Here is a 72,089-nt window from a genome sequence, read left to right on the forward strand (position 1 = left end):
AAGGACCCTCCCTTCAATGCCGCCTATCGCGCCTCCTGCTGGCCTATAGGTCCCGGCCGCACTCGCTCACGGGAGTCCCGCCTGCGGAACTACTCATGAAACGTATACTTAAGACTTGGCTGTCCCTCATTCATGCAGTCCTGTCAGACATTGTTGAGGGCAAGCGCCAGTCCCAAAATGAATGCCATAACCGTAACTCAAAGGGGAGATGTATAGAAATCGATGACCCTGTAGTTGTTCTTAATCACGCTTTGGGGCCCAAGTGGCTTCAGGGTACTGTAATTGGCAAAGAGGGGAATAGGGTCATAGTGGTCAGACTTAACAATGGACAGATATGCCGCAACCATCTGGACCAAGTAAAATAAAGGTTCAGCATGGACACTGAGGAACCTGAGGAAGATCATGAAATGTTGCCCACATCACCGCCAGTGAACGAGCAACAAGAACACTCAGCAGCATGCACAGTCCCTGCGGCCAGCCCGGACGAGCTGGAATCACCACAGATGACAGAGACGCATGCCAAGGCTCAACAGCCAGAGCCCCAACTGCGGCGCTCCACAAGAGAGCGTCGACTGCCTGAAAGACTTAATCTTTGACTCCATAAGGCGTTGGCTGGGGGGGTGATGTCATGTATGTAACCTTCATGTAACTGTAACCTTCATGTAACAACACTGCATACTGTATACACCTAAGAAATGCACAACTTGACCACAGGGGTTGAACTTGTGGGAGACACTCCTCACCTGGTCATCCAGGTATATAAAGAGTGGTCCCACGCAGGGTCATCACTTCTTGGTCCTGGGAATAAAGGTTCGGGTCACAGAGTGACCTTGTCTGCAGAATGTGCCTCGTGTGAATTTATAGTAGTGTGTAAGGACACTACAGTCCTGATGGTGCTGGCAGGCTGCACATCTCCCCTGATGAGCTGGCATAGCTCACTGATAATCTCGTTGTGAAAACGCAGTCTCCTAAGGCACATGTTATCGGACAAGTTCAGGTAAGACTGCTTCTCCCTATAACTGCATGGGGTGTCAGGTCTCATCCTCCTCAGCAGTCTGGCACATCTTAGATTGGGCACATAATGATGTTGAATATACCTTCTGCCATCTCTAGTCTGCAGCATGTGCGTAGTCATCAAGACAGGCTGAGAAATGACAGGCCCCATTCCAATAACTATCAGTATTATACCTATTGTTCACAAACACCAAATTTTCCCACTAAGACACCTAAACTAAATTATAATCGTCCACAGTATGATAAGATGTTTGTTCAGATGTTCAAATCACCTTAAAAGAACTCCACAGTACATCAAAACTCACCAGAAATTGAAGCAGCCTTTTAAATGAAGCGACCTGCGAATTACAAAATGGTGTCCATACTGCTGTGAGTAGTTCAGCTGAGAGCAACTTTTTCACAGCGTTTTTTTTCTGGCAATAAATATTTTTGACGATATGTGTGTGAGGTGCCAAAAGTAACGCTCGGTGATACTTTGGACGTTAGTTTTTGGCAATTCTGATCTTTACGACAAACAAAAATTGGGCAGGCGATATTATTATTTCTCGGTGTTTATTATATGCCGAAAGTAACGCTTGGTGATATTTTGGGTGTTAGTTTCGACCATTCTGAACTTTATGCCAAAAAAAGTGGGCGGCGGTATTATTATTTCTCGGCATCAAGTACATGCTGAAAGATTGACTGGGCGATAAGTGAGTGATAAGTGGGCGTTATTTTCCATTTTGCGCATAAATGGGTGATATCTGGCCGTTATACTTCATCCCAGCGTTAAAATGGATGTTAAGTGGGCAGTATAGATGTAAAAAAAGTGGGAAGTCTAGCCCCATGACTGGTAAGTTAGCCATTTTGTTAATTGTCACTGCCACACTGGTAGAATTCTTTATTAAAATGGAGAGTGACACATTTAATTCAGAGACAAGCGTCCTGAACTTAAGGAAAGGTAACTTCGATGGTATGAGATGTGAATTGGCTAGAATGGACTGGCAAATGATACTTAAAGGGTTGACGGTGGATAGGCAATTGCAGACATTTAAAGATCACATGGATGTACTTGAACAATTGTACATCTCTGTCTGGCATAAAAGTAAAACGGGGAAGGTGGACAATCGTGGCTAACAAGTGAAAGTAGGGATAGTGTTAAATCCAAGGAAGAGGCATATAAATTGGCCAGAATTAGCAGCAAACCTGAGGACTGGGAGAAATTTAGAATTCAGTAGAAGAGGACAAAGGGTCTAGTCAGGAGGGGCATAATAGAGTATGAGAGGAAGCTGGCTGGGAACATAAAAACTTCTGCAAAAGCTTCGATAGATATGTGAAGAGAAAAAGATTAGTGAAGACAAATGTAGGTCTCTTGCATCAGAATCAGGTGAATTTATAATGGGGAACAAAGAAATGGCAGACCAATTGAACAAATACTTTGATTCTGTCTTCATGAAGGAGGACACAAATAACCTTCCGGAAATACAAGGGGAGCGAGAAGGAGGAACTGAAGGAAATCCTTATTAGGCGGGAAATTGTGTTAGAGAAATTGATGGGATTGAAGGCCGATAAATCCCCAGGGCTCGATAATCTGCATCCCAGAGTATTAAGGAAGTGGCCCTAGAAATAGTGGATGCATTGGTCATCATTTTCCAACAGTCTATCGACTCTGCATCAGTTCCTATGGATTGGAGGGTAGCTAATATAACACCACTTTTTAAAAAAGGAGGGAGAGAGAAAACAGGGAATTATAGACCGATTAGCCTGATATCGATAGTGGGGAAGCTGTTGGAATCAATTATTAAAAATGAAATAGCAGCGCATTTGGAAAGCAGTGACAGGATTGGTCCAATTCAGCATGGATTTATGAAAGGGAAATCATGCTTGACAAATCTTCTGGAATTTTTTGAGGATGTAACTAATAGAGTGGACAAAGGAGAACCAGTGAATGTGGTGTATTTGGACTTTCAAAAGGTTTTTGATAAGGTCCCACACAAGAGATTAGTGTTCAAAATTAAAGCACATGGTATTGGGGGTAATGTATTGACGTGGATAGAGAACTGGTTGGCAGACAGGAAGCAGAGAGTCGGGATAAATGGGTCCTTTTCAGAATGGCAGGCAGTGACTACTGGGTGCCACAGGGCTCAGTGCTGGGACCCCAGCTATTTACAATATACATCAATGATTTAGATGAAGGAATTGAGTGTAATATCTCCAAGTTTGCAGATGACACTAAGCTGGGTGGCGGTGTAAACTGTGAGGAGGATGCTGAGAGGCTGCAGGGTGACTTGGACAGGTTAGTTGAGTGGGCAAATGCATGGCAGATGCAGTATAATGTGGATAAATGTGAGGTTATCCACTTTGGTGGCACAAACAGGAAGGCAGAATATTATCTGAATGGCGACAGATTAGGAAAAGGGGAGGTGCAATGAGACCTGGGTTTCATGGTACATCAGTCATTGAAAGTTGTCATGCAGGTACAGCAGGCAGTGAAGAAGGCAAGTGGCATGTTGGCCTTCATAGCTGGGGGATTTGTGTATAGGATCAGGGAGGTCTTACTGCAGTTGTACAGGGCCTTGGTGAGGCCTCACCTGGAATATTGTGTTCAGTTTTGTTCTCCTAATCTGAGGAAGGACGATCTTGCTATTGAGGGAGTGCAGTGAAGGTTCACCAGACTGATTCCCGGGATGGCAGGACTGACATATGAGGAAAGACTGGATCGACTGGGCCTGTATTCACTGGAGTTTAGAAGAATGAGAGGGGATCTCATAGAAACATATAAAATTCTGACGGGATTGGAAAGGTTAGAGGCAGGAAGAATGTTCCCGATACTGTGGAAGTCCAGAACCAGGGGTCACAGTCCAAGGATAAGGGGTCAGCCATTTAGAACCGAGATGAGGAGAAACTTCTTTACTCAGAAGTTGTTAACCTGTGGAATTCTCTGCCGCAGGAAGTTGTTGAGGCCAGTTCGTTAGATATATTCAAGAGGGAGTTAGGCGTGGCACTTACGGCTAAAGGGATCAAGGGGTATGGAGAGAAAGCAGGAAAGGGGTACTGAGGTGAATGATCAGCCATGATCTTATTGAATGGTGGTGTAGGCTCGAAGGGCCGAATGCCCTACTCCTGCACCAATTTCCAAGTTTGTATGTTTCACACCTCCTCTTTATTTTTCGCCCCACGAGAGGCCTAAAGCCCGATACGCACCCTGTGAAGTTGCGGCAGGCATTGCCCGCGGCAGCCTAATGGGGCGCTGCCAGATTTTCACTCGGTAGTGAAAATGAGTCACTGCGCATAACGATAAGTCGGCATTGCTGGCGCAGCAGTCCAGGGCGCTATCGGTAGGCACAGGTCGCTAACAGTTAGCGCTGACACTAAGCACTCACTGAATTTCGCAGGAGTTGGTCGTGGCGGGTGCCTGGGCGAAAAGTCAGGAGGCGCTAACGACCCGGATTTTTCCCCCTAATTCTTTATTCATTCACGGAGCTTTAGATTTGGATGTCCTTCCGTTTCCTCTCATGTGTCTACATTATACTCGAAGCAACTCCTCTTTGAGGCTCTTTGCTCAAGGAAATAATTTAAGGGAAACCTGTGACTATTTACTCTTGGAAAGTGGTGACTGAGAGGAGAGACCTCATGGTGGATACAAGTTACTAAATGGCATAGATAAGGGAAACCTACAGCATTTCTTCAAAGCTAGCCAAGACACCAGAACAGAGACATGGGCTAAAACTTGTGAAAGCACAATTTAAACAGGTGTTATGAAAATGTTTTTCATGCAAAGGCTAATCATCATTTAAAATGGTTTCCAGGTAAGGCAGTACCTTGGATTTATTCGAGGGCATGTTAGATGTTCTACAGATGGAATTTCCAAGGGGGTTCGCCTGACTGGCTGCTGTAATTTTGGCAGAGACCCTGTGGAAATGGCATAAACAACCATTTTCCCGGGGTTTCTGCAAATCATCTGCCAAAGTTACTGCAGGAGATCAGGAAAGCTCCATGGAAGTTCTACCACATGATGGGAACTGTAAAATGTTATGATATGGATGAGATAAATGCTTTCCCTCATCCATATTTATCTTGTGGTCTTGTGACATGGTTTACTGCAGGTAGCTTTCCCATCCTATTAATCAACAGCAATGTTGGACAGGGAGTCAATCAAAAGCTTCAACGCAGAAACATGATTGAGAAAATGTAATTGCATAGAACAATATATCCTTTATTTATACAGTGGGTGAAATTGCATATGACCCCGTTTGGGCGTGCTAACCTTCGCGAGGCGGGACATCCTGCACCTGGCGCAGAAGTCCCACCCCGCGACCTAAATGTCGAATGCTCCAGTTCCTCTCGGGGCAGCTTGGGGCGTGAACCGGGTGAAAGTCGGAGCACTACGTGGCCTCTCTGCGTAACACTGCTGCAATCACAGAGCCCTCCCCTTCCATTGAAGGGAATGGCACGCTACGAGTTCTGCATGGGGTTCAGGCCTCCACTCGGTCACTGGGGTTGCGGGGTGCCATGGCCACAGCCCTGCACCGAAGCGGAGTACCAGGCTGCACCATTGCGGCACGGACCCCGCGAAAAATCACGTGGCGGCCGGATCAGCGAGTTGGCTGAAAAATCAAAAAGGCGCCGCGCACCTCCCCTTTACATTTCACCCCGCAAGCGGGATGTGGCCTGGTTCACAATGCAGGCGGTGGCCCCTCAGGGTGAAAACGGGCCGCATGGAATGAAAATGGGGCACTGCGCGCAACGATCATATCATCGCCGGAGGCCCAGCGGCCCGGGGCACTACCAGTGGGAGCGGGGTGCGACCATTTTTGTGTCTCTCCTAACCCCCGCCCAATTTGGCGGGAGCCGATAGCAACCTCCCCCCCACCCCCGACACCTCCCTCCCCTTGGTTGAGAAATGGTTTGCAAATTTCTCCCCCAAACACTTTCTTTAAATAGATACAAGACTAAATCTAAGCCCTTTGGCCACCTTCTAAATTTTTGGGAAGAAATTCTTCCTTTTCCTCTGTGCCGACAAAGAAATTTCAGCAGTTTGATGCATCCAAGTACAGTTTTGCATAAACAGGATTTGTGTAATTTGTTGGCTATTAAATAAAGAAAGGCCAAAGGTCACGTTATTGAATTTTAAGTGTCACTGTATCCATAGAACACCGCAAATGAAATTCTAAATGTATAAAACACACAAGACAATATTAAATTAGCATTTGTTCCTGGTATAAAAGAATATTGTAGTATTCATTAAAATTGAAACATACATGCCTGTAGCATTAGCAGCTCGAGGTCTGTAATATGATGGTTTTGGAATCAATTTGATATTGTACTGTTACCTATCAATTTCTATCAATGTTTTTTGAAATTTTGCTATCTCTATTCTCACATACAAAAAACTTGTTAAAACACCCACTGTCACTATCGGCAGAAAAAGTGGATGGATTTTACATTAGTGTTGTAGTGTATATATTTTGAAAGTTGAAGTGATAACACTGTTGATATTAAATTATTCTCATGAAGAGGAATACCATTATCCTCAGTTAAAAATCACAACAGTTTCTAATAGATTATCTACTGAATGGTAATGCTAAACACATCATAGTGATGGTCCCAGCTATGTAAGGACTCACTGCAACAAGAAACTACATAAAAAATAATAAACACAGATGAATCTAGTTGGGTACACCATACCCCTCTCCGGTCAGCAAAAGGCAGCAGGTGAACTGAACTCCCTCCATCACTGGCGTACTATGGCTGCAGTGCGTACCATCTACAAGATGCATTCCAGCAATTCACCAAGGCTTCTTCGGCAGCACCTCCCAAACCCGTGACCTATACCACCTAGAAGGACAAGGGCAGCACATGCATGAGAACACCATTACCAGCAAGTTCCCCTCCTGACTTGGAAATATATCGCCATTCCTTTATCATCGCTAGGTCAAAATCTTGGAACTCCCTCCCTAATAGCACTGTGGCAGTACCTTTACTACATGGACTGCAGCGGTTCAAAAAGGCAGCTCACCACTATCTTCTCAAGGGCAATTAGAGATGGGCAATAAATCCTGGCCTTGCCAGCGATGCCCACATCGCGGAACGAATAAAAAAAAAATTGATTGTTGAATGCAGTTTATTAAGATTTTATTGTTTTTATATTAGAATTAAGAAGACTTAAAGATAAAAAAAAATTCTATTTACCAGAAATACTTGGGGGTAGATCTTGTTTGTGCAATAGTGTAAAACGGGCGATAAGTGAGTTGGCAGCCCATTTTACATCTCTCCCAATTGTTATTTCCATTGAAGTCAGTAATATATATTGTCACTCTATACAGAAATGCAAATTGTTGTTATTGACTGTAATATCTTTGGCAAATTAAGGCAACTGTTAATAGATTTCTGGGACAGTGTGACAAAACTTCAATTGATTGCTAATAGCTCGAATTAAGGAAATAGTTACTCATTCTGGATGTCTGGATGGATAGGACTTTAATGTATGGAATAAAAACTGAAAGTACTAGAAATACTCAGCAGATCAAGCAGCATCCGTGGAGAGAGAAACAGTTAACGTTTCAGATCAATGACCTTTCGTCAGAACTGGAAAAGTTTGAGTTATAACTGGTTTTAAACAAGTGCAGAGGCAGGAAAAGGGGGGAGGAAAGAACAAAAGGGATGATCTGTGATAGGGTGGGAGGCAGGAGAGATTAAATGACGAAAGGGATGATTGTACAAAGCAAAAGGAGATGGTAATGGGACAAGTAGAGAAACAGGGGAGATATAAGTGGGAATAGCAAAATTATTGCCAACAGCTGCCATCCAAAAAAATGGGGGTGGAGGTTATAAACTGAAATAGTTAAACTCAATGTTGAGTCCAGAAGGCTGTAAAGTGCCTAATCGAAAGATGAGGTGCTGTTCCGTGAGCTTACGCTGGGCGTCATTGGAACAGTGTAAGAGGCCGAGGACAGAGAGGTCAGAGTGGTAGTATGGCGGAGAATTAAAGTGACAGGCGACCAGAAGCTCAGGGTCACGCTTGCCACTGAAGGGAGATATTCCGCAAAGCATTCACCCAATCTGCATTTGGTCTCCCTAATGTAGAGGAGACCACATCAAGAGCAGCAAATACAGTATACTAAATTGCAAGATGTATAAGTAAATTGTTATTTCACCTGGATGGCGTGTTTGGGGCTCTGCAAGGTTGGAAGGGAGGAGGTAAAATGCTAGCTGTTGCCACTCCTGTGCTTGCACGGGAAGGTGCCATGGGATGGGAAGGGTATGTTGTTATCGGATTTTTCACATCCATCTGAGAGAACAAAGAGGATCTCAGTTTAACGTTTCATCTGAAAGACGGCATTTTCAACAGTGCAGCACTCCCTCAGTACTGCACTGAAGTGTAAGCTGAGATTTTGTGCTCAAGTCAGCAAATACATTGTTTTGAAGTTATTTTTGGGCTGTAGAATAGACTAAAATGCTCTAACTTCTGTTTCTAACTTAGATCAATGACTTGTATTCAGAAAGTGAATGAAAATTGGTCAAAATTTGCATATGATACCAAACCTGGAGGAGGAGTGAAATCAAAGGAGTCAGCTCAGAAATTACAGAATGAGCCGAACAAAATATGCAAGTGGGTCGAATAAGGGCAGATGAAATTTAATGCTGACAAACTGGGAACACAGATTAAACGGTGGCACAATTGAGGAACAGTGGAGGACTTTTAAGGAGCTCTTTCATAGTGCTCAACAAAAATATATTCCAGTGAAAAAGAAGGGCGGTAAGAGAAGGGATAACGAGCCGTGGATAACCAAGGAAATAAAGGAGAGTATCAAATTAAAAACCAATGCGTATAAGGTGGCCAAGGTTAGTGGGAAACTAGAAGATTGGGAAAATTTTAAAAGACAGCAAAGAATGACTAAGAAAGTAATAAAGAAAGGAAAGATAGATTACAAAAGTAAACTTGCGCAAAACATAAAAACAGATAGTAAAAGCTTTTACCGATATATAAAACGGAAAAGAGTGACTAAAGTAAATGTTGGTCCCTGAGAAGATAAGAAGGGGATTTAATAATGGGAAATGTGGAAATGGCTGAGACCTTAAACAATTATTTTGCTTCAGTCTTCATTGGCAGACACAGAAACCATGCCAAAAATTGCTGGTCACGGGAATGTGGGAAGGGAGGACCTTGAGACAATCACTATCACGAGGGGGGTAGTGCTGGACAGGCTAATGGGACTCAAGGTAGACAAGTCCCCTGGTCCTGATGAAATGCGTCCCAGGGTATTAAAAGAGATGGCGGAAGTTAGAGCAGATGCATTGGTTATAATCTATCAAAATTCTCTGGACTCTGGGGAGGTACCAGCTAATGTAACGCCTCTGTTTAAAAAAGGGGGCAGACAAAAGGCAGGTAACTATAGGCCGGTTAGTTTAACATCTGTAGTGGGGGAAATGCTTGAAGCTATCATTAAGGAAGAAATAGCAGGACATCTAGATAGGAATAGTGCAATCAAGCAGATGCAACATGGATTCATGAAGGGGAAATCATGTTTAACTAATTTACTGGAATTCTTTGAGGATATAACGAGCATGGTGGATAGAGGTGTACCGATGGATGTGGTGTATTTAGATTTCCAAAAGGCATTCGATAAGGTGCCACACAAAAGGTTACTGCAGAAGATAAAGGTACGCGGAGTCAGAGGAAATGTATTAGCATGGATAGAGAATTGGCTGGCTAACAGAAAGCAGAGAGTCGGGATAAATGGGTCCTTTTCGGGTTGGAAATCGGTGGTTAGTGGTGTGCCGCAGGGATCGGTGCTGGGACAACAACTGTTTACAATATACATAGATGACCTGGAAGAGGGGACAGAGTGTAGTGTAACAAAATTTGCAGATGACACAAAGATTATTGGGAAAGCGGGTTGTGTAGAGGACACAGAGAGGCTGCAAAGAGATTTAGATAGGTTAAACGAATGGGCTAAGGTTTGGCAGATGGAATACAATGTCGAAAGATGTGAGGTCATCCACCTTGGAAAAAAAAAACAGTAAAAGGGAATATTATTTGCATGGGGAGAAATTACAACATGCTGCGGTGCAGAGGGACCTGGGGGTCCTTGTGCATGAATCCCACAAAGTTAGTTTGCAGGTGCAGCAGGTAATCAGGAAGGCGAATGGAATGTTGGCCTTCATTGCGAGAGGGATGGAGTACAAAAGCAGGGATGTCCTGCTGCAACTGTACAGGGTATTGGTGAGGCCGCACCTGGAGTACTGCGTGCAATTTTGGTCACCTTACTTAAGGAAGGATATACTAGCTTTGGAGGAGGTACAGAGATGATTCACTTGGCTGATTCCGGAGATGAGGGGGTTACCTTATGATGATAGATTGAGTAGACTGGGTCTTTACTCGTTGGAGTTCAGAAGGATGAGGGGTGATCTTATAGAAACATTTAAAATAATGAAAGGGATAGACAAGATAGAGGCAGAGAGGTTGTTTCCACTGGTCGGGGAGACTAGAACTAGGGGGCACAGCCTCAAAATACGGGGGAACCAATTTAAAACCGAGTTGAGAAGGAATTTCTTCTCCCAAAGGGTTGTGAATCTGTTGAATTCTCTGCCCAAGGAAGCAGTTGAGGCTAGCTCATTGAATGTATTCAAATCACAGATAGATAGATTTTTAACCAATAAGGGAATTAAGGGTTATGGAGAGCGGGCGGGTAAGTGGAGCTGAGTCCACGGCCAGATCAGCCATGATCTTGTTGAATGGCGGAGCAGGCTCGAGGGGCAGATGGCCTACTCCTGTTCCTAATTCTTATGTTCTTATGTTCTTATGTTCTTATTAATGTTGGGGAAGTCCAGAACCAGTGGTCATAGTCTAAGGATAAGGGGTAAGCCATTTAGGACCGAGATGAGGAGAGACTCCTAAACCAGAGAGTGGTGAACCTGTGGAATTCTCTGCCACAGAAAGTTGTTGAGGCCAATTCACTAAATATATTCAATAAGGAGTTAGATGTAGTCCTTACTACTAGGGGGATCAAGGGGAATGGCGAGAAAGCAGGAATGGGGTACTGAAGTTGCATGTTCAGCAATGAACTCATTGAATGGTGGTGCAGGCTCGAAGGGCCGAATGGCCTACTCTTGCACCTATTTTCTATGTTTCTATGTTTCAAACAGAAAGTATTGTATATGGGAAGGAAAAATGGACAACATGTATACAGAATGGTGTTGAAATAACTTGATGGGGTTGAAAGAGATCTAGAAGCTGTCATAGGCTCAATACTCAACGGGGGTCATTTTGACTTTGGGTGATGGTGTAAAACAGGCATAACGGATCAACCAACTATTATATATTGCTCCTGGTTTTCATCTCCATTGTAGTCAATGAAAATACCTCCTAATTGAATTAACTCCAAATGCATCTTCATCGGAGTAACTGGAGGAACAGGCTGCTTTTTTCACTGCAGCTTATTCATTAATTAAAAACTAGTCATCGGACTGAATGACTTGTTTGTTCTGTCTTGAATCGTTCGTGAAGGTTCTTGGGCACAGGATCAGCAGAACCCTCAGAGAAATGGCCGAACTGGGTGTTTATGCTGTTATGGCGGAGATCAGGAGAACCCCATAGAAACTTTTCCCTCCCACCCTTGACCTGCAAGCTCAACTTTTCTTACCATCATCTTGGATGATATAGTATGCGAGGCAGATATTTCTCAAAATTAATTAATAATCATCCTCTATTCTTATAGACTGATCTGAAAGAGTGTTGCAAAAGTAATTGCTATTCTGATTGTCCTTCCAATAAAGGGTTGGACAAATCAACAGGACAATAATCTACTATCCAAGCTTTCACATTAACTTCTGGCTTTAAAGTAATAAGCATTCGCTTATAAATAAAATACGCATACACCACACATCGGTTTGGAGCATGGGGGTATTTAAGTTGTTAAAAATTGGATTTCCAACATAAACCCGCCCACTTCTGTTTATAATGGAGGTTGGACGGGGGTGGGTAGTCAATCGACTCAAAGGAGGCAGGACATCAATTTAAATATTATAATGAGGCTGGAAGCCTCTTTTTTTAAACCTTCATTTTTCTTTTTAACTGCATGTGGATGGTTTTTACCCAATTCGTAAAACCCGGCAGTTACAATAAGGAGACTGCTGGATCCAAGAGGTAAGCACCTTTATACCTACCTCCTGTATCCAGGGTCCCTACCTAACTCAGCCCCCACAATCAGAGATCCCCCTCACGAGGCCTCGCCTCACCCCACCCCCATTCCCCCACCCTATCGATGATGCTGAGGATGGCCATGATCCTCTGGAGGCTGACCCCAATCTTCTCTTCCCCCCACCCCCCACCGCCCCCACCAATCCTCTGGTGGCTGGCACCAATCATTCAGTGGCTGGCCATGATCTTCCCTACATCCACCCCCTCTCCCCGAGCCCCCATCATCTGGAGGCCAGACATGATCCTCTGGTGGCCGGCCACGATCTTCTCTTCACCCACTCCGATCAACCAGCCCCAATCCTCTCTCTCACCCCCGATCGGCTGGCCCACTGCGTCCCCCTCCACCACCTGATCAGTTAAGCGGCTGGGTCCGGCCTGCGATCATCTGTCCGACCCACCCCACCCCATCATTTCAATGGCCTGGTCCCCATGCGAATCCTTGCCCTCTCCTTTGTGCGGCCTAGTGCCACAGGCCTACCCACCCACAGCCAGCCAGCTAGCTTTCAATCTGGTTGGCTGCTGGCGGGATACCGAGGCCTCGCATACAAATCAGGCCCTACCATTAAAGTTGGCAGTGCCTACTCGGCCTCCCAGGTTTCCAACTGCCTCAAGGCCCCCAGCCCCCAACCCACTCTCCTCCTTAAAATCCAGCTCAGAGTTGTACTCATTGCCAATATTTATTTTTCTTTGAGATTTCCAATAGATGGCACTCTGAATCTATTTATTCCCTGAAAACATTTTATATAAGCTGATTGTAATGGTTGAACACTATATACTGCTTACAGAAAATATTTTGTAAATTTTAGTAAAACAATCTTGCTGTTAATAAAATTAGTATAACTTTGGTTAAAAGCACAGTCAACTATGGGGGTGATTTTCCTTGCAGATATCGATCAATTCCCTGTACCGTAACGGCGCAGATTTATTTTTTAAGTGAGGAAATTTGGGTGGGAAGCATTTCCGCTGCTTTTGCAATGATTAAACACTTTCACAGAATTTGCTCACACTTTAAGCCTTCCTGCAATCCACCCACCAAGTCCCCACTAGCCTCATTTGCATATGTCAAAGTGAGAGTTTGTGGCAGAGCAGTTGTGAATTTCTTGGGTTTGAATTGCTTTTGTACTCTGGGAAAGTCAGACAGAGATAAATGAGGCAGAGCAGGTGTCAGGATCACTTGAAACAGATGGAAGTGAGGAGTTTGTGAGGCTAAAGAGTACAGAAAAGCTCTCTGTGCAGTTTGGCAATGCATCAGCAACCTTTTTGTTTGTACGTTTGTTCTGCCAACACCTGTACTTGGTTTTGACTGCCTCTACAGGATCAGCACGCTCTAAGGTGGGAATTTTGCAGGGGTCCAGCGGGCGCGATCAGTGGTGGGTCGGGTGGGAACATTTTTTGCAAGGTGCAACCAGGCTGCGTCGCAGGAACCCACTGCCAACCCACCGCCATGTACCTTTCCCAAATGTTGGGTCTGTCAGCACTGAGCAGACCTGACATACAGTGGCAGGGAGAGACAATTAAGGTCATTATGACCTTGTTAACAGAGGATTAAGAACTATTGTCAGCTCATCTTTAGAGTTTACCAGGTCACTCACAGGGTCCACGCTGCTGGGGGATCACATCAAGTAAGCAGGGCGAGAGTTGAATGGCCATAGAATCATTTCATTACTTGACAGCTTCAAATGTACTCCAAACGCTTCCATCTCACAGCTCATTTTCCAAGCTCAGAAGCTGTTGCTTACTGCATTTGGAAGCTTAATGCAGTTTGCAAGTGTTTGGAGCAATATCTAATGTCACCTCACTGGAACAATCTCTCTCACTATTGACAGATTGATTCTATCATCTCAAGATCACCTGCTATCTATTGCATCAGAATGGGTACGGTTTATATTGTCTCACCTTGGTCCTCCCATTCCCATCATGATCAGCCCCCAACACCAGCAACACCAGGCATACCAGCAGCACCAACAACAACACCAATCTTCTCTGCAATCAACTGATTCTGCACAGGACACAGGGCACCATACCCGACCATATTGCTTCCTGGGAGGCCAAGGATGGTCTCATCATGGCTTGATTTACTTAACTTGACGCTGTATACCCTGGCTGCCACATGATGTGCCAGGTTGGCACCACCCCACAGCAATACCATAAAGCATCCCTTGTGTGTTGTCAGTTGGTATGAGTGCACTAGGAGGAGGGTGAGTGTGAGGGGTGGCTAGTGAGATGGGGATGTGCTAATGTAGAAAAAGAGGGATGGGTGAAGGTGCAAGGTAAGTTGGTGTGAGTAAGGATGTGCAGGAGTAAGATAGGGAAATCAGAGTGATGGGGGATGTGATGAGTGGCACAGCAGGATGAGATTGAGTGTGGCTTTGCAGTAATGTTTTGTGATCTACTGAGATCATTGAAATGTTTGAGCCACTGCAGCCAGGTCCCATCCCTGCTCGTGCCCTCTTGTGCAATGTGCAGCCAGGCTGCGTTGTTTTCTTGGGGAGGTCCCTTCCACCCATTGGAAGGGAAGAAAATGTCTCTGTGTGCTGTGACTCCCTCCATAAGCATCTGGAGGGAGTCATGGGAGAGCCTAGGTGCAGCTGTGCACCTCTGTACAGTGCTCGTCAGTGTTTGCAGCACCTCAATGCTTTAGAACACTGACAGCACAACTGTCAAAATCAATTTGGGCATGGTCCCTTTAAGAAAACTGGTGACACGTCATCAAATGATGTCATCAGACCCGCTTCCGTCAATTGGTTGGGAAATGTACTGGGTAGGCGTAACAAGCCCAATCAATTTAAAATCATTTTGGACAGTGGCCTGGAGCCGACAGTGAGGTTGGGACTGATGTCATCCACCACGGACCTGCCGAGGTTGGTAAAATCCGGTCCTAAGTTTTTAAGACTCCTCCCACCCACAGTCAGATACCTCAGGAGAAGAAATGCCTTTCCATATGGGAGCATTCTTTGACCACTCAGAGTCAGGCACCATTTAAGGAGAATGCAGCCCACCAATTATTACCACACCACACAAAGAATTTCCTTGCAATACAGGTCCTATCAGGATCTCTCACAGGAGCTCTGTAAGGAGAGTGCACGACACCAAAGATGCTCTGGGGCATCTCGGAGACCTGCCACAGGAAGATCTGAAGGCATGCTCATCTGCTCATACTCCTCTCTCAGTGACTATGAAGGTCACCATCACACTCAACTTCTACGGAACAGGGTTATTTCAGGCACCCAAGAGGACATCTGCAACATCAGCCAGGGAGTCTAATATGAGTCCCAGATGCATTTTACAGCAGAGCAGCCAATTCATAACCTTTGGAAATTCAGCAAGGCAGCAGAGAGAAAGGGGCAATCAGTTTCATGAGGTAGCTACCACTTGAAAACACACCGATGGATGTGGTGTATTTGGACTCCCAGAAGGCATTTGACATGGTGCCACATAAAAGGTTACTGCACAAGATAAAAGTTCACGCGGTTGGGAGTAATATATTAGCATGGATTGGCTAACTAATAGAGAACAGAGAGTCGGGATAAATGGTTCATTCTCTGGTTGGCAACCAGTAACCAGTGGGGTGCCACAGGGATCAGTGCTGAGACCCTAACTATTTACAATCTATATTAATGACTTGGAAGAAGGGACTGAGTGTAACATAGCCAAGTTTGCTGATGATACAAAGATGGGAGGAAAAGCGATTTGTGAGGAGGAAAAAAAATCTGCAAGGGGACATAGACAGGCTAAATGAGTGGGCAAAAATTTGCCAGCTGGAGTATAATGTCAGAAAGTATGAGGTCATTCACTTTGGCAGAAAAATCAAAGAGCAAGTTATTATTTAAATGGAGAAAGATTGCAAAGTGCCGCAGTACAGTGGGACCTGGGGATACTTGTGCATGAAACACAAAAGGATAGTATGCAGGTACATCAAGTGATCAGGAAGGCCAATGGTATCCTGGCCTTTATTGCAAAGGGGATGGAGTATAAAAGCAGGGAAGTCTTGCTACAGTTGTACAGTGTATTGGTGAGGCCACACCTGGAATACTACGTGGAGTTTTGGTTTCCATATTATGAAAGGATATACTTGCTTTGGAGGCAGTTCAGAGAAGATTCACTAGGTTGATTTCGGAGGTGAGGGGGTTGACTTATGAGGAAAGGTTGAGTAGGTTGAGCCTCTACTCATTGGAATTCAGAAGAACGAGAGGTGATCTTATCGAAACGTATAAGATTATGAGGGGGCTTGACAAGGTGGATGCAGAGAGGATGTTTCCACTGATGGGGGAGACTAGAACTAGAGGGCATGATCTTAGAATAAGGGGCCGCCCACTTAAAACAGAGATGAGGAGACATTTCTACACTCAGATGTTTGTAAATCTGTGGAATTTGCTGCCTCAGAGAGCTGTAGAAGCTGGGACATTGAATAAACTTAAGACAGAAATAGACAGAAATAGACGATAAGGGGATAAGGGGTTATGGGGAGCGGGCGGGAAAGTGAAGCTGAGTCCATGATCAGATCAGCCATGATCTTATTGAATGGCAGAGCAGGCTCAAGGAGCCGTATGGCTTACTCCTGTTCCTATTTCTTATGTTCTTATGTTCTTTGCCTTGACGTGACCGTGCCAGCAAACATCACCTGAGTGAATAATTTAGCACAAAATAAATGCACCCTTTCCTGTATGACTGTAATCACCATGAATAACAAAGCACCATGTCAGTACAATCTATTGTAATACAATCATTGCAAAGTGCCAGAAGCAATCATCCTGCTCTTTCCCAAGACCATGCTTCCCCTGGATGCTTATGTGTACCTTTCTATCAACTTCTCTACTGCTGTCTAAGTGCTGACTGAGGTCGAGGACAGCAAGAAGTGGTGCGCTTCTCCTGCTCTACAAAAAGGCTCATAAGATTGAGGTGGCATAAACTTGCCTTGTATCCCCGAGTTTAGAAGGTTGAGGAGTGACCTAATCTAGGTATTTAAAATTATTAAGGATTGGTTAGCATAGATACAGAAAAATTATTTCCACTGATTGGGAAACCGGAAAAAAAGATTAATCTTAAAATTTGAGCTAGGCCATGTAGGAGAGAAAACTTTTTCACACAAATGGTAGTGGAAACCTGGAACTTACTCCCGCAAAAGGCTGTGGATGTTAGGTCAATTGAAATTTGCAAAACTGAGATCGATAAATCTTTGTTAGGTAAGGGTATCAAGAGATAGGGGAAAACGGCAGGTAAATGGAGTTGAGGTACAGATCAGTTAAAATCTGATTGAATGGCTGAACAAACTCAGGGACTGAATGGCCTATTCCTGCTCATTTGTATGTTTAGTAACAGTCAAAGCAGATTCTACTTCTTTATTTTCTTCCGTGCCTATTCGCACTTGAGGCAACCCATTTTGTTCACGGCTTTTTACATTATTCAGATCACACTCTGGGCCCTTTCAGTAACAAAGACCCTCTTTCACCTGGACAGGAACAAATAATAAACTATGTTCCCTGTCCATGGCAGATGAAGTATAATGTGGATAAATGTGAGGTTATCCACTTTGGTGGTAAAAACAGAGAGACAGACTATTATCTGAATGGTGACAGATTAGGAAAAGGGGAGGTGCAAAGAGACCTGGGTGTCATGGTACATCAGTCATTGAAGGTTGGCATGCAGGTGCAGCAGGCGGTTAAGAAAGCAAATGGCATGTTGGCCTTCATAGCAAGGGGATTTGAGTACAGGGGCAGGGAGGTGTTGCTACAGTTGTACAGGGCATTGGTGAGGCCACACCTGGAGTATTGTGTACAGTTTTGGTCTCCTAACCTGAGGAAGGACATTCTTGCTATTGAGGGAGTGCAGCGAAGGTTCACCAGACTGATTCCCGGGATGGCGGGACTGACCTATCAAGAAAGACTGGATCAACTGGGCTTGTATTCACTGGAGTTCAGAAGAATGAGAGGGGACCTCATAGAAACATATAAAATTCTGACGGGGTTAGACAGGTTAGATGCAGGAAGAATGTTCCCAATGTTGGGGAAGTCCAGAACCAGGGGTCACAGTCTAAGGATAAGGGGTAAGCCATTTAGGACCGAGATGCGGAGGAACTTCTTCACCCAGAGAGTGGTGAACCTGTGAAATTCTCTACCACAGAAAGTTGTTGAGGCCAATTCACTAAATATATTCAAAAAGGAGTTAGATGAGGTCCTTACTGCTAGGGGGATCAAGGGGTATGGCGAGAAAGCAGGAATGGGGTACTGAAGTTGAATGTTCAGCCATGAACTCATTGAATGGCGGTGCAGGCTAGAAGGGCCGAATGGCCTACTCCTGCACCTATTTTCTATGTTTCTATGTTTCTATGTTTCATGGGCTAGGCTATTTATTTTTTGGCATACCTTTCTCTTGAGCCAACTTCTGAATTTTTAGGTCAGAACCAAGACCTGACTTCTCACGAACATAGCTTTTCCCTTCTTTTCCGTTTTGGGAAACAGAGGGCAGTTTCTCTGACACCCTCTGATGCAGGGATGGGCCTACCAACCAAACAAAACAAGCTCCTTTCCCACAGGTATATTCTCTGCAAAACACCTCGTGCCTTGCTCATATGAATAAAATCATCTCCACCACAAAGGTCGCGAACATATGTTGCTCATCCAAGACAAGGTGATGAATTGATTACTGCCTCCCGTCATCCTGGCTAATGGGCTTGGAATGAAGCAATGTTAAAGTTAAAGATAGATAAAGGCCTATGTTAAACCAATTTGGAATAGACGGAGTTGTGACATCCCCCAAACTGCTACGTTTGGCTTCATTGCACGTTCTCCATCCTATTATCTTTCTTTTTAAATCTGTGCAAATTCACTTTGTTTTATAACACAAGCCATCAAAATAACTCAATCCCAAAATTATTTCAGTTAAGAAAAAAATAAATAAAAAATCCCCAAATATGGCAATCTTAAATTGCCTCTAAATTGCAGAGGAATACAGTGCTGCATTTAGGCCATACCACACACTTCCTCTTCACAACAGTAGACTGTTGGTATCCTCTGTCAATTATTAATTTTTAAGTTTAAATGAGCGTAACTAAAGAGGTTGTTTATGCACTATACTTTATAAGTGCATTTTAAAGATCTGCCAAAAGTCTTATAAGGTATAGTATATCCATAAAAATGTAATAATGGCAAGAGATTGCAGATACTTAGCACTTGTTTGCAACAAACAGAAGGATCTATAGGTCCAACAATTCTTGCAACGCTGAAAATTAATACAATTTTACCAGATCATGTGATAAGGGTGACATTGGTGTGTAATTGTAATTTTGAAATTACTCACCTTATTGTCACTGGGGAATCTTCTGCAATTTTCTCACTGAAATGGATTTTCACAGAAAGGTTCTGCAATATTTAAGCAGTAAATAGTGAATTTATCTGAGAAATAGTAAGTAGTGCACTTACTCTGCAATGTGTCAATGTTAAATCACAAGGAGTCACTTCATGAGTGACTATAACTTACCTGATTTTCCAACCATTGACGATGAATAATCTCATCCATATTGCGAGAATTGTGATCCGTTCTTCGATGGTATGAGACGTCAATTGGCTAGAATAGACTGGCAAATGATACTTAAAGGGTTGAAGGTAGATAGGCAATGGCAAATATTTAACGATCACATGGACGAACTTCAACAATTGTACATTCCTGTCTGGAGTAAAAATAAAACAGGGAAGGTGGCTCAACCGTGGCTAACAAGGGAAGTTAAGGATAGTGTTAAATCCAAGGAAGAGGCATATAAATTGGCCAGAAAAAGCAGCAAATCTGAGGACTGGGAGAATTTTGGAATACAGCAGAGGAGGGCAAAGGGTTTAATTAGGAGGGGGAAAATAGAATATGAGAGGAAGCTTGCTGGGAACATAAAAACTGATTGCAAAAGCTTCTCTACATATGTGAAGAGAAAAAGATTAGTGAAAACAAACATAGGTCCCTTGCAGTCAGATTCAGGTGAATTTATAATGGGGAACAAAGAAATGGCGGACCAGTTAAACAAATACTTTGGTTCTGTTTTCATGAAGGAAGACACAAATAACCTTCCAGAAAAACTAGGGGACCGAGGATCTAGTGAGAAGGAGGAACTGAAGGATATCCTTATAAAGCGGAAAATTGTGTTCGGGAAATTGATGGGATTGAAAGCTGATAAATCCCCAGGGCCTGATAGTTTGCATCCCAGAGTATGTAAGGAAGTGCCCATATAAATAGTGGATGCATTGGTAATCCTTTTCCAACAGTCTATCGACTCTGGATCAGTTCCTATGGACTGGAGGGTAGCTAATGTAAAACCACTTTTTAAAAAAGGAGGGAGAGAGAAAACAGGGAATTATCGACCAGTTAGCCTGATATCGATATTGGGGAAGCTGTTGGAATCAATTATTAAAAATGAAATAGCAGCGCATTTGGAAAGCAGTGACAGGATTGGTCCAATTCAGCATGGATTTATGAAAGGGAAATCATGCTTGACAAATCTTCTGGAATTTTTTGAGGATGTAACTAGCAAAGTGGACAAGGGAGAACCAATGGATGTGGTGTATTTGGACTTTCAAAAGACTTTTGACAAGGTACCACACAAGAGATTGGTGTGCAAATTCAAAGCACATGGTATTGGGGGTAATGTACTGATGTGGATAGAGAACTGGTTGGCAGACAGGAAGCAGAGAGTCGGGATAAATGGGTCCTTTTCATAATGGCAGCCAGTTACTAGTGGAGTGCCATGGGGTTGAGTGCTGGGACCCCAGCTATTTACAATAGACATCAATGATTTAGATGAAGAAATTGAATTTAATATCTTCAAGTTTGCAGATGACACTAAGCTGGGTGGCGGTGTGAGCTGTGAGGAGGATGCTAAGAGGCTGCAGGGTGACTTGGACAGATTAGGTGAGTGGGTAAATGCATGGCAGATGCAGTATAATGTGGATAAATGTGAGGTTATCCATTTTGGGGACAAAAACACGAAGGCAGAATATTATCTGAATGGCGGCAGATTAGGAAAAGGGGAGGTTCAAGGAGATCTGGGTGTCATGGAACATCAGTCATTGAAAGTTGGTATGCGGGTACAGCAGGCGGTGAAGAAGGAAAATGGTTTGTGGGCCTTCATCGATGAGGGATTTGAGAATGGGAGCAGGGTGGTTTTAATGCAGTTATACAGGGCCTTGCAGAGACCTCACCTGGAATATGGTGTTCAGTTTTGGTCTCCTAATCTGAGGAAGGACGTTCTTGCTATTGAGGGAGTGCAGTGAAGGTTCACCAGACTGATTCCTGGGATGGCGGGCCTGACATATGAGGACAGACTGGTCGACTGGGCCTGTATTCACTGGAGTTTAGAAGAATGAGAGGGGATCTCATAAAATCATATAAAATTCTGACGGGATTGGACAGGTTAGATGCAGGGAGAATGTTCCCGATGTTGGGGAAGTCCAGAACCATCCGTCACAGTCTAAGGATAAGGGGTAAGCCATTTAGGACCGAGATGAGGAGAAACCTCTTCACTCAGAGAGTTGTTAAACTGTTAAAGTCTCTACTGCAGAGAGTTGTTGAAGCCAGTTCGTTAGATATATTCAAGAGGGAGTTAGATATGGTCCTGATGGCTAAACAGATCAAGGGGTATGGAGAGAAAGCAGGAAAGGGGTACTGAGGTGAATGATCAGCCATGATCTTATTGAATGGTGGTGCAGGCTCGAAGGACTGAATGGCCTACTCCTGCACCTATTTCCAATGTTTCTATGTTTCTTTCACAGAGTTGAAATAAGGTTAGCATTCTAGGAACCTAAGTTTGATAGCCTCGACTTATATATTTTAAAAAGGGCTACATTTTCGTATGTTCAATAATCTTAGCAAAAATACAGAGGTGAATAAAAATTGCTGTAATGTCACTGCAAAATGCTGCTCCGAGAATTGAAATATCTCAAAAATGGAGCTAATGAATCTGTAGTCATGAGCCAAAGTACACAGTTACCAAAGCTTTGCTTGATGGCTGGCAAAGTGGGTGTGGCTATGGCACGAGGTGAGTACAAGGAAAATTGCCCTAATTATCACTCCAGGTCACCCTCCCTGAGGACAGTGGTGAAATTTGCCTGTCAGGTGGTGGCAGCCAGGCTCAATGGTGTGTGTAGTACGTGGGTGACATCTGTGAAGTTCTCTGCTCTTGCGTATCCTCCAACCAAAGAAAAGTTATTTGCCCTATCAAAATGAAGCCTTCTTAACACAGGAAATGTGATAAACATACTGTTCCTTCCAAACAAGGCCACTATTGCTTGCTTTATACATCTGTGGATCTCCAATTGATGTGGCATTTGTTACCAGGGGGTCGATTGCAAGCATCTAGTGGCTTGAAAGTTTAATAAAGTGATCTTCGTATCTGCAGGAAGAACAATCACTGTGGTACAGGTTCTCTGCAGGTCAATCTGGGGTAGATGTTATAGCTACAGGCCAGTTTCCCTTGTGAAGTGAACGCAATGAAGTCAGGTTGGATAGTAATTAAGACCCTGAAGTAAGGATGGATCCATAAACTTCCTCTCTTGTTCCCTCAAGAACTGCCCTTCCTGCTCCAAGTATTTGCATTTCCCATCCATGTCTGCTAACTGATTGGGGAACACTTCAGCCTCGATGGCTGAACATTGGTTTGCCATTCCCTTGCTGCCACCTCTACTTTTAAGACATGTGTGTGACAGAGCTTAGCCATCATGAAAGAGTGTATCCAAAAGAGCAATAGCTGTGCAGAATGCGTGATATGGTACCTCCCAGAGGGTGTAGGAATTTGCAAATTAGATTTGTGCTATGGTTGATGGGCCCCACAAAAATACACGTGACAAAATGAGCAGTAGGCAAACCTTTATCTTGCTCTTGATGTCAACAATCTCGGCGGATGTTTTAGTGCTGTACTGAAAGAATGCTGTATTGTCAGAGGTGCCATCTTGCGAATGAAATGTTAAACATGGAAATGTGAATCTTTGGAATTCTCTACCCTAGAGAGCTGTGAAGGCTGGGTCAATGAATATATTCAAGGCTGAGATAGAGAGATTCTTGAACTATAGGGGAGTCAGGGGTTATGGGTAACAGGCAGGAAAGTGGAGTTGAGGCCAAATCAGATCAGCCATGATCTTATTGAATGGTGGAGCAGGCTTGAGGAGCCATATGGCCTACACCTGCTCCTATTTCTTATATTCGTATGTAAACCATCTGCCTGTGCAAGTGGGCGTAAATGATCTTATGGCACTATTTGAAGAAAAATCAGGACGTTCTCCTGGAGTCCTGGCTAACATTTATCACTCATCCAACATTACCAAAAGCAGATTATCCCATTGCTGTTTCTAGGAACATGCTGAGTGCAAGTTGGCTGCCTACAAAACAGTGACTGCAATTCAAAAGTAAGGTGTTATATAAATGCAAGTTCTTACTTTAGAACACTTTTTCCTCATTTGCAACTAGGTGACAGTATTGACTTAGCCAGTAAATACCGTTGAGATTGAAGACGAGATTCAACACCGCACCAGTACAGCCTTTGGCCGCCTGAGGAAAAGAGTGTTTGAAGACCTGGCCCTCAAAACTGCCATCAAGCTCATGGTTTACAGGGCTGCAGTAATATCCGCCGTCCTGTATGGCTCAGAAACATGGACCATGTACAGAAAACACCTCAAGTCGCTGGAGAAATACCACCAACGATGCCTCCGCAAGATCCTACAAATCCCCTGGGAGGACAGATGCACCAACATTAGCGTCCTCGACCAGGCCAACATCCCGAGCATTGAAGCACTGATCACACTTGATCAGCTCCGCTGGGCAGGCCACATCGTCTGCATGCCAGACACGAGACTCCTAAAGCAAGCGCTCGACTCGGAACTCCTTAATGGCAAACGAGCCAATGGTGGGCAGAGGAAACATTACAAGGACACCCTCAAAGCCTCCCTGAAAAAGTGCAACATCCCCACCGACACCTGGGAGTCACTGACCAAAGACCCCCCTAAGTGGAGGAAGTGCATCCGGGAGGGTGCCGAGCACCTCGAGTCTCATCGCCGAGAGCATGCAGAAATCAAGCTGTGGTTCTCGTATTGGACTGTTCAGCCATCTAAGGGCTCATTTTTAAGAGTGGAAGCAAGTCTTCCTTGATTCCGAGGGACTGCCTATGATGATGATGAAATACTGTCCATTCAGCAGGCATCTATCTGAATGGCAGCAGATTAGGAAAGGGGGAGGTGCAACGAGACCTGGGTGTCATGGTACATCAGTCATTGAAAGTTGCCATGCAGGTACAGCAGGCGGTGAAGAAGGCAAATGGCATGTTGGCCTTCATAGCTAGGGGATTTGAGTATAGGAGCAGGGAGGTCTTATTGCAGTTGTACAGGGCCTTGGTGAGGCCTCACCTGGAATATTGCAATAGTGATAGTGGATTCAATTGTAAGGGGAATAGATAGGCGTTTCTGCGGCTGCAACCGAGACTCCAGGATGGTATGTTGCCTCCCTGGTGCAAGGGTCAAGGATATCTCGGAGCGGGTGCAGGACATTCTGAAAAGGGAGGGTGAACAGCCAGTTGTCGTAGTGCATATAGGTACCAACGATATAGGTAAAAAACGGGATGGGGTCCTACGAGACGAACTTAGGGAGCTAGGAGTTAAATTAAAAAGTAGGACCTCAAAAGTAGTAATCTTAGGATTGCTACCAGTGCCACGTGCTAGTCAGAGTAGGAATTGAAGGATAGCTCAGATGAATACGTGGCTTGAGAAATGGTGCAGAAGGGATGGATTCAATTTCCTACGACATTGGAACCGGTTCTTGGGGAGGAGGGACCAGAAACCGGACGGCGTGCACCTGGGCACGATCGGAACAAATGTCCAAGGGGGAGTGTTTCCTAGTGCTGTTCGGGAGGAGTTAAACTAATATGGCAGGGGGATGGGAACCTATACAGGGAGACAGAGGGAAATAGAAGCGGGGCAGAAGCAAAAGATAGAAAGGAGAATCGTAAAAGTGGAGGGCAGAGAAACCCAAGGCAAAAAGCAAAAAGAGCCACATTACAGCAAGATTCAAAAGGGGAAAAGTGTGTTAAAAAGATAAGCCTGAAGGCTCTGTACCTTGATGCGAGGAGTATTCGGAAGAAGGTGGATGAATTAACTGCGCAGATAGCAGTTAACGGATACGATGTGATTGGCATCACGGAGACATAACTCCAGGGTGACCAAGGCTGGGAACTCAACATCCAAGAGCATTCAGCATTTAGGAACTATTGACAGAAAGGAAAAGGATGCAGGGTGGCGTTGTTGATTAAAGAGGAAATCAATGCAATTGTAAGGAAGGACATTAGCCTGGATGATGTGGAATCAGTATGGGTGGAGCTGCGGAATTCCAAAAGGCAGAAAACGCTCGTGGGAGTTGTGTATAGACCACCAAATAGTAGTAGTGAGGTTGGGGACAGCATCAAACAAGAAATAAGGGATGTGTGCAATAAAGGTACAGCAGTTATCATGGGCGATTTTAATCCACATATTGATTGGGCGAACAAAACTGGTAGCAATGCGGTGGAGAAGGATTTTCTGGAGTGTATTACGAATGGTTTACTAGACCAATATGTCGAGGAACCAACTAGAGAGCTGGCCATCCTAGACTGGGTGATGTGTAATGAGAAGGGATTAATTAGCAATCTTGTTGTGCGAGGCCCCTTGGGGAAAAGTGATCATAATATGGTAGAATTCCTTATTAAGATGGAGAGTGAGAGGGTTAATTTGGAGGCTGGGATCCTGAACTTAAGGAAAGGTAACTTCGACGGTATGAGGTGTGAATTGGCTATAATAGACTGGCAGAGGATACTTAAAGGGTTGACGGTGGATAAGCAATGGCAAACATTTAAAGATCACATGGATGAACTTCAGCAATTGTACATCCCTGTCTGGAGTAAAAATAAAACTGGGAAGGTGGTTCAACCATGGCGAACAAGGGAAATTAAGGATAGTGTTAAAACCAAGGAAGAGGCATATAAATTGGCTAGAAAAAGCAACATAACTGAGGACTGGGAGAAATTTAGAATCCAACAGAGGAGGACTCAGGTTTTAATTAAGAAGGGGAAAATAGAGTACGAGAGGAAGCTTGCAGGGAACATAAAAACTGACTGCAAAAGCTTCAATAAATATGTGAAGAGAAAAAGATTAGTAAAGACAAACATAGGTCCCTTGCAGTCGGATTCAGGTGAATTTATAATCGGGAACAAAGAAATGGCAGACCAATTGAACCAATACTTTGGTTCTGTCTTCACAAATAGGATACAAATAACCTTCCGAATGTACTAGGGGACAGTGGGTCTAGTGAGAATGTGGAACTGAAAGATATCCTTATTACGCGGGAAATTGTGTTAGGGAAATTGATGCAATTAAAGGCCAATAAATGCCCGGGTCCTGATAGTCTGCATCCCAGAGTACTTAAGGAAGTGGCCCTAGAAATAGTGGATGCATTGGTGATCATTTTCCAACAATCTATCGACTCTGGATCAGTTCCTATGGACTGGAGGGTAGCTAATGTAACACCACTTTTTAAAAAAGGAGGGAGAGAGAAAACGGGTAATTATAGACCGGTTAGCCTGACATCAGTAGTGGTGGAAATGTTGGAATCAATTATTAAGGATGAAATAGCAGCGCATTTGGAAAGCAGTGACAGGATTGGTCCAATTCAGCATGGATTTATGAAAGGGAAATCATGCTTGACGAATCTTCTGGAATTTTTTGAGGATGTAACTAGTAGAGTGGACAAGGGAGAACCAGTGGATGTGGTGTATTTGGACTTTCAAAAGGCTATTGACAAGGTCCCGCACAAGAGATTGGTGTACAAAATCAAAGCGCATGGTATTGGGGGTAATGTGCTGACTTGGATAGAGAACTGGTTGACAGACAGGAAGCAGAGAGTCAGGATAAACGCATCTTTTTCAGAATGGCAGGCAGTGACTAGTGGCGTGCCGCAGGGCTCAGTGCAGGGACCTCAGCTCTTTACAATATACATTAACGATTTGGATGAAGGAATATCTCCAAGTTTGCGGATGACACTAAACTGGGTGGCAGTGTGAGCTGTGAGGAGGACGCTAAGAGACTGCAGGGTGATTTGGACAGATGAGGTGAGTGGGCAAATACATGGCAGATGCAGTATAAAGTGGATAAATGTGAGGTTATCCATTTTGGGGGCAAAAACACGAAGGCAGAATATTATTTGATTGGCGGCAGACTAGAAAAAGGGGAGGTGCAACGGGACCTGGGTGTCATGGTTCATCAGTCACTGAAAGTGGGCACGCAGCTACATCAGACGGTAAAGAAGGCAAATGGTATGTTGGCCTTCATAGCTCGGGGATTTGAATATTGGAGCACGGAGGTCTTACTGCAGTTGTACAAGGCCTTTGTGAGGCCTCACCTGGAATATTGTGTTCAGTTTTCGTCTCCTAATCTGTGGAATGACGTTCTTGCTATTGAGGGAGTGCAGCGAAGGTTCACCAGACTGATTCCAGGTATGGCTGGGCTGTCATATGAGGAGAGACTGGATCAACTGGGCCTTCATTCACTGGAGTTTAGAAGGATGAGAGGGGATCTCATAGAAACATATAAGATTCTGACGGGACTGCACAGGTTAGATGCGGGAAGAATGTTCTTGATGTTGGGGAAGTCCAGAACCAGTGGACATAGTCTTAGGATAAGGGGTAGGCCATTTAGGACTGAGATGAGGAGAAACTTCTTCACTCAGAGAGTTGTTGACCTGTGGATTTCCCTGCCGCAGAGAGTTGTTGATGCCAGTTCATTGGATATATTCAAGAGGGAGTTAGATATGGCCCTTATGGTTAAGGGAATCAAGGGGTATGGAGAGAAAGCAGAAAAGGGGTACTGAAGGAATGATCAGCCATGATCTTATTGAATGGTGGTGCAGGCTCGAAGGGCCAAATGGCCTACTCCTGCAACTATTTTCTATGTTTTTTCTGTTTCTATCTATGTTTTTAGGGAATGGTGGTGTTTCGTCCCAAATAGGGCCATCCACCTTGGTGTACCTCTGAGAGCAGGATCTTCAACAGTTCAGCATGTTAGGGCATGGAGTGGTCTATAGACAGGAGTTAACACTTTGTTGGAATCCTGCCACCCATCCATTGCTCCACTACAGAGTTCAGAGAGTTTCCCATCAGCACCCTGAACAATACAATACTCCTCAATACTCTATTGAAGTTATAGTCAATGTATAGACTCCAGGATATAGTCAATCTATTCACTGAGGCATATGAAAGCATGGGCCTTATGCTTAACATCTGTAAGACAAAGGTCCTCCACCAGCCTGCCCCCGCCACACAGCACTGCCCTCCAATCATCAAAATTCACGGCGCGGCCCTGGACAACGTGGACCATTTCCCATACCTCGGGAGCCTCTTATCAATAAAGGCAGACATTGATGCGGAGACTCAGCATCGCCTCCAGTGCACCAGCGCAGCCTTCGACCATCTGAGGAAAAGAGTGTTTGAAGACCAGGTCCTCAAATCTACCATCAAGCTCATGGTCTACAGGGCTGGAGTAATATCCACCCTCCTGTATGGACCTGAGGCATGGACAATGTATAGAAGGCACCTCAAGTCACTGGAGATATATCACCAACGATGTCTCCGCAAGATCCTGCAAATCCCCTGGGAGGACAAGCGCACCAACATCAGTGTCCTCGTCCAGACTAATATCTCGAGTATTGAAGCACTGACCACACTCGATCAGCTTCACTGGGCAGGCCACATCGTTCACATGCCAGATACGAGACTCCCTAAACAAATGCTTTATGCGGAGCTCCTTCATGGTAAACGAGCCAAAGGTGGGCAGCGGGAACGTTATCAGGACATCCTCAAAGCCTCCCTGGTAAAGTGCAACATCACAACTGACACCTGGGAGACCCTGGCCGAAGACCGTCCGAGGTGGAGAAAGTACATCCGGGAGGGCGTTGAGCTCTTCGTGTCTCAACGCAAAGTGCGTGAAGAGGTCAAGCACAGGCAGCGGAAAGAGCGCGCGGCAAACCAGCCCCACCCACTCCTTCCCTCGACGAATGTCTGTCCCACCTGTAACAGGGTCTGTGGCTCTCGTATCGGACTGTTCAGCCATCAAAGAACTCACTTTGGGAGTGGAAGCAAGTCCTCCTCGATTCCGAGGGACTGCCTATGATGATGATGCATTGAAGTGTTAGCTTTGATTTTGCGCTCATGTCCTGGAGTGTGTCTTGAACTCATGATCTTCTCACTGAGAAGCAAGAATGCTGCAACTGAACCAAGGCTGACACTAAACTATGTTGGCTAAAAATTTTGTTGCATAGCACCTGTTGTTTGGGTGCAACAGGTGGCGAATTGTCTCGCACCATGGCCACCAAGCAGCACACGCACACTTCTGGTGCAGGCCGTGCCAGATGTTATTTTCATGAGGGCGTTTGCGTCAGTGCTGGAAGTGTGCGCTGCATGTGCAGAATGCGTAGATCGAATGTTAATCAGCGTACAACGCTGATTTGATGCCAGCGCCGTCATGTTCAACCTCAACGCCAGAGCTGATGCCCTCACCTAACCGGGCACAGATGAACATGCATTCAGTAACAGGATGGAACCCCCAACAGCACTATTTAAAGGGAGTATCACCTATTTACAGGTTAGTTGCTGATTGATTTTTACTAGCTGTTGCTGGAGGACAGATTGCTGGACTGCTGTGACACCCTGCAAGCCCCTTTCAACACTGGTAAACCCAGTCATGATGGTAACAGTCCGTGCTTGCGTGGCAGCAAGCTGAGCTGGCATGACTTCAGTCTCAGCTTCCATTGCAGCACTCAGGCATTGGGTGGCTTCAGCATGTGCTGAATGGAAGCTGAGACATCAGCTATCAGACGCTGCATGATGGTTGGGTCCACAAGTGTGCTACTGCATCTGCCCACCCCTTCCACGCTGGAAACGATGGGTTCCAAGCTCTAAGCAAAGCCCTGTGCGAGGTTGGTGCTGGACTCCTCTATGCTCCTTTACATTGTATTCAGGTTTTCTGGCAGGCCTGCCAATGCACCAAGCATTTTCTGACGAAAGGTCACCGACGCAAAACGTTAACTCTGCTTCCTCTCCAAAGATGCTGCCTGACCTGCTGAGATTTCCAGCATTTTCTGTTTTTATTCCAGATTCCAGCATCCGCAGTATTTTGCTTTTGCACCAAGCATTTTGTTGTGCATACCCACAAGCTTTGTTCTGAAGGCCGCCCCATTAAATTTCATGTGTGTCCACTGCAGCAGAACGCATGTATGACCTTGCCCTCCGGGAAGCTGGCACCTACGCTATCCTTTTCCCCTGCCCTGGTTACAGGCCACTCATGCCCCATGACTCACCACATGCAGATCCTTCCTCTTAGCTACCCTCCAATGTCCATGCAGTGCCAGTATCTGAGCTGGTGGCTACGACTTTCAGATCGAGTGACAGAGTTTCTTCTTCATCATCTCTCTCCTTTTCCTCTTCCTCTTACACGACTGCCTGGCTAAGTTGGATTTCTTGGCTCCCTGAAATGAGAAAAAGTACCAAGGTAAGGTTGTGTTAAGGAGGTGGGGGGAAGCAAGAGTTTGTGGGATGAGGGGAAAGTGGGATGTGAGAAGAAGGATTAGGTATGAGGTCATCTTGAATGGTTTCAGCGCTGTCGCTGGCCATGGCCTCAGTCACAGCCACTCCAATTATGGTGAGCACTGTCTCCTTAAGTGGGATCAAGATATGGAGGCGGCCTATTCCTCTCTGGTTATCTCCGGTTCCAACGATTGTATGCCATTTTATCCTGCAAGAGAGAGGGAAGTGTTTCAGTGAGTATGGTTCACCGTGTTTGGCTGATGTGGTTATCATGGTTGAATAGCAGACAGTGTGTGCAAGCTATGAGATGGTGTGAGGCTTTCAGCAGTAGTACGTGTGTGACAGTGAGATAACCCATATGAATGTGAGATATGATTCGTGATTGATAGAGCTTGTTGGTAGGTGAGTAATGGGGGTGTGGTGAATTGAGCAGTGTGTGAGGCTAGTGGTGCAATTTGTGGGATATGGCATTTGAAGATGAAGTCATTGACCTTGATGACTCATGTGAGCTCATTAAACTTCTTCCCCCACTGCATTGAGGTCCTTAGGACTACTCTATTTGCATTGACAGCGGCAGTTATCTGTTGCCATTCCCTTCTCAGTGTCCGCCTAGAGGTCCTCCTGGCCCCCTATGGATACAGGGCATATCTCCTCTTGTCCACCTCCTGCACCATGGTCTTGAGTGCTGCATCTGAAAATCTGGGAGCCCTTTCTCTGCCATGTTATGCTGTCTTCACTCTTCCTGTTGGTTACTCATTCCTCTATAACAACTTCAAGTACCTGCTGCAGCCAGAGTGCACCTTCCCTTTAATAGGTACAGTCCAGCTTTAAAAACTGCAGGCTAGCTTTAATTGGTGCTAGACTCACACTATCTTGGGCCCCCTGCTGAGTGTACAGCCACTCAGCATCCTGCTTAGAGCTATATTGCATGTCACCGTCATTATAATTGAAAGGCAGCACAAAGTTTGCACACTGCCTACATTACTTTGAACTGGCGCGAGTTAATCACGCTTCACGATCCCCATGCCTGTTTTCGAGGGCTATCCAATTTTTAGCCCTATATATTTCATGTTGGTTAACTGGCTCATTTGATGTTTATTGAGTGAATCAGCATTATTATTGCAGGTACATTCTGGCTTAACAGTTTTGTATGTGTTCAGGCAATATCGATCCGGAGGAATTCTACTTTTCAAAATAGTGCATTACAACTCTAACCAAAATAAAAACTTCAGGCACATTCTCTGCATATAAAAAATAAATGTCATCCTTGTGAAAAATCATTAAACACTGTTAATGCCAAGAATCGGTTGCTAAGTAGAATGTTCAATATTACAGCTTGGCCTGACAAGTGTCAAGACCATCTGTGATTGCCATCTTCCTAATCTTAACAAGCCACTAATGCTATTGGCACAACTCATCAAATTTCTTTGGAATCACTGGGTGCAGGCTGTCACATCTGAGTATTTGTGTATTCTATTGCCTTCAATTTCTTAGCAAAATATATTTCTTATGTCTATTAAACATACTTTGCATCACATGTAACAGATACCATGTGATATGTATTTGAGTAAGCATGTTATTGTGATTAATAGCATATAACAATTATGGAAGTACACTCATTTATATAAGTTACTTGTTATACTGTAAGTGATGACATTATTGCTCCAATAGATTTATCATTTATTTATTGACATTTTATGTTTAATGCTGTATTTTGATTTTTAAAAATATTCGTTCCAGATTTGGAGTCGCAGGTAAAGCCAGCATTTATTGCCCATCCCTAATTGCCCTTGAGAAGGTGGTGGTGAACTACCTTCTTGAACCGCTACAGTCCTAAAGGTGAACTTACTCCCACAGTACTGTTCGGGAGGGAGTTCCAAGATTTTGACCCAACGATGATGAAAGAACGGCGATATACTTGCAAGACAGTATGGTGTGTGACTTGGAGGGGAACGTGGAGGTAATGGTGTTCCCATGCATCTGCTTCCCTTGTCCTTCTAGGTTGTAGAGGTAGCGGATTTGGGTGGTTCTGCCGAAGAAACCTTGGCGAGTTGCTACAGTGCATCTTGTAGGAATCATTTAGGAAAGGCTGTGGTTTAGTTTTCTTAAGCGCAAGAGGTTAGGTTGAAGGTACCTTGAAAGGAAAATGAGTGAAAATAATCCTGTCGTGTTAGTTCTTAACAGCTATGTGAGGGAGGTTTAGAGTAAATGTTCTCCAAGCTTTTGCAAGACAATAGCGAGCCAGGTTGCTGACTCGTGTGGTGAAAGCTGATTCATTATATTTCTTCAAGCGTGAGTTGGATCTTTTCCTGGTTGGGCCAGAGATCACCTTGTAAAAGTAGGTAAACTTTAATGTAAAGCAGGGCCAACATGATAGGTGGTCAGAGACAAATCTTCTGCCCCTAATTGGCTTCATATTTTAATAATCTTTTGTCTGTCACTCCCAGGAAATTCCATGAGTCTGGGTGGGTAGGGAATGTACGTATTGTGATGCACAAGGCAGCACAACTCTGTGGGTCAAGCTAGATGGACCAGTGTATCTTTTCATGTCCATCATTTGTGTATGTTCATAAGTTTGTTCTTTGACTGTACTGCTCCTGTGCCTTTCATACAAGCACCTAGTTGAGCTCACATTGGGAATTGTGATGGGACTAGTTCAAACACGATACTCTCATTACTGCATAAAACTCGATTGTCTGCAGATCTTTTGAGATAGCCCCATTTCCAACATCATGGTATGTCACCTGAGATGCACATTCTGTATATTGAAACCTTTGGTTCTCAATGTCACTGTAGGATGAATAGTCATTTTTCACCTGTGGAAAATAGACACAGCCATCACTAATCTCCTTTTGCTTTCAGAAAATTGTTCTGAATTTTAAAGGTTAACTGGGAAAATATGCAATTTTGCAAAATTATGCTTTTTCTTTAAGAAACATTTATAAAGTAATTTGCCTTTTTCCTACAATTTCAAAACTACTGATAATGGGTTTGCTTTTACCCTTCCCCGCCCAGCAGCAACTGGATGGGTTGGCAGTTCAAATTGACTGGAGCGACTTACCCGACAACGTCTGCCTGAACTGTGCTGTCCTCCATTTTAAACTGCTGACCTAAGTAGGTGGAAAAGCACTGCGTGAAACCAGTTGGGTCCTTCTTTAAATATGTAGATCAGGATCTGATGATATTATCGGGACCCGACCACTATTTTAACTCCAATCTGAGTGGGGAAGCTGCTGTGGTTTTCCCGCCAAATGAACTCAGCTCAGAAGATGATTGACAGAAGAGGCCATTCAAGGTAAGTTTTTACTTTACATTGTGGGGTGAGGAGGAGCAGGTAGGAAGTTGGCCAGCGGCATGTTAATAAACCCAGCAGTTAAAATCGACGTGTCCCATTCTTCCATGGGTGGGAATCAAGCTTCCTGCTGGCAGCTAAAGTCCCCCTAATTTTACAAAACATGCTCCCATTGGGAAACCTTTACACAAGAGGAGAACATGCTAGGAATGTGTTTGCTTGCTCCCTATGACTTTCGATCTATTAATTTTGACACCTTAGGAAGTGTCCTGTGCTACAAATACCCTATGAATGTAAAGTTAACATAGTAGCTATATTGATATTGTGCCACTGATGGCAGCTTGTCATGTTGCCACCAGCGATGATGTGCAAATAAGGGTATAGGGCCTAAAAGAGCCGAGGACCCAGGGGCAGCATGGGCCAACCCACACTGCGATATGTGTGTGCATTAGGTTCGCGCCCTTCATTGAAACGTCTGTGAACTCATTTTGAAGCAAGTCATCCTATTTCGAGAGACCACCTATGATGATGATGATTAGTATTGATAAAATGTGACTTAAAACTTGACTTCAAAAACATCTGCTGGATAATTGAGAATTAAGATATAGATGTAAGGGATGTAATGGAGTCTTGGTTCAAAGAGCAAGCCCACTTACGTTTCCGAAAAGTTGCAGTTTTTTTTAATGCTTTTTTTATATCCTTTACCTCTTCTCACACAGTCTAATTTCAATTTCTGCTGTGGATGGAAAACCCAATTAGGACATGACCAAAGGTCATATCTTCCCTTTCCAATGAAAGAGGATTGTCTTATTGATTCAGTTAGTACTTTAGAAAGAGGAGCTCTATGAAGGAGATGTTGTGTACAGCTTTCAACTGTATTCTCAAAAAAGCAAAAATCTTTGAGTGTCAGGGCTACCACAGCTGCTCTTGGAGAATTAGGAGTAGAATGGGACACCTCCATTTTAGCAGATGTCAATTTCACAAGACAAAGTGAAACATAGAAACATATAAAGTTTGTGCTAATAAATCAAAGTCAGCATGCATTTGTTAAAGACAAATCATGTCTGACGAAATTGATTTAGTTCTTTGATAATGTAACGGAGAAGATTGATGAGAGAAGTATGGCTGATGTGTATACGGACTTTCAAAAGGCATTTGACAAAATACCACATGATAGACTTGTTAGCAGTGAGTAGTGATGAATGGGTGTTTTTGAGACTGGAGGAAGTATACAGGTGTTCCCCAGGGGTCGATATTAGGGCCACAACTTTTTTAAGGCTGCGTCTATTTGAAATGCGGGCATTTCTCTTATTGGCTCTCCATTTTCACATTACTTATTGCTGATTGGTCCCGTTGGAGGATAAGCCACACCCTGAAGTTTCTCTGGAATGTTTAACTGGAGCCACCCAGATCAAGTTCTGAGTGACTTTCCAATTTATAATTCGATCCACTTTGAATTCAGAAGCCACGGAGGATTGATCTCCTCAAAAGCCACCAAGTTCCAGCTGAAGTCCATTATCCCAGCATAAGTGCACCCTCCCACAGCCAAAGTCCATTACCCCAGCACATGTGCTGCCTCCCACAGCCGTATTCCTGTACACGTTGACTTATGAAGATAGGTTGAGTAGGTTGCGCCTATACACACTGGAGTTCAGAAGAATGAGAGGTGATCTTATCAAAATATATAAGATAATGAGGGGGTTCGACAAGGTGGATGCAGAGAGACATTTCCATTCATAGGGGAAACTAACCTAGGGGACATAGACTCAGAATAAGCGGCCGCCCTTTTAAAACTGAGAAGAGGAGGAATTTCTTCTCTCAGAGGGTTGTAAATCTGTGGAATTCTCTGCCCCAGAGAGCTGTGGAGGCTGGGTCATTGAATATATTTAAGGCGGAGATAGACAGATTTTTGAGCGATAAGGGAATAAAGGGTTATGGGGAGCGAGCAGAGAAGTGGAGCTGAGTCAGATCAGCCATGATCTTATTAAATGGCAGAGCAGGCTCGAGGGGCCAAATGGCCTAATCCTGCTCTTATTTCTTATGTTCTTATATACCCCAGTGTAAATGCATCCCTCTCTCAGCCGAAGTCCATTACCCCAGCGCATGTGCATATTTCTCCCAGCCAAAGATCATTACTGCAGCATAAGTGCATCCCTCTGCCAGCACACATACTGCCTCCCACAGCCAAAGTCCATTAACCAGTGTAAGTGCACCGCCCCCCCCAGCCGAAGTCCCTTACCCAAGCGCAAATGCGTGACCTTATCTCCCCCTGCCATAGATGGGGAATTGGGTGCGAATTGTTAACAGGTTTATTGGGTATGAAGTGTCAGTGTCGTGACTTCTGGATTTCATCCACTCCAACGAAGTCGGGTGTGGGTGTAAAGGGATTTGGAAGAATGATATTTGTCTTCCCCGAGTTCCCTCTCTCCCCTCCCACCACGTCTCTCTCTCCCCGCAACCAGGCTCTCTCTCCATCCTCCCACCCCAAACAGGCTCTCTCTTCCCCACCGGCCCAACCAGGCGCTCTCATTTATTTATATAATTTATTTATTGATATTTTATGTTTAATACTGTATTTTGATTTTAAAAAAATATTCGTTCTGGATGTGGGCTTCGCTGGCAAGGCCAGCATTTATTGCCCATCCCTAATTGCCCTTGAAAAGTTGGTGGTGAGCCGCCTTCTTGAACCGCTGCAGTCCTTGTGGTGAAAGGTACTCCCACAGTGCTGTTCGGGAGGGTGTTCCAGGGTTTTGACACAGCGATGATGAAGGAACAGCAATCTATTTCCAAGTCAGGATGGTGTGTGACTTGGTAGGGAACGTGGAGGTGATGGTGTTCCCATGTGTCTGCTTCCCCTGTCCTTCCAGATTGTAGAGGTAGCGGATTTGGGTGGTGCTACCGAAGAAACCTTGGCGAGTTGCTGCAGTGCAACGTGCAGGGATCATTTAGGAAAGGCTGTGGTTGAGTTTTCGTAAGCGCAAGAGGTTAGGTTGAAGGTACCTTGAAAGGAAAATTAGTGAAAAGAATTCTATTGTGTTAGGTCCTAACAGCTCTGTGAGGGAGGTTTAGAGTAAAGGTTCTCCAAGCTTTTGCCAGACAATAGCGAGCCAGGTTGCTGACTCGTGCGGTGAATGCTGATACGTTATATTTCTTCAAGTGTGAGTTGGATCTTTTCCTGGTTGGGCCAGAGATCACCTTGTAAAAGTAGGTAAACTTTAATATAAAGCAGGGCCAACATGATAGGTGGTCAGAGACAAATCTTCTGCCCCTAATTGGCTTCATATTTTAATAATCTTTTGTCTGTCACTCCCAGGAAATTCCATGAGTCTGGGTGGGTAGGGAATGTACGTATTGTGATGCACAAGGCAGCACAACTCTGTGGGTCAAGCTAGATGGACCAGTGTATCTTTTCATGTCCATCATTTGTGTACATTCATAAGTTTGTTCTTTGACTGTACTGCTCCTGCGCCTTTCCTACAAGCACCTAGTTGAGCTCACATTGGGAATTGTGATGGAAATAGTCCAAACACGATACTCTCATTGCTGCATAAATCATCATCATCATAGGCAGTCTCTCGGAATCGACCTGTCCCTAGGTGGCTGAACAGTCCAATACGAGAACTACAGTCCCTGTCACAGGTGGGACAGATAGTCGTTGAGGGTAAGGGCGGGTGGAACAGGTTTGCCGCATGCTCTTTCCGCTGCCTGCTCTTGATTTCTGCATGCTCTTGGTGATGAGACTCGAGGTGCTCAGCGCCCTCCCAGACGCACTTCCTCCACTTAGGGCGGTCTTTGGCAAGGGACTCCCAGGTGTCAGTAGGGATGTTGCACTTTAGCAGGGAGGCTTTGAGAGTGTCCTTGTAGCGTTTCCTCTGCCCACCTTTGGCTCGTTTGCCGTGAAGGAGTTCCGAGTAAAGGTCTTGCTTTGGGAGTCTCGTGTCTGGCATAAAACACCAGTGTCTGCCGACCTTTTGAGATATCTCAATTTCCAACAGCACCTCAGATGTACATTCTATATATTGAAACATTTGCTTCTCCATGTCACTGTTGGATGAATAGTCATTTTTCACCTTTGGAAAATATACACAGCCATCACTAATCTCTTTTTGTTTTCAGAAAACTGTTCTGAATTCGAAAGATTAATTGGGAAAACCTGAATTTTTGAAAAATTATGATTTTTCTTTAAGAAACATTTATAAAGTCATTTGCCTTTTTCCTATGATTTCAGAACTACAGATAATGGGTTTGCTTTTAACCTTCCCTGCCCAGCAGCAACTGGATGGGTTGGCAGTTCAAATTGACTGGAGCGACTTACCCGGCAACGGCTGCCCGAACTGTGCTGTCCTCCATTTTAAACTGCTCGCCTGAGTAGGTGGAAAAGCACTGCCTGAAACCAGTTGGGTCCTTCTTTAAATATGTAGATCAGGGTCTGATGATATTATCGGGACCCCACCACTATTTTAACTCCAATTTGAGTGGGGAAGCTGCTGTGGTTTTCCCACCAAATGAACTCAGCTCAGAAGATGATTGACAGAAGAGGCCATTCAAGGTAAGTTTTTACTTTATATTGTGGGGTGAGGAGGAGCAGGTGGGAAGTTGGCCAGCGGCATGTTAATAAACCCAGCAGTTAAAATCGACGTGTCCCATTCTTCCACGGGCAGGAATCGAGCTTCCTGCTGGCAGCTAAAGTCCCTCTAATTTTACAAAACATGCTCCCAGTGGGAAACCTTTACACAAGAGGAGAACATGCTGGGAATTTGTTTGCCTGCTCTCTATGACTTTCCATCTGTTAACTTTGACACCTTAAGAAGTGTCATATGCTATAAATATAGAAACATAGAAATATAGAAAACAGGAGCAGTAGTCGGCTATTCTGCCCTTCGAGCCTGCACCACCATTCAATATGATCATGGCTGATCCTCTATCTCAACATATTCCCACTTTCTCCCCATACCCCTTGATGCCTTTTGTGTCTAGAAATCTATCTATCGCCTTCTTAAATACATTCAGTGACTTGGCCTCCACAACCTTCTGTGGTAGAGAATTCCACAGGTTCACCACCCTCTGCGTGAAGACATTTCTCCTTATCTCAGTTCTAAGTTTCCTACCCCGTATCCTGAGACTGTGACCCCTTGTTCTTGACTTCCCAGCCAGGGGAAACATCCTCCCAGCATCCGGTCTGTCCAGCCCCATCAGAATTTTATACGTTTCAAGGGGAGCCCCTCTCATTCTTCTAAACTCTAGTGAATACAGGTCTAGTCGACCCAATCTCTCCTCATATGACAGTCCTGCCATCCCAGGAATCAGTCTGGTGAACCTTCGTTGCACTCCCTCTATGGCAAGTATATCCTTTTTTAGGTAAGGAGACCAAAACTGCACACAATACTACAGGTCTCACCAAGGCCCTGTATAACTGTAATAAGACATCCTTGCTCCTGTACTCAAATCCTCTTGCAATGAAGGCCAACATACCATTTGCCTTCCTAACTGCTTGTTGCACCTGCATGGGACACCCAGGTCCCTTTGTACATCGACATTTCCCAAGCTATCACCATTTAACTAATACTTTGGCTTTATGTTTTTCCTACCAAAGTGGATAATTTCATATTTATCCATGTTATACTGCATCTGCCATGTGTTTGCCCACTCACTCAACCTATCTAAATCGCCTTGCAGTGACTTTGCATTGACCTCACAACTCACAATCCCAACTAGTTTTGTGTCATCAGCAAACTTGGAAATACTACTTTTGGTTCCCTCATCCAAATCATTTATATATATTGTGAATAGCTGGGGCCCAAGCACTGATCCCTGTAGTACCCCAGTAGTCACTGCCCGCCACCCTGAAAAAGATCCTTTTTCTTTCAACTCTCGGTTTCCTGTCAGTTAACCAATTTTCAATCCATGCCAGTATATTACTCCCAAACCTATTTGCTTTAATTTTGCACACTAACCTCTTATGTGGGACTTTATCAAGGGCTTTCTGAAAATCCAAATATACTATATCCACTGGTTCTCCCTTATCTATTCCATCAGTTACAGCCTCAAAAAACTCCAGTAGGTTTGTCAAACACAATTTTCCTTTTAGAAATCCATGTTGACTTTGGCTAATCCCGTTGGTATTTTCTGTGTGCCCCCCATTATCACTATCCTTTATAATAGACTCTAGCATTTTCCCTACTACTGATGTTAGGCTAACCAATCTATATAATTTTGGAAGATGACAACCAATGCATCCATTATTTCCATGGCTACCTCTTTTAGTACTCTGGGATGCAGATTATCAGGCCCTGGGGATTTATCGGCCCTCAGTCCCATTAGTTTCTTCAGCACTATTTTCTTACGAATAATCATTTCCTTTAATTCCTCTCGCTCACTGGACCCTTGGTTCCCTAACATTTCTGAGATATTATTTATGTCCTCTTCCTTGAAGACAGAACCAAAGTATTTATTTAATTGTTCTGCCATTTCCTTGTTCCCCATTATAAATTCTCATGTTTCTGATGGTAAAGAATGTACATTTGTCTTCACTAATCTTTTTCTTTTTACATACTTATAGAATCTTTTACAATTGGTTTCTATGGCCTAGATTTTCCACTGTTTTTGCATGCTTTTTGCACACTTAATGTCCATTTTAACGCTGAAATGACATATAATGCCCAGATAGCGCCCATTTAGCCACAAAATGGAAACTGATGCGCATTTTTCGGACACTTATCGCCGAGCATTACTTTCCCCATGTGCATAATGCCGGGAAAAAATAATACCACCCGCCCACTTTTTTTGGGCGGAATCATCAGAATGGGCAAAATCAATGCCTATAATATCGCCAAGCGTTAGTTTCCACATGGAATTAACGGCGAGATTCAATAATACTGACCGCTCACTTTTTTTTGTCGCAAAGATCACATTTGCCGAAACTAATGCCCAGCAGATCGCCCAGCGTCACTTTCATCACCTCGCACACATATCGGCCACAATATCGCTCGCCCAAAAAACCACCGGGAAAAAGTGGAACTAACCGGAACTAAGCAGTATGGATGCCATGTTCTAAATCACATGTCGCATCATTTAAAAGGCTGCTCTGCTTCAACCTCGAGGGAGTTCGGATGTATTCTGGATGTCTTTGGAGGTGATGTGAACATCTGTACAAACACCTTTATCATACTGTGAATAATTGGAATTTAATAGGTGTCTTCATCGGGACTTTCATTCTTTGTGACCAATCGGTGGAAAACAGCTAGCTATTGCAATGGAGCCTGTCTTTCTCACTCTTTCTTGATGACCAATTACATGCTGCAGACTCGAGATGGCCGAAGGTACGCTCCACAGCATTATGTGCCCAATGTAAGACATGCCAGTCTGATGAGGAGGATCAGACATTACACCCCCTGCAACTACAGGGAGAAGCAGTCTTACCTCAAGTTGCCCAACACCTCCTGCCTTCGGAGACTGTGCTTCCACAAAGAGGTTATCACTGAGGTATGCCAGCTCATAAGGGGAGATCTGCAGCCTACCAGCACCATCAGTACTGCACTGTCCGTCGAGGTCAAAGTCACCGCGGCACTGTCATTCTACGCATTGGGTTCTTTTCAGGCCTCAGCTGGCGACATTTGCGGTCTGTCTCAGCATGCCACACATTGCTGCATTAGACAGGTCACTGAAGCCCTGTACACATGCAGGATGGACTTTATCAGCTTCCCTATGACCAGGGAAACTCAGACTGAGAGGGCTTTAGGATTCTACTGAATTGCTAACTTCCCCAAGGTGCAGGGAGCAATAGACTGTATGCACATTGTGTTGTGGGCAACTTTTCAGGATGCAGAGGTTTTCAGGAACTGCAAGGGATTCTACTCCCTGAATGTGCAACTCATTGTCGACCACCAGCAAATTATTATGGCAGTGAATGCTAAATTTCCAGGCAGCATTCATGATGCTCACATCCTGTGTGAGAGCACTGTATCTGACTTGTTTAACAATCAGCCACAAGGTCAATGCTGGATGCTTGGTGACAAAGGATATGGCCTCGCCACCTGGCTGATGACCCCCCTGCATAACACCCACACCGAAGCCGAGAGGCGATACAACGAGAGCCACAGGGTCACTCGCAATATCGTGGAGAAAACCATTGGAATGCTTAAGCAGCGCTTTAGATGCCTGGACCACTCAGGAGGTGACCTCCAATACCACCCTGAGCAGGTAGCTCAATTCGTGGTCCTCAGGCGATGGGCAATGCTTTATTGGGGGGGGGGGGGGCTAATGACGGCCGAACCGCTGCTTTGACGGATATGGGAGAAGACAGTCCTGAGGTAGGAACGTGCTCCAAGCCAGAAGCAAGATGTTGCTCCTGGCTCTGTGAGGTTGGCAATGGGAGTGCAGCACCTTGGGGTGCAGTGCCGTGCTCCGGGACCACGGAGAGCCCTCTGCCACCAGTGTACCTGGTTACCAGCTCCAGGACCTCCTCCATCCCTTCCATGTTATATCTTATTTGTTGGACAAAAACTCGGTGCCAACTATGTTCTGCTGGTGAATCTCCCTTGTGCCTCCAAGAACAGCCAAACAAGCACACACCACAACCACACACGCTTTCAGTCCCTCTCAGCTCCCTCTCTCTCTGTCTCCTCTTCTGCGCATGTCATGATGACCTTGACCTCCTGAATTGCGGGAATCGAACGTTGCCATGCCATTGCTAAGGATGGAGGCACTTTACGGCAGAAGGTCAGTGCGATTTAACGCTAACGCCCATTTCATATCACTCGTGATAACGCCCAATTTCTAAAATGGAGACTCGGGGCTTTGAGAATGGGCAACATGCCGGCGATCTGAAAACCCATTTTTGCTGCCCATGCCATAAATACCGCCCATTTTTGGGCAATCTGCACAAAAGTGTAAAATCTAGCCCTATGTTCTTTGCAAGTTTACTCTTGTACTCTACTTTTCCCCTCTTAATCAATCTCTTGGTCCTTTTTTGCTGAATTCTAAACTGCTCTCAATCCTCAGGCTTGTTACTTTTTCTGGCAACTTTGTATGACTCCTCTTCGGATCTAATACTATCCTTAATTTCTTTTGTTAGCCATGGTTGGGCCACTTTTCCTTTTGTGTTTTTGTGCCAGAAAGGAATGTATTCATTCCTTAAACGTTAGCCATTGCCTATCCAGCATCGTGCCTTTTAACGAATCTTCCCAAATACCCTATGAATGTAACGTTAACATAGTAGCTGTATTAATATAGATAAAATGTGACTTAAAATTTGACTTCAAAAACAGCTGCTGGATAATTGAGAATGAAGATATAGATGTAAGGGATGTATTGGAGTCTTGGTTCAAAGAGCAAGCCCACTTACATTTCTGAAAGTTGCAGTTTTTCTTAATGCTTTGTTTATATCCTTTACCTCTTCTCACACAGTCTAATCTCAATTTCTGCTGTGGATGGAAAACCCAATTCGGACACAACCAAAGGTCATAGCTTCCCTTTCCTATGAAAGAGGATTGTCTTATTGATTAAGTCCATGCTTTAGAAAGAGGAGCTTTAGAAAGGAGATGTCATGTACAGCTTTCAGCTCCATTCTCAAAAAAGCAAATAGCTTTGAGAGTTAGGGCTACCAAGGCTGCTCTTGGAGAATTAGGAGTAAGTAGAACAGGACACCTCCATTTTAGCAGCTGTCAATTTCACAAAAGACAAGTGAACTGGAATGGAAAGGGAAAGATATAAGCACTTTAAGATGGGTATGGAGTGCATATACATAAATGCATTAAATAAGGATGGTGAGCTGTCGGCTCAAGTCGCCACATGGAACTATGATACAGTGGCAATAACAGAGACCTGGGTCAAAGAAGGGAAGGAATGGGAACTCAATATTCCTGGCTACAAGATATTCAGGAAAGATAGGGAAGGAAATACATGATGGGTTTGAGGTAGGATGGCAGGGATGGGGGGAGTATTGATCAAAGGAACTAAATCAGCACTGGAGAGGGTTGACATAGTTGAGGGGCCAAAGACCGAGACTATTTGGTTGAATTAAGGAACAATAGATGAGCTATTAACCTATTGAGTGAATATTATAGGCCGCTAAATAGTGGGAAGTGATAGAGGAGCAAATTTGCAGGCAAAAAGATGCAAGAACTACAGAGTAATGACAATGGGAGATTGGAATTATCCTAATATATACTGAGATAGTAATAATGTAAAGGGCAAAGAGGGGGATGAATTCCTGAAATGCATACAAGAACATTCTTGATCAGAGTGGTTCCAGCTCAACGAAGAAGGAAACAGTGTTAGATCTAATTCTGGAGAATGAAGTGGGGCAACTGGAGCATGTTTCAATGGGAGAGTATTTGGGGTACAATGATAAGCTTAGTATAGTTATGGGAAAGGACAAGGTAAAATCAAGTGTAAAAATACTTAGAGGATGGCAAACATCAGTGAGTTGAAAAGAGATCTGGCCCAGGTAGATTGGATTCAAAAATTGGTAGAGAAAACAGAAATTGAATAATGGGAGGCCTTCAAAGAGGAGATGGTTTGGATACAGAATAGCCACATTCCCATGAGGGAGAAAGGAAGTGCATCCAATGGCCCCTCGAGCCTGCTCCACCCCAACCAGGCTCTCTCTCCCCTGCACCATCCCTTCCTCCCTGAACCAAGTTCTCTTTCGCCCTGCCCCCTTCCCAACCAGGCTCTCTCTCTCCCCCCCGCCTAAAGAGCCCAGCGGGGAGCTCGAAATTCGCCAGCCCAGCAGGGGGCTTGGGGCCTGGTCGGAGGCTTGGGACTTGGCACTGCGGGGGTCTCGGGGCTTGGCGCTGTGGGGGGCTCGAGGCCTGGTTGGAGGCTCGGGGCTCGGCGTTGCGGGTGGCTCGGCGGATGCGTGGCGGATGTATTCAGCTGCTTGGGCCTCGGGGCTGCTGCTGGATGGATCGGAGGCAACGTGGTGTTGGATCGGGTCCGGTTTCGGCATGTACAGAAAAGCATTAGTGGGAATTGCGCTGGAGGGGTCGGAGTCGGTGATACTTGTCCTAACTCTTGCTTCTGCGCATGCTTCGGGAGATGCATGTGCAGAAGGGAGACTGAGGACAAATAGTTGCTCCGTTTTTTTAAATATATATTAATGACCTGGACTTGGGTAAACAGAGCATAATTTCAAAGTTTGCAGATGACATGTACTCGGAAGTGTACTAAACAATGAGGCTAATAGCAACTGACTTCAGGAGATCACAGAGAGAATGGTGAAATGGGAAGACGCACGCCAGATGGAATTTAATGCAGAGAAGTGTGAAGTGATACATTTTGGCAGGAAGAATGAGGAGCGGCAATATGAACTAAATTGTGCAATTTTAAAGTGGTTGCAGGAACAGAGAGACCTCAGCCGGAATTTTACCAGTGCTGAGAGGGCAGGATCAGAGGTTGGTCAGCTGTCAAAATAGAAATGATTGACAGCGGGTCGGGAGCCCGTTATCAACCCGCCTCCACGCTAGTCACCCATGTGTCGGGTCTGTTATCACTTAATGGTGAGTGAGGTAATTTAGACCATTAATAGGTTGTTAAAAAGCAATTAAACACCGTTTTGCAATGTACTTACCATTTTTTCAGGTTTTTCATGAGGTTCACCGTGCTCGGGCACCACGTCAGGTAATTACGTTGGGTATTCCATCAGTATCCATTTTTCTGAATAGTTGGCAGCAGCAAATGTGGTATAAAAGCTACCATTGCACAGCTGTTCACTTTCCAATCTCAGAAGCTGGAGCCTTGAGGATTTTGAAAGACAAATTTGAGCTTTATGCAGGTTGGAAGTGTTTTGAGTAAACTATCTATCCACTGTCACCTCCTTGAAAAAACCTCCCTCATCACTGATAGATTGCTTCTGTGATGTCAACCTCACCTGCCATCTGTTCCGTCAGCATCAGCACCCCAAAAATACCTCACCATGCCCCGCAGAATCCCACCACGATCAGTCCCAAAACCAACATCTCCAGGCACACCAACAGCACCAGGCATACCAGGAGCAATAACAAAAACACCAATCTTCTCCGCAATCAACTGTTGCTGCTCAGGACCACATTGCTGTCCAGGAGGACAGGGATGGACTCACCATGAACAGATTTACTTCAGTTCACGCAGTACACGCTGGCTGTCACATGATGTACCAGATTGACACCACCAGCACCATAAAGCATCCCTGCAATGCCCAAGCTATTCCTTTCACTCATCACCATTGCGGGAGGTACCCTTATAAGAAAATAAGAGCATATGAAATAGGAACAGGTGTAGTGCATATGGCCCCTCAAGCCTGCTCCGCCATTCAATACGATCATAGCTGATCTGATCTCGGCCTCAACTCAACTTAATCCCATAACTCTTGACTCCCTTATCATTCAAAAATCTGTCTATCTCCACCTTAAATATATTCAATGACCCAGCCTCCACAGCTCTCTGGGTTAGAGAATTTCAAAGAATCATGACCCTCTGAGAGGAGAAATTCCTCCTCATTTCTATTTTAAATGAGCGACCCCTTATTCTGAAACCATGCCACTTGTTCTAGATTCCCCCACGAGGGGAAACATCCTCACTGCATCTACCCTGTCAAGCTCCCTCAGAATCTTATATGTTTCAATGAGATTGCCTCTCATTCTTCTAAACTCCAATGAATATAGGCCCAACCTGCTCAACCTTTCTTCATAAGACAACCCCTTCATCTCAGGAATCAACCTCGTGAACCTTCTCTGAACTGCCTCCAATGCAAGTATATCCCTTATTAAATACAGAGACCAAAACTGTACACAGTACTCCAGGTGTGGCCTCACCAATACCCTGTACAGTTGTAGCAAGACTTCCCTACTTTCATACTCCATCCCTTTGCAATAAAGGCCAACATTCCATTTGCCTTCTTAATTACTTGCTGTACTTGCATGCTAACTTTTTGTGTTTTATGTACAACGATCCCCAGATCCCTCTGTACCTCAGCATTTTGTAATCTCTCCCCATTTAAATAATAATTTGCTTTTTTATTTTTCCTATCAAAGTGGATAACCTCACACTTTCCCACATTATAGTCCATCTGTCAAATATTTGCCCACTCACTTAGCCTATCTATATCCTTTTGCAGATTCTTTGCGTCCTCCACACAACTTGCTTTCCCATCTATCTTTGTATCATCAGCAAATTTGGCTACATTACACTTGGTTCCTTCATCCAAGTCATTAATATAGTTTATAAATAGTTGAGGCCCCAGCACTGATCCCGGTGGCACCCCACTAGTTACAGTTTGCCAACCTGAAAATGACCCATTTATCCTGACTCTCTATTTTCTGTTAGTTAACCAATTCTCTATCCATGCTAATATATTACCCCAACCCTGTGAACTCTTATCTTGTGAATTTTATGTAGCAACTTATCGAATGCCTTCTGGAAATCCAAATAAACGACATCAACTGGTTCCCCTTTATAATGTGGATAAAAGTGAGGTTATCCACTTTGGTGGCAAAAACAGGAAGACAGAATATTATCTGAATGGTAACAGATTAGGAAAAGGGGAGGTGTAACGAGACCTGGGTGTCATGGTACATCAGTCATTGAAGGTTGACATGCAGGTACAGTAGGCGGTGAAGAAGGCAAATGGCATGTTGGCCTTCATAGCTAGAGGATTTGAGTATAGGAGCAGGGAGATCTTACTACAGTTGTACAGAGCCTTGGTGAGGTCACACCTGGAATATTGTGTTCAGTTTTGGTCTCCTAATCTAAGGGAGGACATTCTTGCTATTGAGGGAGTACAGCGAAGGTTCACCAAACTGATTCCCGGGATGGCAGGACTGACATATGAGGAGAGACTGGATCAACTGGGCTTGTATCCACTGGAGTTTAGAAGAATGAGAGGGGATATCACAGAAACATATAAAATTCTATCAGAATTGGACAGGTTAGAGGCAGAAAGAATGTTCCTGTTGCTAGGGAGTTCCAGAACCAGGGGTCACAGTCTAAGAATAAGGGTTAAGCCATTTCGGACCGGGATAAGGAGAAACTTCTTCACTCAGAGAGTGGTTAACCTGTGGAATTCCCTAATTCCCTACCGCAGAGAGTTGTTGAGGCCTGTTTGTTAGATATATTCAAGAGGGGGTTAGATATGGCCCTTACGGCTAAAGGGATCAAGGGGTATGGAGAGAAAGCAAGAAAGGGCTACTGAGGTTGAATGATCAGCCATGATCTTATTGAATGGTGGTGCAGGCTGGAAGGGCCGAATGGCCTGCTCCTGCACCTAATTTCTGTGTTTCTATCCACCTTGCTCATTACATGCTCAAAGAATGTGTCTCCTTATTGTACATCATTCACTGTAACCACTTTTCAAAGGTGCACACAAATCTGTCCAAGAAGGCAAAGTATTGAAAATAAAGATTTCAATATTTGACAGCACATTAACAGAAACTGTACATGAACATTGGCGATAATACCCACGTTGCCTACCCTTGTGTGATTTTAGTTGGTATGATTGCACTATGGTGAGTGTGAGGGGTGGCTATTGAGATGAGAATGTGATAATGTATATGGACAGAGAGAGATGGATGGGGGTGCAAAGTAAGTTGGTGTGAATAAGGATGTGCAGGAGTAGGGTAGGGAAAGCAGAGTGATGGTGATGTGATGAATGGCACAACAGGACGAGGTTGAGTGTGGGTTTGCAGTAACGTTTTGTGATCTACTGAGATCATTGAAAGGTTTGCCCCACTGCAGTCAGGTCCTCTTGATGACATCCTTGCTTGTGCCCTCCTGTGCAATGTGCATCCAGACTGCATTGGTCTCCTGCGGAAGTCTCCTCTGCCCATTGGAAGGGAACAGAATTTCACTGTATGCTGTGACCCTCTCCATAAGCACAAGGAGGGAGTCATAGAAGAGCCTGGGTGCAGACGTGCACCTTTGTGCAGTGCTTGTCAGTGTTTGCAGCACCTCAATTCTGTAGAACACTGACAGCACAACTGTCAAAATCAATGTGCACATGGTCCCTTTAAGGCAACTGGCTGATAATGTGTCATCAAATGGTGTCATCAGATATGTTTCCTTTTAATTGGCCAGGAACCACTCTGGGTGGGCTTAACAAGCCCAATCATCATAAAATCACTTGGAGAGCGGGATGGAGCAGGCAGCGGACTGGGACTTTGCTACAGATACTGGCCACCTCGCTCCTGACCCGCAAGGTGAAATTACGGCCCTCGGCTGTTTGTACACAAATGTTTGAAGATGGCAGGATAAGTTGAGAAGGCTGTTAAAAAAAGCATATGGGATCCCTGGTTTTATGATTAGAAGCAATGGAGCTGAAATTGTCCCTTTCTATTAGGCATATGGCTGCCGACAAGCGGTGGCCATGAGTTGGTGCCAAATGGCCACCGAGTCTCTGCACAGAGACCGTCATTTTAAAAATTGTCCTTCCTCATGTTTGGAGCGGTGTAGGGGACCACTACGCCTGTTTTCCCACCACAGTGTGCACACGCAGACCCCTCACCGACCGGCAGCAACCACTTCCTGAAATTGCCCTGCGGGAAATTGCCCCTTTCCCGGAATTGCCCCGCGGGAGCAGCGCCACTGCCTATCAGTGCCACTGACAGCTTTTGCTGTTGGTACCCTTGCTGTGGCTTGGCAGTGTGGGGGCACTCTTCAAGGGGAGGTGGCACGGCCGGCGATGACATGCTATTTTTTTTGTCGGCCAACTGCCAGGTCAGGTCAACATTTATGGCCGTGGGTTCGGCCCAGCCACCAACAGGCAGCCTGGCACCCCTTCTTGTGTGCTAAGCCCTGGCCCGGCCGAAACCTTTCCTGGTGGTTCAGTGTTTGCCAATAAAGTGGCTGCAGAATTCGCGGCAACCCTCCCCTTTAACTGATAGAGAGGGACATTGTGACGCATCAGCACGATGACGTTATCAGCGCGGCGCTGATGACTTCAAGCGTTGACTATTCCGAACCGCTGGCACTTCTAACCCGATGATGAGGCCACTTCTGACCCGCTCCAAAAAAAAGCACGAAGTACTGAATTTCTCCGGTTTTGCCATCCCGTGCATTGGGATGGCCAGGACACTTCAAGAGCAGGAGGTGCGACCCATTTTGGGCGGTAGGTAATTTCGGTCCCATAGAGTACAAAAGCAAAGAAGTTGTACGAAACTGATTCTAAAACACTGGTAAGGCCTCAGCTGCAGGTCTGTGTTTAATTCTTGTTTTTTTAAGTCTTAAATTAATTTCTGTTAAGTAACTTAAAAAAAATAAGTTGGTTAAAAGTCAAATAAATAAAGGAATGGCATGGCACCTTGGTCCCATGGAATGCACATCCTGTGCCATGTAGAAACTCCAGGACGCTTCCCATGTTCTGGACAACCGCCTGTGCAGGAGATGTCCTCAGCTGGAGGAGCTCAAGCTCCAGGTTTCAGAACTTGAGCAGCAGCTGGAGTCACTGTGGTGCATCCGCGAGGCTGAGAGCTACGTGGATAGCATATTTCAGGAAGTTGTCACCCCGCAGCTCAGAAGTGCGCAGGCAGAGAGGGAATGGGTGACTGCCAGACAGTAGAGGAAAACCAGATAGGTAGTGCAGGATGACCCTGAGTGCATCTCGTTCTCCAACTATTACTGGTGAAGGCAATAGTTCCTCTGGGGAGTACAGCCAGAGCCAAGTCCATGGTACTATGGGTGTCTCAGCTATACAGCGGGGGGTGGGGAAGAAGACAGTGAAAGTAATAGTGATGGGAGATTTGATAGTTATGGGAGCAGGCAGGCGTTTTTGCGGCTGCAGACATGACTCCAGGATGCTATGTTGCCTCCCTGGTGCCAGGGTTAGGGTTGTCACTGAGCAGCTTCACAACATTCTGAGGGGGAGGGTGAACAGCCTCCATATTGGTCCATATTGGTACCAGCGACATAAGTAGAAAGAGGGATGAGGTCCTGCAGGCAGTTTTAGGGCGCTTGGAAAAAGATTAAAAAGCACAAAATCAAAGGTAGTAATCTCTGGATTACTCCCGGTGCCATGCGTGAGTGAGAGTAGAAATAACAGGATAAAGGAGATGAATGTGTAACTGGAGAGATGGGGCAGGAGAGAGGGCTTCAGATTCCTGGGGCATTGCGGTCGGTTCTGGGGCAGGTGGGACCATACAGGCCGGACAGGTTGCACCTCAGCAGAGCTGTAACCAATGTCCTCATGTGGGGTTTTGCCAATGCTGTTAGAGAGGGTTTAAATTAAGTTGGCAGGGGGATAGTAACCATGTTATAGCATTAGAAAGCACTAAATAAATAAATAGTAAGGTATTAGGTGGGCTCAGACTAAGAGAGAACACAGGATGGTCTAAGATCGATTTACAGTGTATGTATATGAACGCACAAAGCATACTAAACAAGGTTGGTGAGTTGCAGGTGCAAATAGCCACATGGGAATATGACATTGTGGCAATAATGGAGACCTGGCTCACAAAAGAACAGGATTGGGTATTAAATATTCCTGGATATAGGGTGTTCAGGAAAGATAGGGAAGGAAAGATAATGGGCCCTAGAACGGCGCAGTCCCGACCTGGACACCCGTTTTTCGCGCCACAAAGTGTGCCTAAAAAAAACTTCCAGATTCTCCAGCTCTCTGCAGGTCGTTTGCAGCTCAGCGCAGCGCAGCAGGAGCTGTAGGGGGCGGAGCCAGGTCCCTGCGCTGAAAACAATGCCGGGACCTCTGCACATGCGCGCTACAGTGGGCGCGCATGTGCAGTAGCTCCAGGCGGCCAAAACTGTGTGGGAGGGGCCGAAGCACGCAGCCCCTAGCCCTGGCCGAATGGCCTCACTGGGGCTGCGTGAATAAGGCTCCTCACACGCCCAGCTCCTGCTTCCTCCCGACCTGACTCGACTCCCGCTTCTCGTCCCCCGCCTCCGGACCGGACCCGACACCGACCCCAACACCGACCTGACTCCCGCTTCCCCCCCCCCCGCCCCTGACCTGACCCAACCCCCCGGACTGGACCTGACCCGACTCCCGCTTCCCCCCCGCCCTCGGACTAGACCCGACCTGACCTCCCTCCCCCGACCTGACCTCCCTCCCACTGACCTGACCTCCCTCTCCCTCCCTCCCCCCGACCCGAACCGAACAGACTCCGAGCAGTCAGTCGAGGAGGCGGGAGCTCGGAGCAGCGCGAGTCCAGGGTCGGCGAGAGGCCTATAAAGGCCAGCGGGAGTCGAGCAGTTCGAGCAGTCAGTCGAGGAGGCGGGAGCTCGGAGCAGCGCGAGTCCGGGGTCGGCGAGAGGCCTATAAAGGCCAGCGGGAGTCGAGCAGTTCGAGCAGTCAGTCGAGGAGGCGGGAGCTCGGAGCAGCGCGAGTCCGGGGTCGGCGAGAGGCCTATAAAGGCCAGCGGGAGTCGAGCAGTTCGAGCAGTCAGTCGAGGAGGCGGGAGCTCGGAGCAGCGCGAGTCCGGGGTCGGCGAGAGGCCTATAAAGGCCAGCGGGAGTCGAGCAGTTCGAGCAGTCAGTCAAGGAGGCGGGAGCTCGGAGCAGCGCGAGTCCGGGGTCGGCGAGAGGCGTACCGGTGCAGCTACAGGGAGAAGGCAAAGATACAAAGGTGACGTCACAGCCTAGGGGGTAAGTGATTGGCTGGTGATTGGTGAGTAGTTTTTCTTTTTCTTCTTATATTGGTCAGTAACTTTTAACATTGTTATTACCAGTTTAAGTGTATCTAAGGGTTAAGACATGGCAGGAGAGCTCGGTCGGGTGTTATGCTCCTCCTGTACCATGTGGGAACTCAGGGACACTTCCGGTGTCCCTGACGACTACGTGTGCGGGAAGTGTGTCCACCTCCGGCTCCTGACGGTCCGCGTTACAGAATTGGAGCTGAGGGTGGATTTACTCTGGAGCATCCACGATGCTGAGAATGACGTGAGTATCATGTGTAGTGAGTTGGTCTTACCGCAGGGAAAGGGTCCACAGCCAGATAGGGAATGGAAGACCAGCAGGAAGAATAGTGCAAGGAAGGTAGTGCAGGGGTCCCCTGTGGTCATCCCCCTGCAAAACAGATACACCGCTTTGGGTACTGTTGAGGGGAATGACTCATCAGGGGAGGGCAGCAGCAGCCAAGTTCATGGCACCGTGGCTGGCTCTGCTGCACAGGAGGGCAAGAAAAAGAGTGGGAGAGCGATAGTGATAGGGGATTCAATTGTGAGGGGAATAGATAGGCGTTTCTGCGGCCGCAACCGAGACTCCAGGATGGTATGTTGCCTCCCTGGTGCAAGGGTCAAGGATGTCTCGGAGTGGGTGCAGGACATTCTGAAATGGGAGGGAGAACAGCCAGTTGTCGTGGTGCACATTGTTACCAACGACATAGGTAAAAAAAGGGATGAGGTCCTACGAAACGAATTTAAGGAGCTAGGAGCTAAATTAAAAAGTAGGACCTCAAAAGTAGTAATCTCGGGATTGCTACCAGTGCCACGTGATAGTCAGAGTAGGAATCGCAGGATAGCGCAGATGAATACGTGGCTTGAGCAGTGGTGCGGCAGGGAGGGATTCAAATTCCTGGGGCATTGGGACCGGTTCTGGGGGAGGTGGGACCAGTACAAACCGGACGGTCTGCACCTGGGCAGGACCGGAACCAATGTCCTAGGGGGAGTGTTTGCTAGTGCTGTTGGGGAGGATTTAAACTAATATGGCAGGGGGATGGGAACCAATGCAGGGAGACAGAGGGAAACAAAAAGGAGACAAAAGCAAAAGACAGAAAGGAGATGAGGAAAAATGGAGGGCAGAGAAACCCAAGGCAAAGAACAAAAAGGGCCACTGTACAGCAAAATTCTAAAAGGACAAAGGGTGTTAATAAAACAAGCCTGAAGGCTTTGTGTCTTAATGCAAGGAGTATCCGCAATAAGGTGGATGAATTAATTGTGCAAATAGATGTTAACAAATATGATGTGATTGGGATTACGGAGACGTGGCTCCAGGATGATCAGGGCTGGGAACTCAACATTCAGGGGTATTCAACATTCAGGAAGGATAGAATAAAAGGAAAAGGAGGTGGGGTAGCATTGCTGGTTAAAGAGGAGATTAATGCAATAGTTAGGAAAGACATTAGCTTGGATGATGTGGAATCTATATGGGTAGAGCTGCAGAACACCAAAGGGCAAAAAACGTTAGTAGGAGTTGTGTACAGACCTCCAAACAGTAATAGGGATGTTGGGGAGGGCTTCAAACAGGAAATTAGGGGTGCATGCAATAAAGGTGTAGCAGTTATAATGGGTGACTTTAATATGCACATAGATTGGGCTAGCCAAACTGGAAGCAATACGGTGGAGGAGGATTTCCTGGAGTGCATAAGGGATGGTTTTCTAGACCAATATGTTGAGGAACCAACTAGGGGGGAGGCCATCTTAGACTGGGTGTTGTGTAATGAGAGAGGATTAATTAGCAATCTCATTGTGCGAGGCCCCTTGGGGAAGAGTGACCATAATATGGTGGAATTCTGCATTAGGATGGAGAATGAAACAGTAATTTCAGAGACCATGGTCCAGAACTTAAAGAAGGGTAACTTTGAAGGTATGAGGCGTGAATTGGCTAGGATAGATTGGCGAATGATACTTAGGGGGTTGACTGTGGATGGGCAATGGCAGACATTTAGAGACCGCATGGATGAATTACAATAATTGTACATTCCTGTCTGGCGTAAAAATAAAAAAGGGAAGGTGGCTCAACCGTGGCTATCTAGGGAAATCAGGGATAGTATTAAAGCCAAGGAAGTGGCATACAAATTGGCCAGAAATAGCAGCGAACCTGGGGACTGGGAGAAATTTAGAACTCAGCAGAGGAGGACAAAGGGTTTGATTAGGGCAGGGAAAATGGAGTACGAGAAGAAGCTTGCAGGGAACATTAAGGCGGATTGCAAAAGTTTCTATAGGTATGTAAAGAGAAAAAGGTTGGTGAAGACAAACGTAGGTCCCCTGCAGTCAGAATCAGGGGAAGTCATAACGGGGAACAAAGAAATGGCAGACCAATTGAACAAGTACTTTGGTTCGGTATTCACTAAGGAGGATACAAACAACCTTCCGGATATAAAAGGGGTCAGAGGGTCTAGTAAGGAGGGGGAACTGAGGGAAATCTTTATTAGTCGGGAAATTGTGTTGGGGAAATTGATGGGATTGAAGGCCGATAAATTCCCAGGGCCTGATGGACTGCATCCTAGAGTACTTAAGGAGGTGGCCTTGGAAATAGCGGATGCATTGACAGTCATTTTCCAACATTCCATTGACTCTGGATCAGTTCCTATGGAGTGGAGGGTAGCCAATTTAACCCCACTTTTTAAAAAAGGAGGGAGAGAGAAAACAGGGAATTATAGACCGGTCAGCCTGACATCGGTAGTGGGTAAAATGATGGAATCAATTATTAAGGATGTCATAGCAGTGCATCTGGAAAATGGTGACATGATAGGTCCAAGTCAGCATGGATTTGTGAAAGGGAAATCATGCTTGACAAATCTTCTGGAATTTTTTGAGGATGTTTCCAGTAAAGTGGACAAAGGAGAACCAGTTGATGTGGTATATTTGGACTTTCAGAAGGCTTTCGACAAGGTCCCACACAAGAGATTAATGTGCAAAGTTAAAGCACATGGGATTGGGGGTAGTGTGCTGACGTGGATTGAGAACTGGTTGTCAGACAGGAAGCAAAGAGTAGGAGTAAACGGGTACTTTTCAGAATGGCAGGCAGTGACTAGTGGAGTGCCGCAAGGTTCTGTGCTGGGGCCCCAGCTGTTTACATTGTACATTGATGATTTAGACGAGGGGATTAAATGCAGTATCTCCAAATTTGCGGATGATACTAAGTTGGGTGGCAGTGTGAGCTGCGAGGAGGATGCTATGAGGCTGCAGAGTGACTTGGATAGGTTAGGTGAGTGGGCAAATGCATGGCAGATGAAGTATAATGTGGATAAATGTGAGGTTATCCACTTTGGTGGTAAAAACAGAGAGACAGACTATTATCTGAATGGTGACAGATTAGGAAAAGGGAAGGTGCAACGAGACCTGGGTGTCATGGTACATCAGTCATTGAAGGTTAGCATGCAGGTACAGCAGGCGGTTAAGAAAGCAAATGGCATGTTGGCCTTCATAGCGAGGGGATTTGAATACAGGGGCAGGGAGGTGTTGCTACAGTTGTACAGGGCCTTGGTGAGGCCACACCTGGAGTATTGTGTACAATTTTGGTCTCCTAACTTGAGGAAGGACATTCTTGCTATTGAGGGAGTGCAGCGAAGGTTCACCAGACTGATTCCCGGGATGGCGGGACTGACCTATCAAGAAAGATTGGATCAACTGGGCTTGTATTCATTGGAGTTCAGAAGAATGAGAGGGGACCTCATAGAAACGTTTAAAATTCTGACGGGTTTAGACAGGTTAGATGCAGAACGAATGTTCCCAATGTTGGGGAAGTCCAGAACCAGGGGTCACAGTCTGAGGATAAGGGGTAAGCCATTTAGGACCGAGATGAGGAGAAACTTCTTCACCCAGAGAGTGGTGAACCTGTGGAATTCTCTACCACAGAAAGTAGTTGAGGCCAATTCACTAAATATATTCAAAAGGGAGTTAGATGAAGTCCTTACTACTCGGGGGATCAAGGGTTATGGCGAGAAAGCAGGAAGGGGGTACTGAAGTTTCATGTTCAGCCATGAACTCATTGAATGGCGGTGCAGGCTAGAAGGGCTGAATGTTTCTATGTTTCTATGTTTCTATGAACCGAACTCCTTCCCACCAACCCCCCGACCCGCGCTCCCACCGACCCGACCCGCGATCCCGACCCGACCCAACGCCACCTACCTGTAAATCTAGTGCTGGGGACGGGCCCTGCCCGAAGTCTTGGGCCCTGCCCGAAGTTTCGGGCCCGGCCCGTGCAGCCTCCCTGCCCCATCTCCTTTCCCCCCCCATCTCCTTTCCCCACCCCCATTCCCTTTCCCCCCCATTTCCTTTCCCCCCCCATCACCTTTCCCCACCCCCATCCCCTTTCCCCCCCATCTCCTTCCCCCCCCCATCTCCTTTCCCCCCCATCTCCTTTCCCCCCATCTCCTTTCCCCCCCCATCCTCTCCCTCCCCCTTCTCCTCCTCCCCCTCTCCCCCTCATCCTTCTCTCCTCCCCTCTCCCCCTCTCCTCCTCTCCTCCTCTCTCCTCCTCCCCCCCTTCTCCTCCCCCCCTCCCCCCTCCCCCTCTCCTCCTCCCCCCCTTCTCCTCCCCCTCCTCCTTCTCACCCATCCCCTCCCCTCCACCCCCCCTTCTCCTCCCCCCCCTCCCCCTTCTCCCCTCTCCCCCCTTCCCTTCTCCCCCCTTCTCCCCATCCCTCCCCCTTCCCTCCCTCTGCTCCCCTCCTCTCTCCCTCTACCCCCCTCCTCCCCCTCCCCTCACTGTCAGAAACACAGACACTGACAGACAGAGAGTGAGAGACACACAGACAGACAGACAGACAGAGAGATAGAGACACTGACAGAGACACACTGCGGGGGGGGATCCCAGCATGCTGTTGGAGGGCTCCCAGTGCTGCAGTCGGTAAGTAGAAAATGTTTTATTTATTGATTTAAAAAAAATATATTTCTAATTAATTTTTTTTGATTGATTTATTGGTTGATTTATTGATGTTTTTATCATTTATTATTGATGATGGCTCTTTATTTGTAAAACTGAAGTGTTTAATGTTTGTAAACTTCCCTTTAACCCCCCCCCCCCATTCCCTACACCTGATTTGTAACCTACGCCTGATTTTCTAAAGTGTAGACAAGGTTTTTTCGAGCGTACAAAAATCTTCACTTACTCCATTCTAAGTTAGTTTGGAGTAAGTTTTCACTGACGAAACTTTGAAAACAGGCGTAAGTGGCTGGACACGCCCCCTTTTGAAAAAAAAATTCTGTTCCAAAGTGAAACTGTTCTAACTGACTAGAACTGGAGCAAACTAAATGGTGAGAATTCCGATTTCTAAGATACTCCGTTCTACACCAGTTGCTCCTAAAAATCAGGAGCAAATCATGGCGAAACTTGGGGCCATTATGTGGTGTGGTCGTGTTGGTTAAGGAGAATGTTACAGTGCTAGAGAGAAAGGATGTCCTGGAGGGTTCAAGGACAGAATCTACTTGGATAAGGTTAAGAAATAATAGAGATGCTTCATACTGCGAAGTGTATTCTATAGGCCACCAACTCGTGGGAAAAATATGGAGCAGCAACTTTGCAGATAAAGTACAGAGAAATGCATAGAGTAGTGATAATGGGAGACTTCAACTATCATACTATAGACTTTCATAATAATAGTGTAAAGGTCAGAGAAGGGGAAGAATTTCTGAAGTGTGTTCAGTCGAACTTTCTTGATCAGTATGTTTCCGGCCCAACGAGGAAGGAGGCATTGCTGGATCTGGTTCTGGGGAACGAGGTAGGTCATGTAGCAATCGGCGTAGACCCCATGGATTTTTAGATATACCCTTATTAAAAACTGGGCAGGCTGTTTGGGAGAAGCAATGGAAAAACCCTCAGGCTGAAGGTGGCTGCCATAATCAGGTTGCATTCATATGGTAACGGACTGTCCTTGGGAACAATGGTCGGAGAGGCTGACTCCCAAGGCATGGATAATGAGGCTGGCGATGCACTGTTTCTGAGAAGATGAGCTCGTTAAGTTAAATTGGCTGGGAGATCGAAACGAGATCGAAGCCATCATCGACCATTAAGGACATTAAAACATATCAAGAAGACATCAAACCTGAAGCACCTTTTGTTACCATGGAGGCCAGGCCTCAGAAGGTGGGAAGAGGCCACAAAGGACTCAAGTGGATGACCCATCCAAACCTGGGAGGAAACCTGGAAACCATGTTGTGAGGCCTTGCATCCATTAAAACACAGGCAGCGGTCTGTGTATTGGCGGGGTGGGGGGTGGGTGGGGAGGTGCCGGTATATCAGAGAGCCATTTTGGATAGCTCTCTCTCTCTCTCCTGCTCCTGCCCTCACCACAACGGAACATCAAGAGGACCTGAGACTTGCTCTTCCAACCGAGACGGACTTCGACTCAGACTGGGACTCGCATACCGCAAAGCCGATACGGAACCAGGTAGCCGAGATATACGGAAAGAAGCTGCAACCAAGATCAAGGGCAATCTAGGTGAGCATTGCCAAACCTACACCCCCACAAGATCATTTAGCTGGGAAAGTGGGTGCCTGTATGTTCTTACTATACGAGCGGGGTTTAGTGTTCGAAATGTCCGGTGATAGTTTAGTTCAGGGGAGAGTGTCTTTAGGTTATGGTAAGCCAGGGTTGTTCTGTTGTAAACTGGACTGTTGTGTACACACCGCTTGTACTGTATACGAGTGGGGTGATTTTGTTAACTTTAATAAACACTGTACGGGTGAACACGAAAACGCTGTCTGTGTTCAAATCTGTCCTCAGTAATCCCTATCATCTAGAACTTGTAATAAGGGGGTTTGCTTGCTCGCTACGGGGGGGGGCGAAACTACTTACAATAACCGGCGATTGTGGCGGGGCCTATTGGTTACTGCAAAAAACGGTTACAGTCAAGTGGAGCAAGTGTCAGTAGGTGAACATTTAGGAAACAGTGATCATGGTATCATAAGGTTTAGATTAGCTATGGAAAAGAACAGAGAGCAATCTAGAGTAAAAATACTTAATTGTAGGAAGGCAAATTTCGGTGTGATGAGAAGGGTTCTGGCCCGGGTAAATTGGAATCAAAGTTTGGCAGGCAAAACTGTTGTAGAACAATGGGCTGCCTTTAAAGAGAAGATAGTTTGGGTACAGTCGAGGTACATTCCCACTAGGGGCAACTAAAGTCAGAGCTTCCTGGATGATGAAAGGGAAAGAGAATAAGATGAAGCAGAAAAAGAGCGCAAATGACAGGTGTCAGATCGAGAATACCTCTGAGAATCAGGCTAAATATAGAAAGTTCGAGGAGAAGTGAAAAAGAAAAGGAAAAAAAGAAAATAAGAGGGACAAAGAGAAGATATGAGAATAGAATGGCAGCTAACATAAAAGTTTTCTATAGGCATATAAATAATAAACGGGTAGTAAGAGAAGGGGTGGGGCTGATTAGGGACCAAAAGGGAGAGCTATACATGGAGGCAGAGGGTATGGCTAAGGTACTAAATGTGTACTTTGCATCTTTCTTCACCAAGGGAGAAGATGCTGCCATCGAGGAGGCGGGAGCTCGGAGCAGCGCGAGTCCGGGGTCGGCGAGAGGCCTATAAAGGCCAGCGGGAGCTCGGAGCAATCAGTCGAGGAGGCGGGAGCTCGGAGCAGCGCGAGTCCGGGGTCGGCGAGAGGCCTATAAAGGCCAGCGGGAGCTCGGAGCAGTCAGTCGAGGAGGCGGGAGCTCGGAGCAGCGCGAGTCCGGGGTCGGCGAGAGGCCTATAAAGGCCAGCGGGAGCTCGGAGCAGTCAGTCGAGGAGGCGGGAGCTCGGAGCAGCGCGAGTCCGGGGTCGGCGAGAGGCCTATAAAGGCCAGCGGGAGTCGAGCAGTTCGAGCAGTCAGTCGAGGAGGCGGGAGCTCGGAGCAGCGCGAGTCCGGGGTCGGCGAGAGGCCTATAAAGGCCAGCGGGAGTCGAGCAGTCAGTCGAGGAGGCGGGAGCTCGGAGCAGCGCGAGTCCGGGGTCGGCGAGAGGCCTATAAAGGCCAGCGGGAGCTCGGAGCAGTCAGTCGAGGAGGCGGGAGCTCGGAGCAGCGCGAGTCCGGGGTCGGCGAGAGGCCTATAAAGGCCAGCGGGAGCTCGGAGCAGTCAGTCGAGGAGGCGGGAGCTCGGAGCAGCGCGAGTCCGGGGTCGGCGAGAGGCCTATAAAGGCCAGCGGGAGCTCGGAGCAGTCAGTCGAGGAGGCGGGAGCTCGGAGCAGCGCGAGTCCGGGGTCGGCGAGAGGCCTATAAAGGCCAGCGGGAGCTCGGAGCAGTCAGTCGAGGAGGCGGGAGCTCGGAGCAGCGCGAGTCCGGGGTCGGCGAGAGGCCTATAAAGGCCAGCGGGAGCTCGGAGCAGTCAGTCGAGGAGGCGGGAGCTCGGAGCAGCGCGAGTCCGGGGTCGGCGAGAGGCCTATAAAGGCCAGCGGGAGCTCGGAGCAGTCAGTCGAGGAGGCGGGAGCTCGGAGCAGCGCGAGTCCGGGGTCGGCGAGAGGCCTATAAAGGCCAGCGGGAGCTCGGAGCAGTCAGTCGAGGAGGCGGGAGCTCGGAGCAGCGCGAGTCCGCGGTCGGCGAGAGGCCTATAAAGGCCAGCGGGAGCTCGGAGCAGCGCGAGTCCGGGGTCGGCGAGAGGCCTATAAAGGCCAGCGGGAGCTCGGAGCAGCGCGAGTCCGGGGTCGGCGAGAGGCGTACCGGTGCAGCTACAGGGAGAAGGCAAAAAAACAAAGGTGACGTCACAGCCTAGGGGGTAAGTGATTGGCTGGTGATTGGTGAGTAGTTTTTCTTTTTCTTCTTATATTGGTCAGTAACTTTTAACATTGTTATTACCAGTTTAAGTGTATCTAAGGGTTAAGACATGGCAGGAGAGCTCGGTCGGGTGTTATGCTCCTCCTGTACCATGTGGGAACTCAGGGACACTTCCGGTGTCCCTGACGACTACGTGTGCGGGAAGTGTATCCGCCTCCAGCTCCTGACGGTCCGCGTTGCGGAATTGGAGCTGAGGGTGGATTTACTCTGGAGCATCCACGATGCTGAGAATGACGTGAGTATCACGTGTAGTGAGTTGGTCTTACCGCAGGGAAAGGGTCCACAGCCAGATAGGGAATGGAAGACCAGCAGGAAGAGTAGAGCAAGGAAGGTAGTGCAGGGGTCCCCTGCGGTCATCCCCCTGCAAAACAGATACACCGCTTTGGGTACTGTTGAGGGGAATGACTCATCAGGGGAGGGCAGCAGCAGCCAAGTTCATGGCACCGTGGCTGGCTCTGCTGCACAGGAGGGCAAGAAAAAGAGTGGGAGAGCGATAGTGATAGGGGATTCAATTGTGAGGGGAATAGATAGGCGTTTCTGCGGCCGCAACCGAGACTCCAGGATGGTATGTTGCCTCCCTGGTGCAAGGGTCAAGGATGTCTCGGAGCGGGTGCAGGACATTCTGAAATGGGAGGGAGAACAGCCAGTTGTCGTGGTGCACATTGGTACCAACGACATAGGCAAAAAAAGGGATGAGGTCCTACGAAACGAATTTAAGGAGCTAGGAGCTAAATTAAAAAGTAGGACCTCAAAAGTAGTAATCTCGGGATTGCTACCAGTGCCACGTGATAGTCAGAGTAGGAATCGCAGGATAGCGCAGATGAATACGTGGCTTGAGCAGTGGTGCAGCAGGGAGGGATTCAAATTCCTGGGGCATTGGGACCGGTTCTGGGGGAGGTGGGACCAGTACAAACCGGACGGTCTGCACCTGGGCAGGACTGGAACCAATGTCCTAGGGGGAGTGTTTGCTAGTGCTGTTGGGGAGGATTTAAACTAATATGGCAGGGGGATGGGAACCAATGCAGGGAGACAGAGGGAAACAAAAAGGAGCCAAAAGCAAAAGACAGAAAGGAGATGAGGAAAAGTGTAGGGCAGAGAAACCCAAGGCAAAGAACAAAAAGGGCCACTGTACAGCAAAATTCTAAAAGGACAAAGGGTGTTAATAAAACAAGCCTGAAGGCTTTGTGTCTTAATGCAAGGAGTATCCGCAATAAGGTGGATGAATTAATTGTGCAAATAGATGTTAACAAATATGATGTGATTGGGATTACGGAGACGTGGCTCCAGGATGATCAGGGCTGGGAACTCAACATTCAGGGGTATTCAACATTCAGGAAGGATAGAATAAAAGGAAAAGGAGGTGGGGTAGCATTGCTGGTTAAAGAGGAGATTAATGCAATAGTTAGGAAAGACATTAGCTTGGATGATGTGGAATCTATATGGGTAGAGCTGCAGAACACCAAAGGGCAAAAAACGTTAGTAGGAGTTGTGTACAGACCTCCAAACAGTAATAGGGATGTTGGGGAGGGCATCAAACAGGAAATTAGGGGTGCATGCAATAAAGGTGTAGCAGTTATAATGGGTGACTTTAATATGCACATAGATTGGGCTAGCCAAACTGGAAGCAATACGGTGGAGGAGGATTTCCTGGAGTGCATAAGGGATGGTTTTTCTAGACCAATATGTTGAGGAACCAACTAGGGGGGAGGCCATCTTAGACTGGGTGTTGTGTAATGAGAGAGGATTAATTAGCAATCTCATTGTGCGAGGCCCCTTGGGGAAGAGTGACCATAATATGGTGGAATTCTGCATTAGGATGGAGAATGAAACAGTAATTTCAGAGACCATGGTCCAGAACTTAAAGAAGGGTAACTTTGAAGGTATGAGGCGTGAATTGGCTAGGATAGATTGGCGAATGATACTTAGGGGGTTGACTGTGGATGGGCAATGGCAGACATTTAGAGACCGCATGGATGAAGTACAACAATTGTACATTCCTGTCTGGCGTAAAAATAAAAAGGGGAAGGTGGCTCAACCGTGGCTATCTAGGGAAATCAGGGATAGTATTAAAGCCAAGGAAGTGGCATACAAATTGGCCAGAAATAGCAGCGAACCTGGGGACTGGGAGAAATTTAGAACTCAGCAGAGGAGGACAAAGGGTTTGATTAGGACAGGGAAAATGGAGTATGAGAAGAAGCTTGCAGGGAACATTAAGGCGGATTGCAAAAGTTTCTATAGGTATGTAAAGAGAAAAAGGTTGGTGAAGACAAACGTAGGTCCCCTGCAGTCAGAATCAGGGGAAGTCATAACGGGGAGCAAAGAAATGGCGGATCAATTGAACAAGTACTTTGGTTCGGTATTCACTAAGGAGGATACAAACAACCTTCCGGATATAAAAGGGGTCAGAGGGTCTAGTAAGGAAGAGGAACTGAGGGAAATCTTTATTAGTCGGGAAATTGTGTTGGGGAAATTGATGGGATTGAAGGCAGATAAATCCCCAGGGCCTGATGGCCTGCATCCTAGAGTACTTAAGGAGGTGGCCTTGGAAATAGCGGATGCATTGACAGTCATTTTCCAACATTCCATTGACTCTGGATCAGTTCCTATGGAGTGGAGGGTAGCCAATGTAACCCCACTTTTTAAAAAAGGAGGGAGAGAGAAAACAGGGAATTATAGACCGGTCAGCCTGACCTCAGTAGTGGGTAAAATGATGGAATCAATTATTAAGGATGTCATAGCAGTGCATCTGGAAAATGGTGACATGATAGGTCCAAGTCAGCATGGATTTGTGAAAGGGAAATCATGCTTGACAAATCTTCTGGAATTTTTTGAGGATGTTTCCAGTAAAGTGGACAAAGGAGAACCAGTTGATGTGGTATATTTGGACTTTCAGAAGGCTTTCGACAAGGTCCCACACAAGAGATTAATGTGCAAAGTTAAAGCACATGGGATTGGGGGTAGTGTGCTGACGTGGATTGAGAACTGGTTGTCAGACAGGAAGCAAAGAGTAGGAGTAAACGGGTACTTTTCAGAATGGCAGGCAGTGACTAGTGGAGTGCCGCAAGGTTCTGTGCTGGGGCCCCAGCTGTTTACATTGTACATTAATGATTTAGACGAGGGGATTAAATGCAGTATCTCCAAATTTGCGGATGATACTAAGTTGGGTGGCAGTGTGAGCTGCGAGGAGGATGCTATTAGGCTGCAGAGTGACTTGGATAGGTTAGGTGAGTGGGCAAATGCATGGCAGATGAAGTATAATGTGGATAAATGTGAGGTTATCCACTTTGGTGGTAAAAACAGAGAGACAGACTATTATCTGAATGGTGACAGATTAGGAAAAGGGAAGGTGCAACGAGACCTGGGTGTCATGGTACATCAGTCATTGAAGGTTGGCATGCAGGTACAGCAGGCGGTTAAGAAAGCAAATGGCATGTTGGCCTTCATAGCGAGGGGATTTGAATACAGGGGCAGGGAGGTGTTGCTACAGTTATACAGGGCCTTGGTGAGGCCACACCTGGAGTATTGTGTACAGTTTTGGTCTCCTAACTTGAGGAAGGACATTCTTGCTATTGAGGGAGTGCAGCGAAGGTTCACCAGACTGATTCCCGGGATGGCGGGACTGACCTATCAAGAAAGATTGGATCAATTGGGCTTGTATTCACTGGAGTTCAGAAGAATGAGAGGGGACCTCATAGAAACGTTTAAAATTCTGACGGGTTTAGACAGGTTAGATGCAGAAAGAATGTTCCCAATGTTGGGGAAGTCCATAACCAGGGGTCACAGTCTGAGGATAAGGGGTAAGCCATTTAGGACCGAGATGAGGAGAAACTTCTTCACCCAGAGAGTGGTGAACCTGTGGAATTCTCTACCACAGAAAGTAGTTGAGGCCAATTCACTAAATATATTCAAAAGGGAGTTAGATGAAGTCCTTACTACTCGGGGGATCAAGGGTTATGGCGAGAAAGCAGGAAGGGGGTACTGAAGTTTCATGTTCAGCCATGAACTCATTGAATGGCGGTGCAGGCTAGAAGGGCTGAATGGCCTGCTCCTGCACCTATTTTCTATGTTTCTATGTTTCTATATACATTGTAAAGGAGGAGGTAGAGGAGATACTGAATGAGATAAGAATTGATAAAGATGAGGAACTAGAAAAGTTAGCTGTACTTAAAGTAGATGCATCATCAGGACCGTGTGGTATGCATCCGAGGATACTGAGGGAAGTGAAGGAAGACATTGAGGAGTAACCTTCCAATTCTCCTTAGAAATGGGGGTGGTACCCGAGGACTGGAGAATTGCAAATGTTACACACTTGTAAAGAGTGTAAAGATAAACCCAGAAACTATAGGCCAGTCAGTTTAACATCAATAGTGGGGAAGCTTTTAGAAACAATAATCAGGGACAAAATTAACAGTCACTTGGACAAGTGTGGATTAATTAAGGAAAGCCAACATGGAGTTGTTAAAGGCAAATTGTGTTTATCCAACTTGATCGAGTTTTTTGATAAGGTAACAGAGAGGGTTGAAAAGGGCAATACGGTTGATGTGGTGTACATGGATTTCCAAAAGGCGTTCGACAAAGTGCCACATAATAGGCTTGCCAGTAAAGTTGGTAGCATGGATAAGAAATTGGCTAAGTGACAGGAAACAGAGAGTAGTGGCAAACAATTATTTTTCAGACTGGAGAAAGATATAAAGTGATGTTCCCCAGGGGTCGGTACAAGGAACACTGCTTTTCTTGATATATATTAATGACTTGGATGTGGGTGTACAGGGCACAATTTCAAAATTTGCAGATGACCCAAAACTTGGAAGTATAGTGAACAGTGAGGAGGAGAGTGATGGACTTCAAGAGGACATAGACAGGCTGATGGAATGGGCGGACACGTGGCAAATGAAATTTTAATGCAGAAAAGTGTGAAGTGATACATTTTGGTAGAAAGAATGAGGAGAGGCAATATTAGCTAAATGGTACAATTCTAAAGGGATGCATGAACAGAGACCAGATGTGCACAAATCGTTGAAGGAGGCAGATTGAGAAAGCAGTTAAAAAAGCTTATGGGATCCTGGGCTTCATGAATAGAGGCATTGAGTACAAAAGTGTGGAAATTATGATGAACCTGCATAAAACATTGGTTCAGCCTCAACTAGAGTATTGTGTCCAATTCTGGGCACCAGACTTTAGGAAGGATGTGAAGGCCTTAAAGAGGGTGCAGAAAAGATTTACAAGAATGATTCCAGGGATGAGGGACTTCAGTTACATGGAGAGGCTGGAGAAGCTGGGGTTGTTCTCCTCAGAGCAGAGAAGATTGAGAGGAGATTTGATAGAGGTGTTCAAAATCATGAGGGGTCTGGACAGAGTAGATAGCGAGAAACTGTTCCTGTTGGCAGAAGGGTCGAGAACCACAGATTTGAGGTGATTGGCAAAAGAACCAAAAGCGATATAAGAAAAAACTTTTTTACACAGTGAGTGGTTAGGATCTGGAATGTACTGCCTGAAAGGGTGGTGGAGGCAGACTCAATCACTGCTTTTAAAAGAGAGTTGGATAAGTACCTGAAAGAAAGAAAATTACAGGGCTATGGGGAAAGGACGGGGGAATGGGACGAACTGAAGTTCTCTTGCAGAGAGCTGGCACAGGCTCAACAGGGCAAATAGCCTCCTTCTGCACTGTAACCATTCTATGATTCTATTATTCTATGATCATGAATGGTTTTGATAAAGTAAATAAGGAAAAATTGCTTCCAGTGGCAACAGAGTTGGTAACGGAATATTTAGATTTAGGGTGATTGGCGAAAGAACCAGAGATGACGTGAGGAAACATTTTTTTACACAGTGAGTTATTGTGATCTGGAATGCACCGCCTGAAAGGATAGTGGAAACAGATTCAATAGTAACATGAAGAAGAGAATTGGACAAATATTTGAAGAGAAAACATTTACAGATCTATGGGGAAAGAGCAGGAAGTGGGATTAATTGGATAGTGCAGGTCCTGAGATCTCTGAATGGTGAAGAAGGCATCCAGAATACTTGCCTTTAGTAGTCGAGGCATAGAATACAAGAGCAGGGAGGCTATACTTCAAATCTATAAAACGCTAGTAAGGCCACAGCTAGAGTACTGCGTGCAATTCTGGTTACCTCATGACAGGAAAGATGTGATTGCACTGGAGAGGGTACAGAGGAGATTTAAGAGGATGGTGCCTGGTCTGTAAAATTTTAGCGATGAGGAAAGATTGAATATGCTGGGTTTGTTTTCCTTGGAACAGAGTAGGCTGAGAGTGAGCTTATTGAGGTATATCAAAATTATGAGGGGCTTAGATCGAGTGGGTAGGAAGAACATAAGATCATAAGAAATAAGAGCAGGAGTAGGCCACCTGGCCCCTCGAGCCTGCTCCGCCATTTAATAAGATCATGGCTGATCTGATCATGGACTCAACCCCACATCCCTGCTCGCTTCCCATAACCCTTCATTCCTTTATCGCTCAAAAATCTGTCCATCGCCGCATGAAATATATTCAATGACCTAGCCTGCACAGCTCTTTGGGGCAGAGAATTCCATAGATTTACAACCCTCTGAGAGAGGAAATTCCTCCTCTTCTCAGTTTTAAATAGGCGGCCCCTTATTCTGAGACTATGTCCCCTAGTTTTAGTTTCCCCTAGGAGTGGAAATAGCCTCTCTGCATCCACCTTGCCGAACCCCCTCATCTTATATGTTTCGATAAGACCACCTCTCATTCTTCTGAAGTCCAATGTCCAATGAGTATAGGCCCAACTTACTCAACCTATCTTCATAAGTCAACCCTCTCATCTCCGGAATCAACCTAGGGAATATTCTCTGAACAGCCTCCAATGCAAGTATACACTTCCTTAAATACGGAGACCAAAACTGTACGCAGTACTCTAGGGATGGCCTCACCAATACCCTGTACAGTTATAGCAAGGCTTATCTGCTTTTATACTCTATCCCCCTTGCAATAAAGGCCAACATTACATTTGCCATACTGATTACATGTACCTGCATACTAACTTTTTGTGTTTCATGCACAAGGACTCCCAGGTCCCTCTGTACTGCAGCACTTTGCAATTTTTCTCCATTTATATTATAATTGACGTTTCTATTTTTTCTGCCAAAGTGGATAACCTTACATTGCCCCACATTATACTCCATCTGCCAAATATTTGTCCACTCACTTAGCCTGTCAAGATTCCATTGTGGATTTTTTGTGTCCTCCTCACAATTTGTTTTCCCACCCATCTTTGTAACATTAGCAAACTTGGCTACATTACATTTGGTCCCTTCATCCAAGTCATTAATATACATTGTAAATAGTTGAGGCCCCAGCACCAATCTCTGTGGCAGCCCATTAGTTACTGTTTGCCAACCGGAGAATGACCCATTTATCCCGACTCTCTGTTTTCTGTTAGTTTACCAATCCTCTATCCATGCTAATATATTACCTCCAACCGCGTGAACTTTTATCTTATGCGGTAACCTTTTATGTGGCACCTTATCGAATGTCTTCTGTAAATCCAAATACACCACATCCAATAGTTCCCCCTTATCCACCCTGCTCGTTACATACTCAAAGAACTCCAGCAAATTTGGTAAACATGATTTCCCTTTCATAAAAACAATGCTGTCTCTGCTTGATTGAATTATGCAATTACGTGTGTGAGAAGTGTATCCGCCTCGAGCTCCTGATCGTCCGCGTTACGGAATTGGAGCTGAGGGTGGATTTACTCCGGAGCATCCACGATGCTGAGAATGACGTGAGTATCACGTGTAGTGAGTTGGTCTTACCGCAGGAGAAGGGTCCACAGCCAGATAGGGAATGGAAGACCAGCAGGAAGAGCAGTACAAGGAAGGTAGTGCAGGGGTCCCCTGTGGTCATCCCCCTGCAAAACAGATACACCGTTTTGAGTACTGTTGGGGGGGATGACTCATCAGGGGAGGGCAGCAGCAGCCAAGTTCATGGCACCATGGCAGGCTCTGCTGCACAGGAGGGCAAGAAAAAGAGTGGGAGCGCGATAGTGATAGGGGATTCAATGGTGAGGGGAATAGATAGGCGTTTCTGTGGCCGCAACCGAGACTCCAGGATGGTATGTTGCCTCCCTGGTGCAAGGGTCAAGGATGTCTCGGAGCGGGTGCAGGACATTCTGAAATGGGAGGGAGAACAGCCAGTTGTCGTGGTGCACATTGGTACCAACGACATAGGTAAAAAAAGGGATGAGGTCCTACGAAACGAATTTAAGGAGCTAGGAGCTAAATTAAAAAGTAGGACCTCAAAAGTAGTAATCTCAGGATTGCTACCAGTGCCACGTGCTAGTCAGAGTAGGAATCGCAGGATAGCGCAGATGAATACGTGGCTTGAGCAGTGGTGCAGCAGGGAGGGATTCAAATTCCTGGGGCATTGGGACCGGTTCTGGTGGAGGTGGGACCAGTACAAACCGGACAGTCTGCACCTGGGTAGGACCGGAACCAATGTCCTAGGGGGAGTGATTGCTAGTGCTGTTGGGGAGGAGTTAAACTAATATGGCAGGGGGATGGGAACCAATGCAGGGAGACAGAGGGAGACAAAAGGGAGGCAGAGGCAGGAGACGGAGGGGAGATGGGGGGGGTGGGGGGCGGAGAGGCCCGGGGCGGGGAACAGGAAGGGCCACTGTGCGGCAGAATTCTAAAAGGACAAAGGGTGTTAAAAAAACAAGCCTGAAGGCTTTGTGTCTTAATGCAAGGAGTATCCGCAATAAGGTGGATGAATTAACTGTGCAAATAGATGTTAACAAATATGATGTGATTGGGATTACGGAGACGTGGCTCCAGGATGATCAGGGCTGGGAACTCAACATTCAGGGGTATTCAACATTCAGGAAGGATAGAATAAAAGGAAAAGGAGGTGGGGTAACATTGCTGGTTAAAGAGGAGATTAATGCAATAGTTAGGAAAGACATTAGCTTGGATGATATGGAATCTATATGGTTAGAGCTGCAGAACACCAAAGGGCAAAAAACGTTTGTGGGAGTTGTGTACAGACCTCCAAACAGTAGTAGTGATGTTGGGGAGGGCATCAAACAGGAAATTAGGGGTGCATGCAATAAAGGTGCAGCAGTTATAATGGGTGACTTTAATATGCACATAGATTGGGCTAGCCAAACTGGAAGCAATACGGTGGAGGAGGATTTCCTGGAGTGCATAAGGGATGGTTTTCTAGACCAATATGTCAAGGAAACAACGAGGGGGGAGGCCATCTTAGACTGGGTGTTGTGTAATGAGAGAGGACTAATTAGCAATCTCATTGTGCGAGGCCCCTTGGGGAAGAGTGACCATAATATGGTGGAATTCTGCATTAGGATGGAGAATGATACAGTTAATTCAGAGACCATGGTCCAGAACTTAAAGAAGGGTAACTTTGAAGGTATGAGGCGTGAATTGACTAGGATAGATTGGCGAATGATACTTAAGGGGTTGACTGTGGATGGGCAATGGCAGACATTTAGAGACCGCATGGATGAATTACAACAATTGTACATTCCTGTCTGGCGTAAAAATAAAAAAGGGAAGGTGGCTCAACCGTGGCTATCTAGGGAAATCAGGGATAGTATTAAAGCAAAGGAAGTGGCATACAAATTGGCCAGAAATAGCAGTGAACCTGGGGACTGGGAGAAATTTAGAACTCAGCAGAGGAGGACAAAGGGTTTGATTAGGGCAGGGAAAATGGAGTACGAGAAGAAGCTTGCAGGGAACATTAAGGCGGATTGCAAAAGTTTCTATAGGTATGTAAAGAGAAAAAGGTTGGTGAAGACAAACGTAGGTCCCCTGCAGTCAGAATCAGGGGAAGTCATAACGGGGAACAAAGAAATGGCAGACCAATTGAACAAGTACTTTGGTTCATTATTCACTAAGGAGGACACAAACAACCTTCCGGATATAAAAGGGGTCAGAGGGTCTAGTAGGGAGGAGGAACTGAGGGAAATCTTTATTAGTCGGGAAATTGTGTTGGGGAAATTGATGGGATTGAAGGCCGATAAATCCCCAGGGCCTGATGGACTGCATCCCAGAGTACTTAAGGAGGTGGCCTTGGAAATAGCGGATGCATTGACAGTCATTTTCCAACATTCCATTGACTCTGGATCAGTTCCTATCGAGTGGAGGGTAGCCAATGTAACCCCACTTTTTAAAAAAGGAGGGAGAGAGAAAACAGGGAATTATAGACCTGTCAGCCTGACCTCAGTAGTGGTAAAATGATGGAATCAATTATTAAGGATGTCATAGCAGCGCATTTGGAAAATGGTGACATGATAGGTCCAAGTCAGCATGGATTTGTGAAGGGGAAATCATGCTTGACAAATCTTCTGGAATTTTTTGAGGATGTTTCCAGTAAAGTGGACAAAGGAGAACCAGTTGATGTGGTATATTTGCACTTTCAGAAGGCTTTCGACAAGGTCCCACACAGGAGATTAATGTGCAAAGTTAAAGCACATGGGATTGGGGGTAGTGTGCTGACGTGGATTGAGAACTGGTTGTCAGACAGGAAGCAAAGAGTAGGAGTAAATGGGTACTTTTCAGAATGGCAGGCAGTGACTAGTGGGGTACCGCAAGGTTCTGTGCTGGGGCCCCAGCTGTTTACATTGTACATTAA

The sequence above is a fragment of the Pristiophorus japonicus genome, chromosome 3, assembly GCF_044704955.1.
Source record: "Pristiophorus japonicus isolate sPriJap1 chromosome 3, sPriJap1.hap1, whole genome shotgun sequence".
NCBI classification, from domain to species: Eukaryota; Metazoa; Chordata; class Chondrichthyes; family Pristiophoridae; genus Pristiophorus; species Pristiophorus japonicus.